We start from the raw sequence: 72,089 nt of genomic DNA on the forward strand, positions 1-72,089 counted from the left end.
CTGGGCTCAGGGTGCTGGGTGGGTGCAGGCTGGGCTCAGTCTCTCATACATGCTCAGGGTGCTGGGTCGGTGCAGGCTGGGCTCAGGCTCTCACACCTGCTCAGGGTGCTGGGTGGGTGCAGGCTGGGCTCAGTCTCTCATACATGCTCAGGGTGCTGGGTCGGTGCAGGCTGGGCTCAGGGTGCTGGGTGGGTGCAGGCTGGGCTCAGTCTCTCATACATGCTCAGGATGCTGGGTGTGTGCAGACTGGGCTCCGGCTCTCATACCGGCTCAGGGTGCTGGGTCGGTGCAGGCTGGGCTCAGGCTCTCATACCTGCTCAGGGTGCTGGGTGGGTGCAGGCTGGGCTCAGTCTCTCATACCTGCTCAGGGTGCTGGGTCTGTGCAGGCTGGGCTCATTCTCTCATACATGCTAAGGGTGCTGGGTCTCTGCAGGCTGGGCTCAGTCTCTCATACCTGCTCAGGGTGCTGGGTCTGTGCAGGCTGGGCTCATTCTCTCATACATGCTCAGGGTGCTGGGTCGGTGCAGGCTGGGCTCCGGCTCTCATACCGGCTCAGGGTGCTGGGTCGGTGCAGGCTGGGCTCAGGCTCTCATACCTGCTCAGGGTGCTGGGTGGGTGCAGGCTGGGCTCAGTCTCTCATACCTGCTCAGGGTGCTGGGTCTGTGCAGGCTGGGCTCATTCTCTCATACATGCTCAGGGTGCTGGGTCTCTGCAGGCTGGGCTCAGTCTCTCATACCTGCTCAGGGTGCTGGGTCTGTGCAGGCTGGGCTCATTCTCTCATACATGCTCAGGGTGCTGGGTCGGTGCAGGCTGGGCTCCGGCTCTCATACATGCTCAGGGTGCTGGGTCGGTGCTGTCTGGGCTCAGGGAGCTGGGTCGTGCAGGCTGGGCTCAGTCTCTCATACATGCTCAGGGTGCTGGGTCGGTGCAGGCTGGGCTCAGTCTCTCATACCTGCTCAGGGTGCTGGGTCGGTGCAGGCTGGGCTCAGTCTCTCATACCTGCTCAGGGTGCTGGGTGGGTGCAGGCTGGGCTCAGTCTCTCATACATGCTCAGGGTGCTGGGTCGGTGCAGGCTGGGCTCAGTCTCTCATACATGCTCAGGGTGCTGGGTCGGTGCAGGCTGGGCTCAGTCTCTCATACCTGCTCAGGGTGCTGGGTGGGTGCAGGCTGGGCTCAGTCTCTCATACATTAGCTCAGGGTGCTGGGTCTGTGCAGGCTGGGCTCCGGCTCTCATACTTGCTCAGGGTGCTGGGTCGGTGCAGGCTGGGCTCCGGCTGTCATACCTGCTCAGGGTGCTGGATCTGTGCAGGCTGGGCTCAGTCTCTCATACCTGCTCAGGGTGCTGGTGGGTGCAGGCTGGGCTCAGGCTCTCATACCTGCTCCGGGTGCTGGGTCGGTGCAGGCTGGGCTCCGGCTCCCATACATGCTCAGGGTGCTGGGTCGGTGCAGGCTGGGCTCAGGCTCTCATACCTGCTCAGGGTGCTGGGTCGGTGCAGGCTGGGCTCAGGCTCTCATACATGCTCAGGGAGCTGGGTCGGTGCAGGCTGGGTTCAGGGTGCTGGGTCTGTGCAGGCTGGGCTCAGGGTGCTGAGTCGGTGCAGGCTGGGCTCAGGGTGCTGGGTCGGTGCAGGCTGGGCTCAGGCTCTCATACCTGCTCAGGGTGCTGGGTCATGCAGGCTGGGCTCCGGCTCTCATACCTGCTCAGGGTGCTGGGTCGGTGCAGGCTGGGCTCAGGCTCTCATACCTGCTCAGGGTGCTGGGTCGGTGCAGGCTGGGCTCCAGCTCTCATACCTGCTCAGGTTGCTGGGTCGGTGCAGGCTGGGCTCAGGCTCTCATACCTGCTCAGGGTGCTGGGTCGGTGCAGGCTGGGCTCAGGCTCTCATACCTGCTCAGGGTGCTGGGTCGGTGCAGGCTGGGCTCCAGCTCTCATACCTGCTCAGGGTGCTGGGTCGGTGCAGGCTGGGCTCAGGGTGCTGGGTGGGTGCAGGCTGGGCTCAGTCTCTCATACATGCTCAGGGTGCTGGTTCGGTGCAGGCTGGGCTCAGGCTCTCATACTTGCTCAGGGTGCTGGGTGTGTGCAGGCTGGGCTCCGGCACTCATACCGGCTCAGGGTGCTGGGCCGGTGCAGGCTGGGCTCAGTCTCTCATACATGCTCAGGGTGCTGGGTCGGTGCAGGCTGGGCTCAGGCTCTCATACCTGCTCAGGGTGCTGGGTGTGTGCAGGCTGGGCTCCGGCACTCATACCGGCTCAGGGTGCTGGGCTGGTGCAGGCAGGGCTCAGTTTCTCATACCTGCTCAGGATGCTGGGTCGGTGCAGGCTGGGCTCAGTCTCTCATACCTGCTCAGGGTGCTGGGTCTGTGCAGGCTGGGCTCAGTCTCTCATACCTGCTCAGGGTGCTGGGTGGGTGCAGGCTGGGCTCAGGTTCTCAGACCTGCTCAGGGTGCTGGGTCGGTGCAGGCTGGGCTCAGGCTCTCATACATTAGCTCAGGGTGCTGGGTCTGTGCAGGCTGGGCTCAGTCTCTCATACCTGCTCAGGGTGCTGGGTGGGTGCAGGCTGGGCTCCGGCTCTCATACCTGCTCAGGGTGCTGGGTCGGTGCTGGCTGGGCTCCGGCTCTCATACCTGCTCAGGGTTCTGGGTCGGTGCAGGCTGGGCTCAGGCTCCCATACATGCTCAGGGTGCTGGGTCGATGCAGGTTTTGCTCAGTCTCACATACCTGCTCAGGTTTCTGGGTGGGTGCAGGTTGGGCTCAGTCTCTCAGACCTGCTCAGGGTGCTGGGTGGGTGCAGGCTGGGCTCCGGCTCTCATACCTGCTCAGGGTGCTGGGTCCGTGCAGGCTGGGCTCCGGCTCTCATACCTGCTCAGGGTGCTGGATCAGTGCAGGCTGGGCTCAGGCTCTCATACCTACTCAGGGTGCTGGGTCGGGGCAGGCTGGGCTCAGGCTCTCATACCTGCTCAGGGTGCTGGGTCGGTGCAGGCTGGGCTCAGTCTCTCAGACCTGCTCAGGGTGCTGGGTGGGTGCAGGCTGGGCTCCGGCTCTCATACCTGCTCAGGGTGCTGGGTGGGTGCAGGCTGGGCTCCGGCTCTCATACATGCTCAGGGTGCTGGGTTGGTGCAGGCTGGGCTCAGGCTCTCATACTTGCTCAGGGTGCTGGGTCGGTGCAGGCTGGGCTCAGTCTCTCATACCTGCTCAGGGTGCTGGGTCGGTGCAGGCTGGGCTCAGGCTCTCATACATGCTCAGGGTGCTGGGTCGGTGCAGGCTGGGCTCAGGCTCTCATACATGCTCAGGGTGCTGGGTCGGTGCAGGCTGGGCTCAGTCTCTCATACCTGCTCAGGGTGCTGGGTCGGTGCAGGCTGGGCTCAGGGTGCTGGGTCGGTGCAGGCTGGGCTCAGGGTGCTGGGTGGGTGCAGGCTGGGCTCCAGCTCTCATACATGCTCAGGGTGCTGGGTCGGTGCAGGCTGGGCTCCGGCTCTCATACCTGCTCAGGGTGCTGGGTCGGTGCAGTCTGGGCTCAGGCTCTCATACCTGCTCAGGGTGCTGGGTCAGTGCAGGCTGGGCTCAGTCTCTCATACATGCTCAGGGTGCTGGGTCGGTGCAGGCTGGGCTCAGTCTCTCGTACCTGCTCAGGGTGCTGGGTGGGTGCAGGCTGTACTCAGGCTCTCATACATGCTCAGGGTGCTGGCTCGGTGCAGGCTGGGCTCAGTCTCTCATACATGCTCAGGGTGCTGGGTCGGTGCAGGCTGGGCTCAGTCTCTCATACATGCTCAGGGTGCTGGGTGGGTGCAGGCTGAGCTCCGGCTCTCATACATGCTCAGGCTGCTGGGTCTGTGCAGGCTGGGCTCAGGCTCTCATACCTGCTCAGGGTGCTGGGTCAGTGCTGGCTGGGCTTAGGCTCTCATACCTGCTCAGGGTGCTGGGTCAGTGCAGGCTGGGCTCAGGTTCTCAGACCTGCTCAGGGTGCTGGGTCTGTGCAGGCTGGGCTCCAGCTCTCATATATGCTCAGGGTGCTGGGTCGGTGCAGGCTGGGCTCAGGCTCTCAAACCTGCTCAGGGTGCTGGGTCGGTGCAGGCTGGGCTCAGGCTCTCATACCTGCTCAGGGTGCTGGGTCGGTGCAGGCTGGGCTCAGTCTCTCATACATGCTCAGGGTGCTGGGTCGGTGCAGGCTGGGCTCAGTCTCTCATACATGCTCAGGGTGCTGTGTGGGTGCAGGCTGGGCTCAGTCTCTCATACCTGCTCAGGGTGCTGGGTCGGTGCAGGCTGGGCTCCGGTTCTCATACATGCTCAGGGTGCTGGGTCGGTGCAGGCTGGGCTCTGGCTCTCATTCATGCTCAGGGTGCTGGGTCGGTGCAGGCTGGGCTCAGTCTCTCATACATGCTCAGGGTGCTGGGTCTGTGCAGGCTGGGCTCAGGGAGCTGGGTCGTGCAGGCTGGGCTCAGGCTCTCATACCGGCTCAGGGTGCTGGGTGGGTGCAGGCTGGGCTCAGGCTCTCATACCTGCTCAGGGTGCTGGGTCTGTGCAGGCTGAGCTCCGGCTCTCATACATGCTCAGGGTGCTGGGTCTATGCAGGCTGGGCTCAGGCTCTCATACATGCTCAGGGTGCTGTGCAGGTGCAGGCTGGGCTCCGGCTCTCATACATGCTCAGGGTGCTGGGTTGGTGCAGGCTGGGCTCCGGCTCTCATACATGCTCAGGGTGCTGGGTCGGTGCTGGCTGGGCTCAGGGAGCTGGGTCGTGCAGGCTGGGCTCAGGCTCTCATACATGCTCAGGGTGCTGGGTGGGTGCAGGCTGGGCTCAGGCTCTCATACATGCTCAGGGTGCTGGGTGGGTGCAGGCTGGGCTCCGGCTCTCATACATGCTCAGGGTGCTGGGTCGGTGCAGGCTGGGCTCAGGCTCTCATACATGCTCAGGGTGCTGGGTCGGTGCAGGCTCGGCTCCGGCTCTCATACAAGCTCAGGGTGCTGTGTCGGTGCAGGCTGGGCTCAGTCTCTCATACATGCTCAGGGTGCTGGGTCGGTGTAGGCTGGGCTCAGGCTCTCATACCTGCTCAGGGAGCTGGGTCGTGCAGGCTGGGCTCCGGGTCTCATACATGCTCAGGGTGCTGGGTGGGTGCAGGCTGGGCTCAGGCTCTCATACCTGCTCAGGGTGCTGGGTCGGTGCAGGCTGGGCTCCGGCTCTCATACATGCTCAGGGTGCTGGGTCGGTGCAGGCTGGGGGCATGGCTATGCAGATAGAATAAGGATGGGTACTAGGAACTTTTATAGTACAAAAAGAGCTTTATTTACATCTGTTTATAAGGCTTTGACTGAGCCACTGATTGAGCCACCTGTGCTGAAGCAGGGATTTTTTTTATTAAAGATGGCCTGGTGGTGTCCCTTGAGGACAGAGTGTAAGACCCCTACTGTAGCTCCAAGCAAAAGCAACATATGTATCTTTGCTACCCACACACAGGGAAACAATGTGACATTGAACCAACTTCAATGCTTAAGAGACCAGCCACATATTACATAGCAATGACAGCACCTGTGACAAATGGCAAATCAGGGGGTATTGTACAGCTAAAGCTCATCGCAATGGTACTGACCAGCTGAATTCTGTCCTGAGGGCCCACAGTATATTGGACTGCTTTTCCATTAATCTAACACGGGGGTCTCAAACTCAGTCCTCAAGGGCCCCCAACAGGCCAAGTTTAATGGCTATCCCTGCGTCAGCACAGGTGGCTTCAATCAGTGGCTCAGTCTTCGACTGAACCACCTGTGCTGAAGCAGGGATATCTGTAAAAGCTGGCCTGTTTGTGGCCCTTGAGGACTGAGTTTGAGACCCCTGATCTAACACATTTCCAGTTAGCACAAGAGATAAAGACCAGGATCATTACAGAGAACACACAACAAGTGACATCACTCAGAAATGTGTTTTCAAAAGCGCGTATCTGGTTTGCACCTTTAATGTGGGAAAGTGTCTGTCTCCCGGAGGTAATCCGAGAACGTGGTGCTCAGGGTTACTGTCTGGGAGGCGCCAGGGCAATTGTCACATGTGGCACTGTGATAATCTGCTCATTATGACTTGCCTATTAGAGAAGGATTTGCACCTAATTCTTCCCTCTGGTGATTCCGTCTCCTCATCTGTTCTGTCTGGAAGTATGAGGAGCGGAGACAGTGCAATAATTATCAGGGCGTGAGGGGAGGGGCGGGGGGTTAAAAAAGAGACCTGCAAACGGTGACGTCGATACAGGAGCTCAAGACGCCACATAGAGGAAAAAAGAACGATACTGTTTATCCTCCCTTATACTCAACTAGAGAGATAATTCTCTCTCTCTCTCTCTCTCTCTCTCTCTCTCTCTCTCTCTCTCTCTCTCTCTCTCTCTCTCTTTCTCTTTCTACAGCAGGGGTGCTCAACTCCATCCCTAAATTCCCCCACCAACAGGTCAGGTTTTCAGGATAGACCACCTTCAGCACAGGTGGCTCTTATCTCAAGTAGTTCCCTTAAAATATATCACAACCTCCATCAAATGTACATTATATATATATAGTTACTGTACTATAGTAACATATTTTTTAGCAAATAATACACACACACACTATTAACAGACTGACAAGAGAATTCTCTATGTATATACTGTATAAGGTTGGCGGAACAAAACAGCCCTGTCATCAGAAAGTACGTGCGAACGGTACTAAGCACTAAACCTGAATGATCCAATGAAAGCACAGAAGTAAATTGTAACAGGCAAATCAAATAGTAGCAAAGTCCAATGAATGTAGCTGCTTATAACAGCGGAGACATACTGTGGTATCACTGAATAGTGAGCAGAAGAGGCACAACTTGACTTAGATCATATGTATTGGTGCAAGGTGTGTCCTAATATAATCAAAAAGGGGAACGTGGGGAAAACTCATCAGAGTCCAAAGCGAAGCTGCACGAAACGGAACAGCAGGAGGTCCCGGTAAATTGTGATCGTGTGCATCATCCGGTCAGCGCATGGATAGTGACCATTTCCGGCTGTAACCAAGATCCACAGCCGTTATGTCTGAAGAGATAAACGATGGTGATTCGTGCTATCGGGACCTCACCCTCGTGTTTCTCTTCAGACACAACGGCTTCGTTACAACCAGAAAGTGCCAGCATGCACGAAACGCGTAGGAGAGTTTTAGACCTCAGTTTTTTTATTATGTTTGTTCCAATAAACTATTTTTTTATTCCACTTGACCCAACTCTCTATGGCTGAGCGCTGTCCATCAATTTTTTTTATACATCTGGATTGTACAAACGTCTGCACGCCCGCTGGGGAGACACAGATCTGGGACAAAAAGATCTGGGACAAAAAGTCAGTAAATATATTGAGTCTCATCATTATATTGGTCAACGAGGCGTTGAGGGGTGGATTAATTTTCACTAGCTCGTCACCGCCAGGGAACATTGTCCCTTGTTAGAGACATATCTTTGGAGACTCCTCACTAAATATTTTGAATCACAATTGTGAAGATTACACATTATCCCTGTATTTCTGTGTCTCCATTTATACATACATACATATATATAATTTTTTTTTAGTGTGAATATATACAGCACGAACCAGCACTTGGGAACCAAAATCCCAGCACTTTGCAATACCCTAGTAATCGGTGGTCGGCCCAGGTGATGGGAGCGCCCCCCCTTGGTGTGGTGAGGCTTTACAGGAGCTGTGTCGGCAAGATGTACACAGCATTTCACAACAGTAATAGACACAGCTAAATAATATGAGACATAATGGGAATAAATCAAAGATAAAAAGAAACATTAGGAAAAGGAGTTTCTGCCCTAAAGTGCTTACAGTCTAGGCGTATGTAGGGAGAACATGCAGAGACATTGGGGCAGTAAGCATGTAAATCAAGCATTAAACCTAACTCTATCAGATCCCGAAGCTAAATTATTACAAGCAAATTTTAAATATAAGTGGAATTCCACAAAGATCAAATACCTAGGAATCCAAATAACAAGGGAGTATACTACGCTGTATAAACATACAGTAACTACCCACCCCTATTTGAGAGGTTAAAAAAGGACCTCCAGAGCTGGAATGAATACCAGATATCTTGGCTAGGCAGAATAGCCACGGTCAAAATGAATATCCTACCAAGGCTCCTGTATTACTTCCAGGCTCTTCCAATAAATATCCCGATGTCAGAGCTTAAAAATATGCAAAACAGAATTTTTCAATTCATCTGGCAGAACAAAAGACCCAGGATAGCTAGATCTATTTTGCTAGATCCAAAAGATAGCGGAGGCTTGGCAGTCCCGGATATCATTAAATACTATTTGGCGGCCCAACTCAAACAAGCAATAATGTGGAATAACGATCCAAATACAAGTTGCTGGGTGGGAATAGAGTCTACCTACACGAGACCTCTCTCTCCCCCGGCCGCCATGTGGACCAGGAGGGGAAGAGAGACCTTCTCAGAAACATTAAAACTGGGAGCAATGAGATGTACATGGCGAGTGTGGTCTAGAAATAAAGATAAATATGGTCTGACAGCCAGTCCAACACTACTGACTCCCATATTCAACAACCCTGAATTTCCCCCAGGCTGGCTCCCACAGAGACTCAATAAATTCATGACGTTAAAGCTGATGGTAGCTGACGACTTTGTAGACAATGATGGGATCTTACCTCTCCCAGAGCTGGAGAAAAAACACCAAATAGTTAAAGTACCAGTGTTTGGTTTCCTCCAAATCAAACACTACCTGCAATCAGTCTCCAAACATTCGACATTCCAAACTCTAACAAATTTTGAAAGACTGTGTAGGAAAGGATACTACTGTAAAGGGCTGATCTCGGAAATATATTTGGGCCTGGCACGATCGGGGGGTTGTTCCCAACACAGCTATATGATCAAATGGGCAGAAGATTTGAATGCAGAGATCGATAGAGAAGATTGGGAGGATATCTGGGAAGCAGCTTCAAAAACATCAATCTGTACCACTATTAAGGAGAATATTTATAAAATTTTGTTTCATTGGTACCTAACCCCAGGTTAGCTGAGCCAGATTTTCCCCAGGTCCCCGGATTTGTGCTGGAGGGGATGCGGGCAAAAAGGAGATATGGCTCATATTTGGTGGAATTGTCCAAAAATTCAGGTATTCTGGGTCATGATTCAAACATTGATCCGGGAGTACCTGGGGGTGGAGGTGGAGGTGGAGGTGGAACCGCTGACCATGGTGCTGGCCAAACCAATCGAAGATCTGGAAACGGCGGAAAGTAAAATGACAATTCACGTGTTTACGGCAGCCCGCTGTGCTATTGCAGCGGCCTGGAAAAAGGTGAACGCGCCCTCTAGACAGACGGTGTTACGGAGAATAAGGGAAATAAAAATGATGGAGCTCCTTTCAGCGCAATTGAGCCAAAAACTTGACAAATTTCACAAAATCTGGGAAATTTGGCCGGGCAATTAGGAACACATAGACATAACTACAGAGAAACTAGATAAATGGTCTTCTCCCCCCTTCCCCCCCCCCTTTCTTTCTTTTCTTTTCTCTGTTCTTCTCTATTCTTTTCTAAATTCTACGAGAGTCACGCAAGGAGGCGGCTGCTTCCCTAGCACAGCCTGAGATGTGGAAACAGATCATATTAACACAAAGATTATGTTAAAACGAATATTTTATTTAAGCACTGATAACGAATTGTAGAGGTTTTTTTTTTGTTTTAAACACAACTGGTAATACTTGAACAATATATGTGTACCAATGTTGAATATTTGTTGTGTCTCTCCAAAACAATAAAAAAAATTGAAACAAAAAAAAAATGATTTACTGTCATTGCTTACCGGCTTTCAAATGTCAGTTTGCTAAATTTAACTTTTTTCCATATTCTTTGTTATTCAGAAAATGTGAATAGCATTATTCAGAATCAGCTCTGTGCTTCATCTCCATGGAAACCTTCGCATGCTGCGCAGAGCTGTGTGTTACAGATCTTCCCAGCAGTTACAGTGTTAAAATGTAGCTTTTGGGTGACAATATCCAATCACAGCCAGCCTCCTGTGCCATTTATAATGCAACATAGAAAACCCTGAAACACGTAGTGGCCGTTTCCTGCGCAATCGCCAACTGTGTCATAACAACACCACCTGTTAACATCTTAGCAGTGCAATACCATCTGATTGCCATTAGCTACAAGCAGAGAGCTGCAGTGATCATAAAGGCTCAAAAGGGCGTTTAGCCTGGAGCCAGATCACTATGTACCTGCGTGGGTACTCCCTTTAGAACACTGAGCAGGGACCTAGGGGGTTAATTATAACTTTATTTCATATTGCGCCTTTCCCCCACTAGGTCTCAAAGCGCTTCACAATGACAGTATAGTGCGCTGTACTGCATGCAGCACATAGATTGTAAGCTCACCTGGGCAGGGTCTGTAACAAGTCTATGTTTTTGGTGCCCGAGGCACAGGGAGTTAAAGGGACTTGCCCCAGATCACAAGGAGTAGAATCAGGTTACTGGAATTGAACCAGGTTCCCCTGATGCCACAGGTGGCTTCGCTCACTGAGCCACTCTCCTTAATAGGTGCGCAGTTGTCGGAGGCGCAGTTGTCGGAGGCGCAGTTGTCAGAGGCGCAGTTGAGAAGTTAGAGTGCGGCTTCACCATCAGTCACCGCGTCAAGGTTGTTGGTTTAAAATAAAGCTGTGGTCTATTTTCTTCCATTTATTTGTATTGTGTATTTATTGATGGTATGCATATTAATATTGAGGTTTGGTTATTGGGCATGGCTGCGGGTTACAGGGTCATGTAATAAAATGGTGTTTTGATGACTAATGCGCTCAAGAGCACGTTGGCTGTGGGGACAAATACTGCCGCGGCCGAGTTTATTCTTACCTTTGCCTGGTCTCGGCCGCGACAGTAACCGGGCGCGCGCCGGGGTGTCCCGTGCACGCCGAAGCCTCGGAGGAGCGGTCCTCCGATCGGGGTTTCCCCCTCCCCTCTCCGGGTCCGCCGGGTCCCCTGGAACCCCCCACCGCCGTCCCCCACAACGCGGGACACCAGGGCTCCCTCGGGGAGCCCTGGGCACGCGTGCATGGGGCGCGGGCACCCGATGAAGCGTGACCGCGCATCAGTGACGCGCGGCACGCTGAGGGGATTTGGCTAGCAAGCCGGGACATCTCCCGGCTTGCGGAACTAGCCAGCTAAGGATAAAATGTGTCGCCAGTGTATGCCACAATGGACATATCCTAAGAACATTTGGGTAATGAATGTCTTGCTTTAATGTGCCCATTATCTTCAGCTCTACTGACAGATTTCCATGGGAAAAAATCATGTTGCTATTTGCAGATAAAATGTGGATATATATACTGTACTATATACCATATATACTGTACTATATACTATATATACTGTACTATATACCATATATACTGTACCATTTTTACAAATGAATCAACCTCATTCAAAAAGGGACCCAACCTATTCAGACCACCTTCATTCTTAGACTTTCCCTGCTAAAGATATGAGTTTCCTTCGTGGCCTCATGGATCTCACATGCAGGAAGAAGTTGGAGTATGGTTGGATAGGCGGGTAGGTTGAGGTAGATCCCAGCGGAGGAAGGGAAATGTTGCAGAGGGAGGACCCCGGATGCAAGTGGACTCAATGGAGGCACCAATGGAAGTGCTTGGAAATGGCTATGAATCCTGAGTAAGACATTTCTGTTTCGAGTTACATGCCATCCCCACCCTAGAGAATTGGGAACCAGTGACTCCCCTCAAAGGAACCTTTACATATAAGGTAATAAAAACCAGTAACTGTTGGGTCAAACGGCCATAATGTTCTCAAGAATGTAATATAATTGAGATGTTGTAAGAAACCGATTGTAAGTCTCGTTTTCTTTGACCACATAGACACTGTCCCAGTTTCCTCCAAGAGGTTCACATCACCAGAGGCGTGTTCATTATTTTCTAGGCTTTCATGGGTAATGGGATCACGCCCAAGGTGTGTCCCGCTACTGCTGCAAAAATCCCTCGCCTTGAGTTAAGAGTAACAATGAGGGAATTGAGACATGGACAATAATCCAGATCCTTAAAACAACAGTGTGCGGAGCTGAGCCAGAAAAAGCAGCAGGTTTCCACGTAACACCTTGAGGCCTCTTCCTGACAGGAAAACTCTGCAAATCAGACATTTCCTGGTGAAAGTGCCTTGCCCTATTAAAAAAAAAAAAAAAAAAGCTGAAGTTGTGTTTTATGGGGTGGGAAACTCTTTCAGGACACACAGTATTAGTGATGTTGGGAGGAGAGGCATCCTGCCTCCTGTCTCATAAAGAAATCTACTTATTAATTTGGGAATCAGGTGAGAGGGATTTTTGCTCAGAGGGGTGTGGTCCATTTGTAATGGCTAAAACCCAACAGCACGCTGAGCAAGCATCGTCACTAAGTCATTAATACACCATTGTTTATAACTTTGTCTAATATAAATAATAACTTTATTTAATGTAGTGCTTTTCTCCCAATGGGACTCAAAGCACTCCACAATTACAGTATAGTGTGCTGAAATAGCATTGTACATAGAATTTTAACACACAGTCCCTGGCCAGATGAGCTTACAATCTATCTTGACATAGCGCCCCTGTGGTGTGAAATGTATAGGAGAGAGAATATGGACCTTGCTGTTAAATATTTGCAATACATTAATATTAAAGCCTTTATATCTTGACGCTGGGATTTTTCTATGTTTGCCTAATTTGCTGCTGCTTCAGATGCCCTTGCAATACCATTGCTCATTTTTTAAATCTATTTTTGGTGCCTGAGACACAGGGAGATAAAGTTACCTGCCCAAGGTTGCAAGGAGCTGACACATAGAATTGAACCAGAATCTCCAGATTCCCCAGATTCCCCAGAATTCCCAGGTTTCCCAGAATTCCCAGGTTTCCCAGAATTCCCAGATTCCCCAGAATCCTCAGGTTCCCCAGAATCCCCAGGTTTCCCAGAATCCCCAGGTTCCCCAGAATCCCCAGATTCCAACACAGTGTCATTGTTTTCGGAGTCTGCGCCTTTACTCGCTGAGCCGCTCCTTAAGAAGTTTGTTCTCGTAGCTGGGGGCCAGGGATTATGGTTGGTGGAGTTTAATACATCTAATTATAGCACTTTGTGAATTAACCTCACTCCTACAGTATATTTGCTTACAAAACTGTAATTCTACCATCATACTTTGGGAAGTGTATATTTTTGTATGCGCATCAATATATGTTTTGCGTTTGATATACAATCCCATAGTTTGATGTTAAACACCCTCGCGTTATCCTTTCCATCCTAAACGCACGCTTTGTAATAATGATCTCCAGTACGGCCTGTTTTAACCGTTTATCTTCATGGAGAGTTCCTAGTGATCACTGATAAGTCACCGAATGCAGAATGGCTGTTAGCCTAAACCGTTCAAAGCTCCTGCGTTTATTGGCTGAAACTTGGATCCTAAGCCAATGGGAACAGCGCTGGATTTAATGACCGAGTTCCTAAATGTGTATAGTTCAAAATGTGATATACAGGATTTGTAAAGCGCAGGTTGTTTTTGGAAACATGACTTTTAAAGGAAGGGAAAGTCTGTTTCTAAAACAGGCTTTTTAGTTACAATGTAATGCTCACAGAGATATTTCAAATGTGCATCTCTGTTTAACAACATATCAATGTTTTTTTTTTTTTTTTTTTTTTTTTTACATTTCTATTGAACTTGGTTTTCCACATGAGGGAATTTCAGATCTAACAATATCTCACAATATGTCACAATATGTCACAAATCACAAGTAAATAAAGCAGTGGCTCAGTGAGTAAAGGCACTGGTTCTGTTAAACAATGATACTAATCAGTAAAAGTTCCAAATCGTTCCCTGTATAAACCTACAGTACACAGACTAAGAAATTTGGTTCAGATGAACTACATGTGATAAACACAAGCAGGTTATCTCAATTCAAAACATCAAGCTAATTTCAGTGAATGGGCAGAAATGTGTTGCAGCAGAAGACTTTTTCGTAAATAAAGGCACAAATATTGATCCTGCATTGCCACCCAGTGGTTATTTGAGAGTAATGCAACAATGATATTTTCCATGACTACACTTTTTATCCTGTTCAGTATTTCTGAGGTCAGCAAACTATTGCGCGTCCTTCCAGTAATGAAGGAGTTAAGTAAATTAAACTCCTGCAGTGCTTTTTCCAAATACATTCCCATGTGGCAAATAAAAAAACTGTGAGAGGTTGCAAATCATAAAATACTGTAGCTAGACTGAATTACAAGCTCTATGGTCCAGAACTGCCTGCATGCTTCTCCTCTGCCTGTACTATACCAACGCCCTGTAAAATAAGTCTGTGTGATTTATTGTAAAGGGTGCAAATACTATTTCGCAACTGTACATGTATATGCACACACACAAATCAAATATACACACACACCGTATATACACATACATCTACACACACACACACACCATATGTATGTATGAACATCTATACACACACGCACACACAGACAGACACACACTATATATATATCTATACACACACACACCATATGTACATGTATCTGCACGCACACAAATCAAATATACATATACACACACACACACACACCGTATATACACATACATCTATACACACACACACACACACAGACAGACAGACAGACACCATATATACATCTATACACACACACACACACACACACCATATGTGCATGTGTATAAATGTACATCTATACACACACACACACACACACACACACACACACACACACACACACACACACACACACACACACACACACACACACACACACCATATGTATGTATGAACATCTATACACACACGCACACACAGACAGACACACACTATATATATATCTATACACACACACACCATATGTACATGTATATGCACGCACACAAATCAAATATACATATACACACACACACACACACCGTATATACACATACATCTATACACACACACACACACACAGACAGACAGACACACACCATATATACATCTATACACACACACACACACACACCATATGTGCATGTGTATAAATGTACATCTATACACACACACACACACACACACACACACACACACACACACACACACACACACACACACACACACACACACCATATGTATGTATGAACATCTATACACACACGCACACACAGACAGACACACACTATATATATATCTATACACACACACACCATATGTACATGTATATGCACGCACACAAATCAAATATACATATACACACACACACACACCGTATATACACATACATCTATACACACACACACACACACACAGACAGACACACACCATATATACATCTATACACACACACACACACATACACCATATGTGCATGTGTATAAATGTACATCTATACACACACACACACACACACACACACACACACACACACACACACACACACACACACACACACACACACACACACACACACACACACACACACACACACACCATATGTGCATGTGTATAAATGTACATCTATACACACACACACACACAACATCATATATACATATGTAGCCTATGTATCCCCCTCCCCCCCCCCTCTCCCTCCCCCCCAATCTCATCTAGGGACCTTTTGTGGGAGAACTACACATATTACCAGGTGTGGTGCAATACCTGTTAGCCTCACAGGAGGTCTGTGCCTCCGCTGCTGGGCGCCTGGGGTGTATCCTGGAACGATAGTTGACAGCGCCTCCACCTGTGCAGGATTCTAGGTGTAGAATAACCCCACACACAGAACCCACATACATAGAACCAATACACACGAGTATAGATAAAACAGTTTACTGTATGCATAACCAATATATATATCATTAGTATCACCCTGTAACACTAGGCCTAGCAGGGCCATAACCCCACATCATATTCCCCAACGTGTACCAAAAGTCCCAAGAATCCCACACCCACCCAAGTGTGAGACAGTGCTGCCCACTAAATTGAGTTGTTGGTTGGTGCACGTGTTGTGAGGAGGGTACCTGCCGGGTGTGTCCACACCCGGGCACGCAGATGCTGGACTTGGGGTCCCCAGATCCAGAGGGGCGATCCGCGACGCCTACGCGGTGGGTGGCTTCCACGTGGAGTGATCCACCTTTACAATGTCTCTTACTGCTGTTACTGTAGAGGGTGATTCAGTCTGATCAGCAAGGGCCAGGATGCCAACGCTTCCTGACTGTCTCACTCACTTGTGCTAGTTCTACTGGGCCAGGTCCCTATCCTATGGGCCGGCCCCTGCAGCAGCCACAAGCTGAGGGGAGTCGGGGCCTAGCTGGGGCCAAAGGGGGATCTCTGGCCTAGTGCAGGAGTCGCTTGCTCCCTACACATGCACACCTTACCCTAATGCTCTCCCAGCTCCGACTGACTAGTGTGGTCTGAGACTGTAACATCTATATCCTGCGGGCAGAGATTCCTGGCAACCCTATTGGCTATTTGGCTGCATGTGACTACCCTTGAGGCTCCTGGGATATGTAGTCCCAGCTTGGAGCCTCTTTCTATTGGCTGCCACTTCGTGACTACACTGCGCACACGCACCAAACCAAGATGGAGGCCCCCGCTACTCAGATGCGCCGCGGAGCATCCGGAGCACCGGAGCTCTCCCTGCAACTGGCCCCCACCTCTGCGGCAAGCCTACGGGTCCGTCGCTGACTCCGGCGGCACCCACACCAACCACCTGCAGCGGAGGTAATGAGGGGGCCCAGGGGGACTCTGCTACACATATACACACACCATATACTGTATACACATACTATATACATCTATACACACACACACACCATATGTATGTATGTACATCTATACACACACACAAATACAAACACACACACCATATGTATATATGTACATCTATACACACACACACACACACAACATTTATATACATTCACACAAATCATATATACATATATACAGGGCGGCCGTCAGGGGGGGGGGGGCAGCCGGGACAGGTGTCTGGGTCAGGGACTGGCTGTGGGGGGCCTGCCAGTCGGGCCTCTTGTTGCCGCCGGGCCTGGCTCTCCCCTAGCTGCGATCTGCCCACACCGAGCATCTAATACTGGCGCACATCGGGTCTCTCTGACATCAGCACACACCGAAAGCAACCGAGACGTCCCCAAGGTAAGGCTGTATTATACATGTATTTGGGGGGTGTTTTATTTTTATATTATGTATTTGGAGGGTGATGTTTTTTATATTATGTATTTGGAGGGTGATGTTTTTTATATTATGAATTTGGGGGGTGTTTTTTTAATTTTATATTTGGGGGTTCAGGTTTTTCTTTTAATGTGTGGGTGGTGGTTTTTTTTAAATATGTATTTGCCAGGGTGGGGGGTGGGGGGTTATATGTGTATTTAGGGTCTGGGGGTTTTTTTTGTGTGTATTTGGGGTGGAAAGGTTTTTTTTGTATTGGGGGGGGGATATTGTGAGGGGGGAGGGAAAGAGTGAGGAGGGGGGATTGAGAGAGAGTGGGGTAAATGAAAGAGGGGGGGGAGAGTGAGAGGACAGAGGGGGTGATGGAGTCAGGAAAAGAGGAAGTAAAAGTGAGACGCAGAGTAGAGAAATACATGTGAGGTGGGGAGGGATTGTGGCAGAGTGGGGTAATTGATGGAGGGGGTGAGAGTGAGAGGGGGTGAGTGAGGAATTGGGAGTGAGATGGAGGGGAGAGAAATACATGGGATATGGGGGGCGGCGGGAATAGACACACACATACATTTTGTGTGATAAGATTGGGAACACATCTGCAGGGGAGGACAAAAAGGAGATTTAGATTTAATCTTAGGAACAGCATTCCTATTGTTATCAGCAATAGCATTTTGATCTAGTAATGACACAAAGTCCCCTAGGGCTCCGTGCTCCCTATTATTACATACTGTACCTCTCCAGATCGCTGAATCCCACCTCTCAGGTCTCCAGCTTTAACAAAAAGCGTATGCAATAATCATTTTCTACTAAAAAGGTTCAAGTCCTTGGCTCAGTCAACAGAATCCGGACTGCTGCTTGGTGCGAATGAAGTCATGGCGAAAAGCGCATTGGGGTGTCTTGTTTACGTCCTCTCTGACCTGGATGACGCATAACGCACAATGCACAACGCGCACCAGCATGTGTACATGCGCTTTATTCCCAACAGCAGCTTTGCTTGCTAAGACCTCAGCAAGATCTATTACTAATAACTGACTATCTACTGATGCTACCTCTACAAACGGACGGCTTCCTGCTCCCTGCACCTGTGGTGGTATTGTTGGCTCTTGATTGCGTTTCATTGGTTTACTGATGAGTGCAATTTATAGTACTTTGACCGCACCAAATGCCCAAGACCATAGTGCTACATTGTAAATAGATAGGAAATTCAAGCAGAGCAGCAGCATTAAGGGGGCACACCCGAGTCATTGGACCAAAGCGTATTAATATTTAAGGGGTTAAATATGGGTGATTGTTTCCGATTTTTACCATAATCTGACGCTCCAATTCTGAGGCCCCTAAATGCGATTTGTAATTAATTGCCAGTGCAACAAAATAAGCCATATCTTTGTGTGTACAATGGTTTCATTTGTTTAAGGAAGCTAATTAGAGTGTTGAATTATTTAAAAAAGGGTTTCATTTGATGCTAGGTCATATTGCACGTTTAAGAAAGCAGTGATCCTCTGACAGTTTTCTTGCTGAAGTTTCTCTCTTGATTTTGTGCGCTTAATCCTCATGTTTACTGCGGCAGTCGGATTTGAGTCAATATCTATCAACAGTTCTGAAATGAACCGTTCATGAGCCATTGTGACAGGCTGCGAGGGATTATTTTACAGTAAGAGAAGATTGTTACATATTGCTCTTCTGCGCTGAAATAATTCTTAAAGCCGCAGTTATGGGACCCTCCTCCAAAGGAACCTGCAGAATATATATTTTATATATAGTCAAAAGGTACAGTTGGCACTCCGGTAGGTGATGGTAAGCTGGAGGTGCGTGTCCCATATGAATAATGTAGCAATTCGATACCGTTCCGCAGTCTGGTAATCAGTAGACAGCACTCAGTGGGAAGTTCATCAAAATAAGTGTATTAATAATAAAGATAATACATCAAGAAACCCAACGTTTCGGTCCTCCAAAATGGGACATTCCTCAGGGGGATGATATATATATATATATATATATATATATATATATATATATATATATATATAAAAATCACCAAAAGATCTACTCGCCACACAAAAAAATCTACTCGCCACCTAGTACCAAACGTGTGCTGCTTGGGCCAATATTTACTCGCCCGGGGGTTAAATCCACTCGCCCGGGGCGAGCAAATGTATAGGTTTGTCGAACACTATATATATATATATATATATATATATATATATATATATATATATATATATATATATATATATATATATATATATATATATATATATATATATATATATATATATATATATATATATACACACTAGCTGATATACCCGGCGTTGCCCGGGATGTAAATCCGTAATAGGTAGTATTTCTAAATAGGGTAAGAATAGGTTGAGTATTTGGTGGAAAGGTTGTATAATAATGTTGAAAAGAAACATGGAAGAAAATGTTATCCGATGTTGTTTAAAAATGGTTTATTGTAAAGTTATTGTGAGTTGGCGAGTGGCTGGTGAGTGCGGTGTGGCGGTCCCTCTACGGTGGGAAGGGGTGTGAGGTGGTGGGTGAAAGGCAGGGGTGGGGGGGTGAAAGGCAGGGGCGGGGGGTTGAAAGGCAGGGGCAGGAGGGGGGAGGAAGGCAGGGGCATGGGGGGGGGGAAGGCAGGGGCAAGGGAGAGGAAGGCAGGGGCAAGGGGCGGGGGGGAAGGCAGGGGCAAGGGGGGGGTGGCAGGGGCAAGGGGGGGAAGGCAGGGGCAAGGGGGGGAGGCAGAGGCAAGGGGGGGAGGCAGGGGCAAGGGGGGGAGGCATGGGCAATGGGGGGAGGCAGGGGCAAGGGGGGGGCAGGGGTAAGGGGGGGTGAAAGGCAAGGGGGGGAAGGCAGGGCAAGGCTGAAAGGCAAGGGGGGAAAGGCAGGGGCAAGGGGGGGAAGGCAAGGGCAAGGGGGAAGGCAGGGGCGGGGGGAAGGGAGGGGGTGTGTCACTGTGTGTGTGCGTCAGTGTGTGTGTGTGTGTGTGTGTTAGTGACGTGGTGGGTGGTTGAGTTAGTTAGTTAGTGACTTGGTGGGTTATTTTGTGACTTATTTTGTGGGTGGGTGGATGGATTATTTTGTGACTTTTATTTGGTGGGTGGGTTATTTAGTACTGGGTGGTTGGGTTATTTAGTACTGGGTGGTTGGGTTATTTAGTACTGGGTGGGTGGGTTATTTAGTGACTTTTATTTAGTGACTTTGGTTATTTAGTGACTGGGTGGGTGGGTTATTTAGTGACTGGGTGGGTTATTTAGTGACTGGGTGGGTTATTTAGTGACTGGGTGGGTTATTTAGTGACTGTGGGTTATTTAGCGACTGTGTGGGTTATTTAACGACTGTGTGGGTGGGTTATTTAGTGACTGTGCGGGTGGGTTGGTTATTTAGTGAGTTTTATTTAGTGACTGGGTGGGTTATTTAGTGACTTGGGTTATTTAGTGACTTGGGTTATTTAGTGACTGGGTGGGTTATTTAGTGACTTTATTTAGTGACTGGGTGGGTTAGTGACTGGGTGGGTGGGTTATTTAGTGACATCTCCCCCTACCCCCGCAGCCCCCATACCTCAGGCATAGGCCTTAAGATAGCGGGCGGGCGGGCCGGCCTGCATTTCCCCCCTGCATCTTAGCCCCCCCCCCCCCCCCCACAGCGGCATGAAGCTAGTTTCAGGCCGGCACACCCCCCCCCCATGCGGCGGCTTTGGGGGCATGAAGATAGCGGGCGGCACGCCATTCCCTCCAACCCCCCCCCCATACCTCACGCGGTGGCTTGAAGATAGCGGGCGGCCATAGTGGAATCTTTGGGGAGGCGGGTGGGTGTCACGTGGTGAGGTGTCCCTGCCGCGGCCGCCAATGCCCTGCTCCTCCCGCCGGCATGTCCCACAGTGCGCGGGCAAGCAGGTTTGCAGGCTGTGAGGAGGGTGGAAGGAGGCGGTAGGGTTGCTGCGTCGCCCCTGAGGGTTGTGAGGTGATGGGAGCGGCGGCGGCGCTAAACCCCCCACCCGTGCGGCCAAGCAGCGTTAAGGGCGCCGCGAGTGGAGGTGAGTTGCGGGTGAGGGGGGGTGATGAGGGGGGGGAGGTGAGGTTTGGGTGAGGGGGGGGGGGGAATCCAGAGGGCCAGGCCTCGGGGTGAGGAAGAGGAAGGGGGGGGTGTGTGTCTGTGTGTGTGTGTGTGTGTGACCTTTGGCCCGTCACTCCGCCTCAGGCCAATGAGAGGTGTGCGGGGGCGGGGGGGCCAAGGGAGCCATCTCATTGGCCTGAGGCGGAGTGACGGGCCAAAGCTCCAATGCGATTTCCCCTAGGGACAGAGGACAGACAGACAGGCATACAGTGGTTTCAGAAATATATATATATATATATATATATATATATATATATATATATATACAGAAAAGGACTGCGCTAGGGTATGGTGTGACAGCAATAGTATAATAATAAATGATCAGAAAATGTATAAATATATAAAAAACCTAAATGACAATAATAATATTTAACTGTGCAATTAATACGTTCACCAAATGCATATATAGTTATAAAAAGATGTGCTGTGGACCCAATAACAAACTTTTGTCACAAATCCTGTGAAGTCCAAATGAAGTCCAAAAGATGCAAGAAACAGAAAAGCACTGACAGGAAAAATGGGCGCTTTTTTCTTCTATTATATATATATATATATATATATATATATATAGAACAAAAGGGCCGCATACACTAGGTTGGGTACCTCAGCATTCGGTAGTCTGCTCGATAAAAGCAATGGATAACAATTTGTCACGGGAGACTCCTGTGGCGGTTAGGATCTCGGTGGCCGGAACAGCAGGAGCATAGTATGGGTCACAAGCAAAGATCAGAGGCAGGCGGCAGATAGCGAAGTCAGGTAACAAGCAGGGGTCCGAGGCAGGCGGCAGGTTGCGAAGTCAGGTAACAAGCAGAGGTCGGCAACGAGGAGACTGGAACAGGACAGGCGAGCAGGAACAGGTCTGGGAGCAGGGACTGAGAACGGGAACAAACAGGGACAAGCCAGATTACCAGCAAGGGCCTTTACTGCGAACAGACTCAAATACAGGTACAGGAACAGATCAGGATCAGAGGCATGTGCATAGGAGTCTGACTTGAAACAGAGGCAAGGGAGGAACAGGAAAGGGAGGTTTATATATGCAGGCTGAGAGGGAGCACAGGTGCAGAGGTGTCAGGTATCAGAGTCTGGAATGTTCCTTAGTTTAGCAGCAGCAATCCCGGTGGACAAGTATAGGTACTGCAGGCTAGAACAAGACATTGAGAGTGGCAGCAGTCCCGGTGGCCAAGCATGGGTACAGCAGGCTAGAGAATATGACATTACTCCCCCATCCCAAGAGCGTTCTCCGGACGATCCTCCAGGCTCTTCCAGGGGGCCTTGATGAAAAGTGGACTCAAGGTGACCCACCTCTGATGGTTTGTCAGCGGGCAGAGGGTACTCCACAGGTACATTGAGTGCTGCAAGGAACTTCCGAATGGGTGCGTTCAACCCAAATGCAGGGGCAGAGACATCAGGAAAGTGGGCATCAAGGTCGGGTGCTGCCTTTCCACATGAGTCAGTGGGGACACAGAGTTCGCTCTCCATGGTCTCCTCCTGCGACTGCCGTTTCGTGGCATCACTCAATGAAAGACCAGCTATTTGAGTTTTCAGCTCTTGAAGCTGTCCTTCTGCACTTCTTTTCCCACTCAAAGCAGTTGTCAGTTCAGCTTCTTTGGAGTTGAGTCGCAACTCCATCTCTCCCAGCTGACTTGGAACAAGGCTTAAATGTGTTTCTTTTTCTTTATTTCTGACCTGTAGCTGCCGGTACTCCTCACAGACTTTGTCCAGCTGCAACTGGGCCTTCTCATGGGCTGTGTGATTCAACACTTTGCAGGCATCAGTCATCTTGACCCCACAGCGCAGTGTCAGGCCAGCCACTTGACGGACGGACACCTCCTCCCTCTTTTTTGGCAAGCTGTGTCTTGAGATCAGCGATCTGCGCCTGTAGCACTATGAGATACTGTGATGTGTGTTCAGCTGTCAGCTTTAGCTCTTTCATTTGTAGGTGTTGTTGCAATTTCCACTCCTCAGTGAGAGATCCCTGGTTAAGTGCATCCTGCAATTCTCTTCTCAGGGCTTTCATCTCTTCCCTGTGATCATGTTGAGCTCGCTTCCATGCATCCCTCATCATGTCTTGGAGCTCTGCAAATTCGTTTGCTATGGTCTCAGCAGCTTGTCTTTTCCAGGTCTCTTTCTCTTGGGTGTACTGGCTATTAGGGATGGAGCTTAGTGTTAGTCTCTGCTCCTCTAAGTCTTGCTTCAGTGTCTGAACCGCCTTGTGCTCCCTCTCATACAGGGTTACCTGGGCTCTAAGCTCCTCCTCCAGAGAGGCTCTGGTTATGCTCAGTGTGGCCTTCAGCTCCTCATGCTGCTCTTTGGGGACACACTGGGAAATACTCTTGCAGCATTCTTACCTTGTAGGCAGTCTGGAAACTTTCTTCCTGCAGAACTCACTGCTTTTCCTCAGCATTCACCCATTTCTCTTTTGTGTCCTGCAGATGTGTATGCAGTTCTTGCAGCTGATTCTGTGGCATATTTTCTACTTGTGTGCGCTGCTCCATGGAGACACGTTCTTCTTGCAGCACTCTCTCTGCATCCTGCTGTGCTGTCTGCACGTCTATTTTTTCCCGGGCCAACTGTTTCTTCTCCTCTCCTAATTCATGGAGTTTCTTATCTCCTTCACTGACTTGGACATAGAGATTCCTGCACTCTTGGGTTACAGTTTCAAAACTGATATTTAACCCTTCGAAGATTTCTCTCAATGAACATAGTTCTGTGTTGAAGTGGCAACTCTTCTTCTTAGAGGCTTCCAGCTCTGTAGTAAGCCTGTGAACCTCTTTCTGAGATGCTTCAAGTGCTGTGTCAACTTGAGCCATGAAAGTCTGGTACTGGTCAGAATCAGCGTAGGCCTTCTCCAGCTTACTTGACAAGATCACCCTGTCATTCTCCAACTGATATTTTTCTTTTTCCCAGTCACCCTCTGCTTTTTCCAGCGCTAATTGCATCCTTGACTTTTCTTCTATCAATAGTCTGTTCTCCTCTTCTGATTCATGGAGTCTTTTATCTCCTTCACTGGCTTGGACAGAGAAGTTCTTACTCATTTGGTTTATAGTTTCAAACCTACTATTTAACTCTTCGGAGGCATCTCTCATAGAACATATCTCTGTTTTCAAGTAGCATCTTTCCTCCCGAACGACTTCCATCTCTTTTTTGAAGTAGCAAATCTCCTCCTAGGAGACTTTAAGCTCTGTATTAAGCCTGTCAATTTCCTTCATAGAGATTTCCAGGAATTCGTTACTTTTAGAAGCGAGGGGCCGATTCTCAGCAGCATCAGCATATGCCTTCTCCAGCTCACCTGACATGACATCCAGGTCACTCTCCAACTGGTGCTTTTCTTTTTCCTGGAGAACACACTTAGCAATTGCTGAGGATAGACAGCTCTGTAGTGCAGCCTTGGCTTCTTGCGCTTTATCTAAACGTCCATGAAGACAATCAATCTCTTTTTGTGCAGATTGAAGTGTCTGAGTTAGGGCATCTTTTCCTGGATTAAATACATCGTTTTTTTCTTCCACTATTCTTGGGATAAATCTGTGAGTTGCCTTGAGCTGCAGCATATCTCTTTCATCAAATGCAGACTCTGGGGTTAAAGGTTCATCCTTAGTTTCAACTTCCACAGTAATACCTCCCTTCTTTTTCTTCTTCCTTGCTTTGAGAAGTTCTGAAGAATCAGTGGTACTGTGTTCACATTTACTGCTCAAGACTGTTTTCAGAGTGGGAGCCATAACTTCAGACATACTGTAGGGAAACCAAACGTCCCAAGAAACCAGTAATGCAGAAAATGTGTCTTTAAAGCAGAAGCATTAGAATGAACAACAGGAATATTAGACACAGAGAGACACAAGATAGGAGAGCTGACCTTTTGAGACTTTAGCATCATCACCTAAATGCAAGGAAAAAACATAGACAGAAAAAACTGTAGTTATATCTGAAACTTTAGAAATCAGGCATAGAAATATTACAGACAGAGAAACTACTACAGAGAAAACTTGCAGTTAGATCCGAAACTTTTGACATCAGACATAGGAATATCAGACAGAGAAAACTGCAGTTAAATCTGAAACTTTAGATATCAGGCGTAGGGATATCAGACAGAGAACCCTGCCGTTAAATCTGAAACTCTTGATATCAGGCATAGGGATATCACAGGTTGCAGAGAAACAAACCTCAGGGGAACTTGCAGGTAAACCTGAAACCTTAGAACCAATCATAGGAAGAACTACAGATTGCAGGAAAAATCACAGCATGCAGTAACAAAATAATAGAAGAACTCTTGTCTTTTTAAATGGGAACCCTGTGAACAGCAGTGGTCCAAACAGCAGTGGTCCAACCAGGGATGCAGAGACAAGCCTTGTCCAGGGAATGAAAAGTCAGAGTCTAAAAGGGTGGCAACAGGTACTGCAAGGGTTAACCCAGGCACTGCACAAAAGAAAAAACCTCAAAGAAAGGTGCACTGCAGCAACAGTTCTAGTCTCAGCAAAAATGTTTTTTCTTTATGAACGCAATAATTCTTGCAGAACACTTAGCAGCAACAAAAAACAAAAAAAACCTTCAAGATCCCAACTGGGATTTTCAAAAAAGAAACGAAAGTACTTCAATCATGCAGATGTGGTCTGCTGCAGCAGGCAGGAAAGGGTGCAGGCAGAAGAAGAATCTGTGCCAGCGAGGTCCAGAAGTGGCCTCTGTTTTCTGTCACGGGAGACTCCTGTGTCGGGTAGGATCTCTGTGGCCGGAACAGCAGGAGCGTAGTTGGGGTCACAAGCAGAGATCAGAGGCAGGCGGTAGATAGCGAAGTCAGGTAACAAGCAGGGGTCCAAGGCAGGCGGCAGGTAGTGAAGTCAGGTAACAAGCAGAGGTCGGCAACGAGGAGACTGGAACAGGACAGGCAAGCAGGGACAGGTCTAGGAGCAGGGACTGAGAACGGGAACAAACAGGGACAAGCCAGATTACCAGCAATGGCCTTTACTGCAAACAGACTCAAATACAGGTACAGGAACAGATCAGGATCAGAGGCATGTGCATAGGAGTCTGACTTGAAACAGAGGCAAGGGAGGAACAGGAAAGGGAGGTTTATAAATGCAGGCTGAGAGGGAGCACAAGTGCAGAGGTGTCAGGTATCAGAGTCTGGAATGTTCCTTAGTTTAGCAGAAGCAATCCCGGTGGACAAGTATAGGTACTGCAGGCTAGAACAAGACATTGAGAGTGGCAGCAGTCCCGGTGGCCAAGCATGGGTACAGCAGGCTAGAGAATATGACACAATTAATGAAGATTACAAAAGTGATTAAAATACCGGCACAGCACTAGGAATTAAATAATGAGGATTTATTTAGTCCAACATAATAACAGGGAGATATGTCTACACGTTGGACTAAATAAACCCTTATTGTTTTATTCCTAGTGCTGTGCTGTATTATGTGATCTTGCTTGACTATGTATATATACTGAAATTGGTCAAGTAGATCCCTGAAAATATCGTTGATGAAATTTTGAAATACCAACCGGTGCGTTGCATATCCCAAATGGCATGACCAGATATTCGTAGTGGCCGTCACGGGTATTAAAGGCTTTCTTCTACTCATCACCCTCTCTGATCCGAATTAAATTGTAAGCTCCAGTTTGGTGAAGATCGTAGCCTTGTGTAAGTAGTCAAACAGTTCAGGAATGAGAGGTTGAGGATACCGATTTTTTTATGGTGATTTTATTTAGGCCTTTGTAATCGATACATGGCCTGAGAGAACTGTCTTTTTTGGAAACAAAGAAGAAACCCGCACCAGCAGGGGAACTTGATTTGCGAATAAACCCACGCTGTAGGTTCTCTGAAATGTATTCCCACATAGCCTTGATTTCTGGTTCCGAAAGGGGGTTAGTGCGGCCTCGAGAAGGGATGGCCCCTGGGAGCAGGTCGAATGCACAATCATAAGGTTGGTGTGGCGGTAACTCATCTGCCTGTTTTTTGTCAAATACATCAGCAAGCTCCTGGTAAGAAACTGGAAGGCATGATGAGGAAGTCTATGTAGGTAGCTGAACCTCAGAGATAGTGTGAGACACCGCAAAACAAGATCCATGGCAATGTTGTCCCCAGGCTGTCACTTGCTTGGTCGCCCAATCGATCTTAGGGTTGTAGTGCCGCAACCAAGAAGTCCTAAGACCACTGGAGTCGAGGGAAAGCAAATGACATAGAAGAACAGTGTCTCTTTGTGAAGTGTCCCAACCGTAACCAGCAAAAGATTAGTCTCGCGGGTGATGTTCCCAGGTACCAGAGGTCTTCCATCAATGGTCACTACCGCTAATGGAATCTCCCTAGTATGGAGAGGAAGGGAGTGGAGTTCCGCAAATGTGTGGGAAATGAAATTTTCTCCGGCTCCTGAATCCACAAAAGACTAAGTGAAGATGGAGGCTGGTCCCCAGGAGCGTGAAAACAGCAGGAGCAGCCGTGAAGGTTGAGATGGAGAAGTAATAGAAGGAATGCCCAGAGAATATTCCTCTATCTTCACTGAGCACTGGAGCTTTCCCTATTTAGGACAATTTCGGGCAAGCCGAATTATTGGGGTTTTTGAGGACAGGTCTCGCTCGGTCTGTCGTTCTCGCATCCGGAGATCTATTGGCAAATGGGATGATACATTTTGTGGAGAAAGCCGCTGAACGAGGTGAAAAACAGATATTTAAGAAATGAATGTCTAGCCATGCGCTTGATGTACGCCTTATTTGAAAACTATTATAATGATAAGAATTAAGTTACAGTTCAGAGAAGCCCTTTAAAAATCAGTCTCAGGAAATCATTTTCCCAATAATGATGGTGACCTTGTACATTTAATCCAACTATTTACAATCATGGCAAATTTGGTTACATAGTTACATAGTAGATGAGGTTTAAAAAGACGTATACATCCATTAAGTTCAACCTATGCTAAATTTAGATGACAGATACTTTACCCTATATCAGTACTTACAGTATAGTGATCCAGAGGAAGCAAACAAAAAACCCCAGTGACATACAGTATTATCCAATGATATCTCATTAGGGGGAAAATAAATTCCTTCCTGACTCCAATAATTTGCAATCAGATTACTCCCTGGATCAACATCCTTCTGTTTCAATCAGTTCAGTTTTGAAAGTTTCAGTCCGCCATCTTGATTCAGAATGGAGTCCAATTGCATACAAACAGACAAAAACAAGCTCCATGATCTCAGAAACCATCATGCAAAATGTGGTTACAATATTTTAAAGCAGAAGTCCAATTTTTAAAATGTATTTTCCCCCCTTTAATAAGTGCATCAATATAACCCACACATGATAAGTACAGGTAATCTGCTATACCGCGATTCGGTTATAACGCGGTTTTCCCGTGTGCTGTCTCGGGAGACCATTATTACAGGAGGATCTCATTGGAGTAATACGTTTGGCAGATGAGCCCAGCTGATACCTGAAGGAGGGGTTCTCGGACCAGTTCATCTGAGTTTATGATCACTGCCCATATTGATCTTTTATTCTGTAAGTGTAGACCTTTATTTAGCAGGGTTTTCTATACCAAAACAGATTACATTATGTTCTGTTTTTTGTCTTTTCTCTCCTGCGCGCTTTAGGTCCTTTTCTGGCGTGTGCGTGCATGGTGTCTGTGCATTGTGTCTATGTATGGTGTCTGAGTATGGTGCATGCATGGTGTCTGTGTATGGTGTCTGTGTATACTGCATTGATCTGGTGTCTGTGCATCGTTTCTGTGTATGGTGTATGTTTAAGGTGTGCATGCGTGTATGATGTCTGTGTATGGTGCATGGATCTGGTGTGCAAGTGTGTGTGTATGGTGTGTTGGCTGCCTGATTCTTGGGCCGGTTTCCCAGCCTGCCCCTGGATATCTGATATGAAGACATATGGTCACCAGTACTGTAAATTTGTGGAGTATCACAACCTCCCTTTCTGCCAACATCAAGACCCACATATGGAAGTTAGAAGAGAAAGTGACGGGCGAATAGGAACATATTATGCTAATCCAATAGCTCAACACTGGCTTCCTAGTTGGCAGATTTTGCACAAAAGATACTGAACATATAATAAATGAAGCCTAAAATGTACTATTCTGATCATGCCCAGTGAGGCAGATAAGGAAATCATCACTTTATGTTAATAATATATCAACCTTGGCAGAGACAACAATAGGTTACAATGAAAGCATTTAAAACAAACTGATAGATTAGCAAATATATTTGCATAACAGTTTAATACACAATGTATTCATCACCATATAAACAAAATAAAGTCTTACAATAAAGGTTCTTGAAATGAAGCTTATCGGATGCTTTTATAACTTGTCTACATTCCAATTCTTTGCATAATGAGGGGTACTGCCCTCTGTTTGGCTTTTTTCTTCTTTGGAGGATATATATATAAATCTATATTCTCCATGTGCTTGACACAACAATTTCTCTCTCTCTAACCTGCTGGAGTTCTGCTGCAGAGTTACAGTAGCAGGACCGGGTGAGTAATACCAAACCATACTGTGTGATTATACAAATGTTTCATCTCATTTGACTAATTTCACATTTCAAAATACTACAGTTTGTTGCTCTGACATTTCTAATAATGTTACGTTTTCACAAGTAGTACTTGTAAAATGTACAATTAGCATTGCAGGAAGATTTGTTCACTTGTCTTTCTATACAGGTACAAACAGGTGCAAGATGCTTCTTCTTCAGACTCTCAGCGCCCTTCTGCTCGGTGTGTCACTGGTAGCAGCCGGTACCAAAGTGTGCCACGGGAAGGACAAAGATGTCTGTTCTATCGTTACATGTGAATCTCCAGGAAAGGACGGATTATCTGGCAAAGATGGGAACGAAGGACCAAGGGGACCAGTTGGGGAACAAGGTAAATAACCCCATCTACAAACACCAGACGGTGCTTTTAGTTTTTAATGCTAAGTGTCAATGTGATACAACAACACACAAAAAGCCTCAGTGCTACATCCAATGTGACAAATTATATAGTTAAATACTTATCTATTTATCTTATCATAAGTGAGTCATTCTGTTAAAGCAGCAATACTATTTATATAATGTAAACCATGTGACTGTATAATTCTACACCCTTAGCTAGGCTGTGAATGGTTTGGTGCTCCTGTTATAAATCTGTAAAAATCCAGATTGTGTGGCTAACATAATGGCTGCTTCAGCCTGTGTAAGGCCGCGTGTATAGTGCCCGCGACGGGTGACACACCCGTCGCCGCTAGCGAAAGTTGTACTTCGCTTTGTGGCGATGTCGCGGGCGACCTGACCTTTGATTGGTTCAGGGGCTGTCACATGAGGCGACAGCCCTTGAAAATAAAATATTGCCAGCCTCAGGAATTCGCGTCGCCACGTCGCTCCGTTGTTTTGTCGCCGTCGCGCTTACTATAAGAGCACGCGGCAGCGGCGGCAATGCATTTGTTTTCGGGCGACGTCGCTGTCACCGGCACTATAAGCACAGCCTTACGCAGCATCTAAAATGTATCCTTATATTACTAAGGTAACATTATCTATTGCTACAGTTTGCTGCTCAAACTGCTGCGAATATTGGCAACAAATTACCACAACAGGAAAGTGTTGCAAAGGTCTTGCACTGCTTGGGAGGTGGGTTAAAACCTGCTATAGAAATTAAAGGATGCTTTAGAAATCATTAATAATGTCATTAGAAAGTAAGATCACGTGCCGGGCCTTTCGGTCGGTAATATATCAATTTGGAGAAAGAAAGGTTATAATCGGATTAAAGATCTGGAAGGTCATGACAGAAAAATTAAGATGTTTGATCACGTCAGACTAGAAAAAGAGATCCCCCACTCAGAATTCTTTAGATACCTCCAGGTCAGGGCGTTCAATAACAAATTTGCCCCATACCCCCCATTGACATGATTCGAAAAGCTCTGTCTGGCTGAGACCGACACAAAGGGACTTACCTCGCAGCTATACAGCGAAGCGATCAAGCCCAGGAGATACCCTCATATAGATCACGATGGGAAGCAGACATCGGAGAGTGTCTGGAGGACGTGGACTGGAGTGCTATCTTTCTAGCCACAGCAAAGAGTTCCATATGTACCACCCTCAAGGAGAACGCATATAAGGTCCTGATGCGATGGTACCTTACCCCACTGAAATTATCCAGGTTTGTGCCGGGATCCTCCCCGCTGTGCCCCTGCCAGTGTGGAGGATCAGCAGACCTGTTCCATATGCTGTGGTCTTGCCCGCGGATCTCCCCATTCTGGGAGACAATTAGACTTTGGCTACAGAGACTGTTTGATCTCACTATTCCCCCTGATCCATGGCTGTTTCTCCTGAACAGACCGCTAGTCTCTATAAAGCTCACAATAAACTCATTGCTCACTTTGCACTTGCAACGCGGTGTGAGATCGCAGCACTATGGAAAAGCTCAGACATACCAACCATCCCAAAGATTTGGAATCGCATTTGGTTTATCTGCCAGATGGAAAAGTTAACGAGTCTGGTTAACGACACTGCGACAATTATCTTAAAGTCTGGACGCCTTGGTTGGCACAGACAGATATCCCAGGTATAGAAAGGGCATCAATTTGGCTATGATAGTTAACAGATCCGTTCTCCTTGGGGGAGGTGAGAAAGCCACAACCTCCATATCAATGAACAATTGGTTAACTGAGGAAGAAGTTCATACGCGGCTTGAAGAAATTAAAGTAAATAGGGCACCTGGCCCCGATGGCATAAATCCAAGAGTTCTCAAGGAGTTAAGTTCAATAATAGCTAAACCATTACATTTAATATTCAAGAACTCCATTTCCACAGGCTCAGTACCACAAGATTGGCGTAAAGCAGGTGTGGTGTCTATATTTAAAAAGGGAGCTAGATCACAACCGGGAAATTACAGACCTGTAAGCCTGACTTCAATAGTGGGGAAACGACTTAAAGGTTTAATACGGGGATAATATTCAGAAATACCTAATGGAAAACAAAATTATTAGTTAAAGTCTGCATGGATTTATAAAGGATAGATCATGCCAAACTAACCTTATTTGTTTCTTTGAGGAGGTAAGTAGGAATTTAGACCAGGGTAATGCAGTTGATGTGGTCTACTTAGATTTTCCAAAGGCTTTTGATACGGTTCCACACAAGAGGTTGGTGTACAAAATTAAGCAAATTGGACTCAGCAATAATATATGCACCTGGATTGAAAACTGGTTGAAGGATAGACAACATAGGGTTGTCAAAAATTGAACTTTTTCAGGTTGGGCTAAAGTTGTGAGTGGGGTACCTCAGGGATCGGTACTGGGACCCCTGATTTTTAACTTGCTTATTAATGACCTTGAGGTTGGCATCGAGAGCAAGGTCTCCATCTTTGCTGATGTTACAAAATTGTGTAAGATAGTAGAATCAGAGCAGTATGTAATTTCTCTCCAGAAGGACTTGGAGAGACTGGAAACATGTGCAGGTAAATGGCAGATGAGGTTTAATACAGATAAATGTAAGGTTATGCATTTGGGATGCAAGAATAAACAGGCAACTTACAAATTAAATTGGGGGAATCCTTGATGGAGAAGGATTTAGGAGTGCTTGTAGACAGCAGGCTTAGCAATAGTGCCCAAAGTCATGCAGTAGCTGCAAATGCAAACAAGATCTTATCTTGCATTAAATGGGCAATGGATGGAAAGGAAGTAAACATAATTATGCCCCTTTTCAAAGCATTAGTAAGACCACACCTTGAATATAGAGTAATATTTTGGGCACCACTCCTTATAAACAGAGTAAAAAACAATTATCCTACACGTTTCGTAGCTGTACCGCTACTTCTTCAGGGAATAATTGGATACTAACTCTCAGAGGCACTAAATACCTGACGAACTTCACATGTTTGCTGGCCCTAATCAGTCTAGTCTGATCCCGAGAGAGCAAGGGGATTTCTTGGCCAGGGCATCTGCACAGTCCATGGAGAAGTTTCTGGCACTATCCCCAGCCTAGGCTCTTATTTATAGCATTTTGGTTAGGCGTCCTCCAATCAGTACTAAGTGTTGTAGCAAAATGCATACTTAAATTAATGAGTCACACTTCCTTTGTAGTAAACAACTCTATGTATGGTAAACATGTGGCACAGAGAGAGAGCTCTGCTCACCCAAAGCACATGCCATGGCATACTTCAGCTAATGAGTGGTACTTTGACATACAATGTTATTCCAGGGAGAAATCTGGAGTCAGGAAATAATTTATTTCCCCCCCCCCCCCCTTATGAAATATCATTGGATGATATGTCACTGGGGTTTTTTGTTTGCCTTCCTCTGGATAAATATACGGTAAGTACAAATATAGGATGTGTCTGTAGTCTAAATTTAGCATAGGTTGAACTTGATGGACGTATGTCTTTTTTCAACCTCATCTACTATGTAACATTCTTTAATCCCCTCATGAACTCATGTTCTTAATACTTTGATTTCCCAGTGCTTTTTATGTTACTGGACACATGGACGTCTATGGAGATAAATAATTTCCTTCATTTAACACATTGATCAACTTTTTGGTTGCAGATACGCTGTAAACGTAGGAATTCAAGTAAGATAAGAGGCATCAGACTATTTTGTTTAAACATTGAAAACATTCACCTCCTTCTCTTCCCAGGACCACCAGGATTAAATGGTCCTCCGGGACCCCAAGGTATTGCTGGAATTCAAGGCCTGAGGGGAGCGCAGGGACCACAAGGAGAGAAGGGTGAAACTGGAGCTTCGGGTACGTATACACTTTGTATAGAGAGATTAATCAGATGATTGTGAAACAGAGAATGAAATGTGAAAGCAATGTTACTTACACCATTTATTTAATGTAATGATCTTTATGATACAGATGAAAGGGTTATTGCAACGGTGCTCTAAGTGCGTTTTTGTTTCCAGCAGAGCAGAGATGTGCAAATATCTGGCAGTTTTATTTCACAGTATGGTTACATTTTCAAGAAGTTTGCATATCCGTAACCGTGATGATAATTTCCAGGCAACAAATATTGACCATTTCCCCAAGCTACCCACATATGAGACAATATAAGGGCTATAGAAGCCAGCTCCTGTTTGTAATGCGGGGGAAACAGATGGGTTTCTCACAAGCACGTTAGCAGCGGGTGCTGGGTGTGCCGGGTGTGCCCTGCTGGGCTTGCTTAGTCCATTTGCACACTCAGAAGAAGCGCACACATGTGAGAGCACACTTGTTTTCAGGTTTCTCCCCTTCACGGTCACTCTGCGTGTCACTCAGTAATCATCCCCCATTGTGCACATCTCTACTTATAATATCTTCAATCAGCAGTTTTACCAACAATATATTGATATATATTCTTTTTAATTTACATTGAATAGTAAGCCTTGATTGTATGTATATCTTTATTTATATAGCACCAATAATGTACATAGAAACTTCACAGCTGTAATACACGTGACAATCATATAAATAGCAAATAACACATAATGGGAAGAAGTGCTTCAGACATAAAAGTGACATTTAGGAAAAGGAGTCCCTGTCCCAAAGAGCTTACAATCTAATTTGTAAATAGGAAGAACGTACAGAGACAGTAGGAGGGGCCAAGGTTTATGTAAGAGGTGTAAAGTATCAGCCACGGAACTACTCATATGCGTCGTTAAGGAGGAGTGTTTTAAGATGGGTCTTAAAAGTGGATAGAAGTGGATTTGACGACTTATAAACACCTCGGGCATTTCTGATTTAAATGTCACTTTATCCTGTCGATGAAGCGACAATGAAAGTATCATAATACTGTACATCTAGTGTAATTCATATTTATTACATCTGGAGAGAAGAATATTCCAATGTACATAACATGTAACATTATATCACCACCACACTGTAACAGTTACACAAGTCATAAACAATCAAAAGTAACAGGCTGTTACCTACACATGTAAATTAATACTCTTATCAACACAAAAATATATCATAATAGGATATATGCTGATAGCCAGTTAATTGATCAATCAAATCCAATGGTATATTTATTGCAATGTAACTTTTTGAGCTTAATTGGGAGCAAAGTCCTGAATCAGATCCCTGTGATCTAAATCTCTGCCAATGTTATGTTCAATTGAAATCGATGCTAATCCCACTGCACGTTCCTGTGACATAGAGAGCGTAAATAATTCTTTATAATTTTCAACTTTGCAAATGACCTCTCACCAGACAAAACTGTTACAAGGACAGTGAGAGTAATGCAAAGCACTACACATACATGTGGGTAAATATTTCAGTGTTAGACTAATGAATAAACTGAAGGGTTACTAAAGCTGGGCCTTTTTCTTGAGGTTGCGTATATAACCTAAAACTGTCACGGGGACCAACACTTTTAACACTTTTTTACCTTACCGGGATCATACACTAGGCAGAACAAGATTATTGAATAAATTGCGATTGTTCTGGCAAGCCCGCAAACATACATAGGTTACACAAAATACAGTAAAATACATACCAACTGGGGGTCTGGCGGCCAAAAGTAGCCTCAAATAGGTGCAGGGCGCCTGCTTCGGGAGGGTTACCCTGACTGTGACCTCGTCCCGTGCTTCCTGGTACTCTTTTTGGGGAGAATGCCCAATCACGGCTGCTACGTTCTATTTTCAGAATGTGTTCCACACGTCTGACTTAGCTTTAGCTAGGCAAAATTTCCTAGCTCCAAAAATGAAGCCGGTTGCTCTGCTTTTTGCAACAGAGCAACTTTGAAAAACCTGCCTTTGCATCACCGACTCAAGCCACTAGATGGTTTGGTTCTCTGATCGGGCCATCTACTTACATACACTCTGCTGAGCTATCTCTAGCATGGAAGTCAGAGCGGCGACCAATCAGAGTGTGGGAAATTACCCACCAGCCAATCCTGAGACGGAGGCTCGCCTGGCTTTACCCAATTAAAGGAGGGGCGTGCTTAGGCTCAGGTTGCCAGCAAAGTGGGAAATATGATTTGGCCAATGTTAAACATGCCTATGATCAGCATCTTCCCCCAGCTAACCCATTGCCGCCCGCTGGGCAGGCTCCACCAGGTCTGGCAGTCCAAGCGGTGCCCCAGCGGGATGCTTTTGTTCTCCGGACTTGGTACTCCGCCCTCCCCCATTTTCCAACTGTCCTGACACCTTGCACATCTGCTCCTTTGATTACATTACCGGGGCTGGCTGCAAGTAATGGTTACCCATACTTTTACATTGGTACCTTGGAGTCTAAAACTTGCTCCCTAAAACATGGTCCCGAGAACTTGGACCCTAAAACATGGCCTGTAAAACATGGTCCCTAAAACATGGTCCCGAGAACTTGGACCCTAAAACATGGCCTGTAAAACATGGTCCCTAGAACTTGGACCCTAAAATTTGGACTCTGTAATCGGGATTTAAAACAGGCTCCTGCATTGCAGAACGTGCTGGCGGGTCACAGATTTCCCATAGAGTTTCATTAGACTTCCATAACACACCACGCCTTTATGTACAGACGCGTACCCGCAAAGCATACACTATTTGAGGGAAAAATATCAGCAACACTTTACACAGATTTTAACCCTATTTTCCCCCCAACATCCACCCTTAACCTCCCGCTCCCGGTCCTGTAGCTATTTCCTATAAGGGATCCTAACCACACATGCAATCCCTATTTTATAATCCTACAGGGGACAATATAATGGGAACAGAGTTACAGGGAAACACAATGAATATATCACTAGACCCAAGAGCTGACACTCTCAGCTCTTAACCCCCGGTTTTTAGAGGCAGCCAGCCGGGCTTCACCTTTATTATGAAGGTCGGCTACCACCTACCATCACATAAAACAACTCCTGATTCCAGCCAGCAACTCTTTGCCTCCCTTTTCAAGGTTATCATCACCCACTTTAGCCAAAAAATTTACACCAAATCCATACTTGTCCTTAAATGGCTCCATTTGTCATCTAGTTTAGCAATTGTTTCATCCACCCTAACATTAAAGAATAGAATGCAATGATTTGCAAACATTTGCAAAATGTGGTGTCCTCTACAGTGTGGGGCCCCGGGCAGGGCTGTCTTAATGTATGGGCACGCTGGGCAGTTTCCCGGGGGCCCCACAGCATAGGGGGGCCCCTAGCGCCTGGCCCATGCGTGCCCACCAACGCTCTCCCCCCACCTGGCACCCTGTCTCGCTCTCCCCCCGCCTGGCACCCTGTCACGCTCTCCCCCTGCCTGGCACCCTGTCTCGCTCTCCCACCGCCTGGCAACCCGGCTCCGCTCGCTCTCCCTCCGCCTGGCACCCTGTCTCGCTCTCCCCCCACCTGGCACCCTGTCTCGCTCTCCCCCCGCCTGGCACCCTGTCTCGCTCTCCCCCTGCCTGGCACCCCGGCTCCGCTCGCTCTTCCCCCGTCTGGCACCCTGTCTCACTCTCCACCTGCCTGGCACCCTGTCTCGCTCTCCCCCCGCCTGGCACCCCGGCTCCACTCGCTCTCCCCCCACCTGGCACCCCGGCTCCGCTCGCTCTCTGCCCGCCCGGCACCCTGGCTCCGCTCGCTCTCCGCCTGCCCGGCACCCTGGCTTGCGTCACAACCACTCGCAGCCTAGCAGTGCAGCACTTCTGGTGCCTGCTGCTGCTAGTGAGCGCGTGGGAGGCTGGGAGCGGCAGTGTAGGCCGGGCCCCGTGCACTGCTTTGCCCGGGGGCCCCTAATGTTGTTAAGATTTGCCCTTACCTAAGGCCACTATTGTGGCCAAACAGCATTGGGCAATTTATATTGCTACAGGGCCAGGCATGTGCAATGCATTCTACTGACATATGTTGTAGATCAGAGGGGCTCAAGACTGGGCCACTGATAGATCCACTGATTGAACCTCCTGTGCTGAAGCTGTGATATCCTTAAAACCTGACCTGTTGGAAGGGGGTCTTCAGGACTGGAGTTGAGCAGCACTGTTGTAGATCACTCGATCTGCAAAACAAATAGTTAATTATGATCTTATGAAGTAAATACAAGGACAATTATGTATGTATCTCTACTGTAACTGTGTCAAAAATCCCTTTCCTTTCAGCACTTGAAGCTCTCAAAATCCAAATACTTTCTATGGGAGGACGCCTGACTGCTTTGCAAATCACTATAACAGCAATGATTAAAGGTTAGTACTCTAGCCCAAAAAAGTTGACGTACAATCAGTTCTGTGCTACATTTCCTGATGTGTTACACCAGACCTGACCCCTCTGGTTATTAAGTAACAATGCCCCAAGAGAGTTGACATCTTGGCAAGGTCATTGCGTAGAACATTTGTGGCTAAAGAAACATTTAATATCTGAATTATATCCGACGTAGTGAGCATAATATCTCAACTAGAACTTACTTCTCTCTGTTCCAGCATTGCTCTTTTCTAGAGGGACAAGTGCTGGAGACAAATTCTTTGTTACAAACGGCGTAGAAGGCAATTATAATGATGCAAAAGCAACTTGCTCCAAAGCTGGAGGTCAGTTGGCTTCACCGCTGAACTCAGAGGAGAACCAAGCTGTGTCAGCACTAAGTTTGCAGTACAAGAAGAAACCATTTTTGGGTATAAACGACATAGAAACAGAAGGCACGTTTAGATACCTAACTGGTGAGTTGATTGGCTACTCTAACTGGAATCCAAATGAACCGAATAATGACAAAGGGGTGGAGGACTGCGTGGAAATGTACACCACTGGAAAATGGAATGACAAGAATTGCAATGAAAAACACCTGGTCGTATGTGAATTCTTTTAGCCTCCTCGCCAAACACTTTGACAGACCACACTGCGGGGGAGGTGGGGGTTGGGCGGTAGACACCAGAGATTTTATGACTATTTATGGTATCGGTGGTAAAATTAGTCTTTTTGTTGGAATATGTACACAGGATTGTCATAGAGTGGTGGTGTAGGAACAGACAGGTAATGCACTTTGCCGATCCACTACCAATGTAGACATTGGGGAGATGTATGAACTTAAAGAAAGTGTGAATAGAGGTTTGCTTTGCCGCATTGCGCCATTTTCTCGTATATTTGTGTTGAATGTATGAAAGTGTTTCTTACATTTGCTGCAAATTCTTAGCGAGAAAAGTTTACGCCGTCTCAGACCCGGCGGATTTTTTGGATGCAAATACAAGATCTGAAAGTGACCCGCGCAGACGCAGAGGTTTCTGCATCTCATTGTAATCTGTGTGTCATGCAACTCCTCCCTCACTCCTTCTAAAGACAAACTGAGGCACACACGATGCAAAACTTAGAGCAAACACCTTGATACATTGACGCAAAAAGACACAAGATGAGAATTACGCAATTTGCGTCACATTTGCCTTGATGCATCAGCCCCATTGTCTTTAGAACAACCATGTAACATATTTATGCTGGTAAAATAATAGGCATGACATAGGAACCCCAGGTACACCAGATTAGATGCAATACCGGGCTTTTTATATGCAGAGAGAAAGAGATATGGAAATCTTCTTTGCACCCAATCTAACGAGACGGTAATATCTCTGTGTGGTATATAACCATAGGGGGGCCATTCATACGTCTCTAATAAATCCCATTCTTTCCCAGCTAATAACACTTTCTGTGTGTGGCTGCTCTGTTACTATACGGGGGGTTAAAGGTTCTATATTTCAGCCCCGATCAGAATCTTGTACCCTGCAACAAAACCCAAACAACGAAATTCAGTGGGATTAGAAACAACATATTTAGGGATTCTCTTCAGCAACCTCAGGATATTAAAGGGACGGTTCTCCCTACTGATTTTTTGTTTTTAGCCCCTATTTTTATTATAGGATGTGACCCCCGGACCCCACTGAGCCAAAACACCACTGTTTTCAGCTCCGGGGCTCCCCAGTTCCCGAGATAATTAACGGTGAAGTGAAATCTCTCTCAGGGGAAGCAAAATGGCTGCCAAATTTCTGGCCAATAGGACGCTGTAACATGCTTGGTTGTGGCTTCCTATAGAATGGCCATTCAAATCCCCTTTAAAAACTAGGAAGTAATACCGATAACTTCACCAGTAATTATCTCGGGGAACGAGAGGGGGGGGGAGGGGGAAAGAGTTGGAAATAGTGCGGTTCATCTCTGGGGGACCTCCCACTTCCAGTCCTGTAACACAAATGGAGGTTAGTTATTGCTCCTTTAAGAATTGTTCTGTTTGCATCCAAAAATGTACATACCATGTGGGTTAGCGATAGACGGGGGTTTTGGGTACTTCACTTTCTTGACTTTCTAAACCTTAGATTACAGCTATTATTTGTTACTTTCTGAATTTCTTTCTATTTGCATAATCCTGTGTCTTACACGTAAATGTAAGCAAATGAATAGCAATAATCAATAAAATCACAATACACTTCTACCAGACTGCCTCGTAATCTTTTGTATCACTTTCTGTGTTATTTATTTGTTGCTGTTCTAGCACTTGCGGTGGGAAAGATAGGGAGGCTAATTTAGAAACTGCTACTTAGTTATTGCACAAAACAGTTTGGGACAGAAGATGGTGCTGATGTCAAACGTGAAACTACAACAGGTCTGATTTGGTGAAAAGGTTGAATGAAATATGACTTTGTCATGTAATGGTACTGAGCAGACACCGCAAGTTCGTTTGATCGCCAACCCAAGAAATGGAGTTCAAGAAACTATGGTTATTTGCAAGGGCAACAGAATGGAAGCATACAAACATACACAAAACACACAATTATCCACTTTGTGACCCACCTCTCACTTGGGAAAGGATTGGACTTTTCCCCACAGAATAGTGTCACGGGAGACAGGTAATTAACACCTTTTTACCGGGATCATTCCCTGAGCAAAACAAGCTAGTAAAACAAATTGTCATTTATTCACTAAAAATAGGAGTACACACAATGGGACACACAATACATAAGAAATACACATTTACTGGGGGTCTGGGGCTGAAAACTAGACTTTCCTAGCTTCTTTTGGTTGACTGGGACTTGGTCTGAAATGTCCTGGAACTCAAATCGGCATGAAGTTCCTGACGCCACCGCTCTATTTCTTCCGGAGATGCTGAAATCCATTGGCCGGGAGTTAGTCCCAAACGTCCTGGAACTATTTTCGGCTTGCAATACTGGCTGCGACCGCTATGTTCAATTCTCAGAACTTGACCACAAAAGAATTCTCGACCTGAAATTTCTGAAGCCGGCTCATTTACCTTTCTAGTCTGTGCTGAAAAAAAGAATCCTAGCGGTGATTCGCGCAAGCATTTTCAAGGGGAGATTTTGCCGGAGTAATGTGTCTCAATGTATCTGGGAATCTGACCTGATTCGCGGGTACATTTTTGGGGTATCCAGCAACTCTGGAATCCGGCAAGCTAGACATAGTCTGACAAAACGTTCTCCGTAAAACCCAACTAGAAACTCATAGCCTAGCAATCTCTGCTTGCTGGCACACCTGGAAAGGTAAAACACCAAAATTCTTTATTGTCGCATAATTTACAGAAATGCATTGACAGTCACTGGGCTCAAGAGCTGACACTCCCAAACCCCAATACATGGATCAGAGGTAACCAAATGGGCTAAAACCTTTATTGTGAGCCTGTTTTCCCCCTGACCGTCACAAATAGGTTACCAGGAGGTGGTACCAGGCGTAGCCGCAATAGTCCCTCTGTTTCCAGGTTGGGGAAATAGTCCATTATGGGGTATAGCAATGTCCTGGGGCCTCTTGGAGAGTCGGCGCCCAAAGGATAAAAATAGTCCTTGTCCTTGGCAGGCAGAAGCTGATGGCTGAAGAAATTCTTCAAAAAGTCGTTGGTAGCTTTGGCTTGGTTTCTTGGTTCAGGATGTACCAGAGCATATGGAACCAGGCCCCACACAGACAGGTGTTTGGTTCCGCTAGTCCATTCAGAGTCCTGCTGCCAGCAGAACACAGGAACTTAGTCTACCGCAAGAAACTCCCAGTACACCCTGCAAGCTATATAGATCCAGTCCCCTCAAGGACCAGTTGCAGAGACAGACTCAAACAGGCTCAGCTGTCCTAAAACACACACCCACTAGCACACGACACACACCCACTAGTACAGCTGGACCTTCAATTATATCCCAATCTTCAGAGAGATGCCAGAATGTCTGCACCTATCAAAGGGTTTTCCTGGCTCTTTTGGTCTGGCTGAGTTAGGCGCGAACTGCTGACATTCTATTCCTTGGACGTGTGGAACAGTCTTCTAGACTAGGGACACCTTGACAAGTGTTAGATTATACCCTTTGATAGGTCCCCCCACTGACTTCCTTGGACATGAGAGCAGAGACATTAGTATGCAAGGAAGGTTTGTCACCTGGCCACTTGGTCCTTCATTAGGAATGCAGGGATAAGACTTCCAATGTACACTTTGTTACTGGGGTGAACCCCAAACCCCGTAAAGGATTAGGATTCCTGGGGATAGGCTGTCCTACTGTGTTTACATTCATTATCTCCCTGAGGTGATGGACTTAGTTCAATTACATTGACTGTTTTTCACCTGGATTCATTCCTTTAGTGTATTATTTCCATTTAGGGTTTTTTTACAGGGTATTAAGGGAAGTACCATTGAACACTAATTGCTCTTTGGGAACTGGCCCAAAGAAGGGGTCATAACCCCAAAATGTTGCCCCCCTCCCCCATGCATCACCTTTGTTTGCACCCCTCTCCCCCACCCACCCTTCCTTCCCATTGTTGTTTTTCCTCCCCTTTTCTCCCTGGTTTCTCCCAGTATTTTGCTATATTGTCCCATACCCCTTACTGGTATCTGTTCTGTTTTTCATTCAATTATTTTGGCTTATATCCATTTTCTTTTGCCATTTATGAGTGCCGGGAACATTTTTTTGCATCTATTTTTTTGTATCTCCAGGAGTGATGGTACCAGAAACTAGTTGCTAGCCCCAACGGTTTGGTAGTTATGACCCCAAATAGGCTACTTAGGGAATGGGTCCAATCCCACAAACAATACAATACCAACACCTAAGAAGGGACAGGGACATACATTCACAGGGGAAACACAGCAATAATACATTTATATACATGTTCCCATGACGTGGGCCGTTTCTTCATGGTGCAACCCAGTGATAATTCTTGTCGAAAAGGTGAGCGCATAGAAAAAAAGAAAGAAAGAAAATAAATAAACACTAAGTGAAACAAGCATACACACAGGGAATAGGTGGTGAAAATATAAAAAGGCTGAAGCCAGATCTTACTCACACGGATGGCCTTCAGTGGTCCAAAACAGAACAGCTATGCCGACACAAAGCTACGCGTTTCGTGAGTATCTCTCGCTTCATCAGGTCCTGTCGGCAGTGAGGGGGTGAGCTAACTAAATACCTGAAAATCAGATGTTTCAAATATTGCAATCTGTCTTTATTTGATTTTAGCAATCGAAGTGGAGATCTCAGTATCGGCTGCTACTATATGGCATGCACATCAAAATAAACATAACATAAAATCAATTACATATCTTTAAAACTATTAAAACATTATTAAAATATTGGCAAACTTGATTCATTCATTAGAAGTGTTTAAAAGTCTTTAAACGGACGAAAATAGCCCAATAAGCCCAATTGTATGTATTTGGCTCCCTCTGGTGGACTTATGGGAGATGTGTATGCTGGCACAGATATAAGTTATATCAGAGCCTTTTCATACAATGGAGTTGGAACTCTGTAGCTAGTTCAAAACATCATTAAAAACCGCAATGCAAAGGTATAATGTCCTTTGAAAAGGTAAAATACTAAAAAGGCTACCTCAAACTATGATACACCTTCAGTGATACCATAGCACCCCACGTCACAGACTTCTAATAAAAAGCAATGGACAGAAATGTGGAAACTGCAGCTTAGAAATTGTGTTGGGCATTGGTTGTGTCCACATCACTAAATCCCACATGTTAAACTGGCTATCTCCAAGCAATATTATTCTAATCTAAAATGGTCCATTTATTACAAAACCAGTGCTCTGAGAAAATACACAGGAGATAGATATTAATTAAATAATTCTTCAGGGAAAAACCTGGAACTGTGAAGAAAACAGAACGCAGACATGCGGAAAAGCTCCCCCAAAAACATTATTCCTCTCACATGGGAAGGGCCAACTCCCTCTCGTCTCATTGCAAATTCATCTATAGCAGGGCTGGCCAACTCCAGTCCTGAAGGGCTACCAACATTTCAAGATTTCAGGATATCCCTGCTTCAGTACAGGTGATGCAATCAAAGATTGAGCCACTGATTGAGCCACCTGCGCTGAATCAGGGATTTCCTGAAAACCTGACCTGTTGGTAGCTCCTGAGGACTGGAGTTGCTACTCCTGATCCATAGGTTTCACTGGCTACAAATAAAGGCACATACAGAATGATCATTATGATGTACATGTGTTAGCAGTCACAAATACTATATTACTATGCAATAGAGAGACAGAGGCAGTCAGATAGTGTCACTAGTGGGTATCTCTTGCCCTTAAAGATGAAGACCAATTATTCAATAGTACCAATCTCATTCAATGGTCATCATTATCATTATCATCATTATGGCCAGGGATGATTTAACCATTTCTCGTAAACACCACACGCTGATCTCTTAACCGTGAAGATCTTTGGGGGAAGATTCCCCAGGAACTGGTACCGGTTAGTGCACCTAATCCAGTATTATCTCCCATTCACCTTAATGGTATTGTATGTATGTATATCTTTATTTATATAGTGCCATCTATATACATAGCGCTTCATAGCAGTAATACACGGGACATAATAATATAACACATAGTGGGAATAAGGGCTTCAGACATAAAAGGAACTTTAGCAAAATGGAGTCCATGCACCAAAGAGCTTACAATCTAAGCGGTATGTAGGAAGAGTGTACAGAGAGAGGGGAGAGAGAGGGGGGAGAGGGAGGCAGGGGTAAAGAAAGGGGGTCGGGGGAGACAGGAGGTGGGGTGGAGAGAGAGGAGGAGGGGTTTAGAGAGAAGGGGAGGGGAAAGGGGGAGAGAAAAAGAGGGGAGGGAGAGGTTAGAGAAAGAAGGGGGTTTCATGCGGTGAAGAACTTGTTCGGTTCTCAAATGTAAATCTAATTTTAGCAATTTAATTAACAAGTTGCTTTCCTTTTTTTTGTACTTAAATGTTATTAGGGTCTTTCCAACAGTTGTGGGGAGTGGGGGCGGGGGGGGGGAGGAGGGTACAGAAATCACAGAAAGGGGAGGAGGAGGGGGGGGGGAGGAATGGTGCAACATTCCTGAGGAGCACATTTCACATAGTAAGAGTACCCAATACATGACCACTGGCAAAAATACCTAAGTATACACATATACATATATTCCAGTTCTAATCAGATCAATTCTATTCATATCTCTATGTGACTTATATTTTTGGGTTGGCTGTCCCCCTGGGTAGCCTCATTGGAGGATATTGGACTGATCTATGGGTGGGTGACCGTGCGTGCTGAGGGTTTCATAGATCAGCCACGGCTGCCATACCTTCTGAAACTTTGAGCAGGAGTCCCTCTGAATCCCAGTAGGTCTCTCCATTTTGAAAGAGTACCATATTCTTGTTCTTCTCTGATTGAGAACCGTCAACCATGCCTCAACTATGGCACAGCATGTTGCTGTCATTATATGGCTAATAAGTTAATTTTGGTATCTATGTTCTCTTGAGGTTTGTTTAGGCGACATTCCAATGGGTCGAGAGGAAAGTCAAAACCCAGAACTTTCTGTGTCATCCTGAGAGCCCCTCTCCAAAGCTCCGCCACCCCGGGACACAGCCACCACATGTGAATAAGCGGGGCGCGTTGGCCACAGCCCTAAGGACACATAGGGGACGTACCCGGGTACATCTTAGCTAGACGCTTTGGATTTAGGTACCACCTATATAAAACTTTATAGGCATTTTCTTTAATCTGAGCACATATAGAGCTCGTGGCTGATGCTTCAAATATTTCCTCCTATATTTCTGGTTCCAAAATTCGACTTACATCCATTTCCCATAGTGCTATAAAAGGGAATTCTTTATCCAGAAAAGGGAGAAAAATTGAGGAAAAAATTGAGGAATAAATTGTCGATATTGACCCTCTGTGGGTTTGAGCTTAGCGGCGCAGTGTCTCCAAGGATGTCAGGGGTGGTGGTAAGCCTCCGCCAAGAACAAACCCCTGGATCTGTAGGTACCTGAAAATGTTGCCACTAGGGAGGTCGTACTGGTCCCTGAGGGAAGTTGTTTTCATTTTATACTGCAACAGTAATTTGCTGAATTTAACATAACTAATACACATTGACAACTAAAGGTTTAGGGGCCTATGAACTAAGCGCAGATAAGCCACTTATCGAGGCCTTTTCGTTAAAAAGGCCTACTGAAATTCAGTAAGCCCCGATAAGTCGTGATATAAGCCCTGGTGGAGGTGTCCCCATCCGTTGCTGCCAAAGATTACTTCAACCAGGTAGGACCTGTGGAGAAGAGCCCAACTCTTACCTGCCGTCCGGAGAGGAGTTCCAGCCCAGTCGCGTCCATCCCTGAGACTGCGGAGGTTTGGTCCATCCGATGAGTTCTGCAAGCCCAGATGTCACCATCGTTGCTTCCAACCTGCCTGTGGATGAATCTGGGGACAGTGTTCACTGATGTCGTGTGAGGTTCCCGGTCCTTCTGTTCCCCAGGATCCGGTGATGGCCTACCTTGATGAGGTGCCGCGGCGGCCTTGTCCGGTACGCAGCTCAGTTATGAACTGGTTTTACCAGAGGTGACGTCATCACTGTCGCCAGGCTTGAGCTACTCCGGTGGTCTCGCGAGATTGGCGCATCCCTGTGACATCACCAACATGGCATCCGTGGAGCCGGTTACACCACCGCTAGCGCCTGAAGTGGTGAGTGTGATCCTGCTTCCACCTGGGGCTCCCTGCTTCTTGGCCCACTGTGAGGGAGAGTGTCACCGTGTCCCTATCACCAGGCCTTTGTTCTCTACCTGGGGCCCACGGAAAGCCTCACTATGCTGGACAGGCCATGGACTGTGCTATACCCCTGACACCATCCCTAGCATCCCATGTCCCATCCCATTTCACCCTGTGCATAACATTGTGGACTTTGCTCAGACCCATTCTGCCCCTGTTCGGGCTTCATCCTCCACCATTAGCTCTGTGTGGGTAAAAGATTTCTATGGGGGGTTGTTAGGAAGGTTGCAAGTACTATAAGTAACTTCCCCTGCTCTTATGTTAAAGAGTTATTTATTCTCATCACTGTAGAATGTGGATGACTTGGGTCTTGGGAACTGCAAGGTGTAAGGAAGCAGGGCTCACGCAACCCCTCCTTACTTTCCCCAGATTCCGTGGCTGCCACCTCTCAGCCTCCACAGTGGTATCGCCACCACAGGGTTGCTCCGCTCCGGCCGGCGCTGGCACACACGGCAGCCATCTTGTGGATGCGCGCGGGATGAGCTTAAACAGGTGAGTCCCCGGCTATTATTTATTTACCACTCTGGGCTGCTGGCCACGCCCCAGCACTCGCTTCAGTCACGCTCACACCCCTACTCTACAGCTGATTCCTGGCAATGATTACAGCGCACACACAATGCGCTCCACGGCACACCCCTGCTCTGCCTCCCTCTGTGATTGGCTCACCTACCTTTATAACCCCAGTGTTTCCTTGGAATCATTGCTCTGTATAGCTTCTGTTACTCTCGTGTGGATCTCGTCTTGCTTGCTCTTGTGTTCTTCAGGTTTTGACCCGGCTTGGCTGACGACTCCATCTCGACCCCGGATTCCTCCTCACTACGCAGTTTCTCTCGTCCTTTGATCTCAGCTTGTACCTCATCCTCCCGGACCTCTCTCAGCCTCGTCCCTCGGCTATGCACCTATCACGGCTCTTCTATCCACGGATCCGGCAAGTACCTAATTCTATAGCTATTGTCTCCTGGCCTGGCTACGCAATTTCCACACTCCGGACACGCTCCCTCTGCTGCGTGTCTGGTCTGCGGGCAGCACTACCGTGACATAAGGATAACCTGATTATGTGTATCATTGATATGTTATCTGTTATCTTGCAGGTTCCAGACTGACAGACGGTGCACCAAATTTGGCCCCAAGTGAGGGCGTTAGGAGATTCACCCAGGGAGAGTGTAACAGGGTATGCCTCTTTCTACCTGTCTTCACACCTGTTATGTAAGTCCCTGCTAGCTGCAGGCTTTAACAGGTTAAATCTGTGGGATTTTGACCCATGTGTGCTCCTCTTTGATGGACAGGAGTGTGATGGTGACTCATGGCCTATGTGCAGCCTATCTGGTATAGGTACAGACCGTGGGTCTGCCTTCTAATGCTTCCTGAGGAAGAAGTAGAGCCAAAACGAATCAGTCTTGTTCCTGTTCTGGTGAAAAGAGGAAGCAAAGAGCTGTCAGTCTCTCCTATGGCAGGATGAGCATGCTCACCCCCAGCCTCTGAGCTGGGGGAACATCAGACTCAGCCAGATGACCTATGCTATCAGGGCAAAGCACCATTCAGAGTTATGGAGCCTCTTAGACCTTACATTGCTGTGATAAGATCTGCAGTGCATGTGCCAATAAAGATCCCCTTGTTCTATTATACACCTGTCTGGACTGAGTCAGGGAGAAGGTGTGTGAGAGTGCTTCATAGTGAACTGCTCCTGGTATTTCCAGGCTACACACTGAAGCTGGAAGCGCTGAACCACAGAAAAAGAACTACAGATGACATCAAAAGCCTGTCCTGGTCTCCACTACAATGCAGATAAGCTCAGATCTCTGATCCTAACATGTATGCCTCAGCACCTCACAGTAGCGATAGAGTGGATCTCCCAGAGGGGGGGGGGGGGAATAGTGCAACATGCAAAAAGGAGATCACAGACTTACTGGCTCTTTACTTTTATTAAGAGCCAATGGTCAGAGAAGTAAGAAACCCACTGGTCCTCTGAATTGGTTCTCCAGAAATCATGGGCACAAATGTATCAAATTTCAGTCCACAAAAACTTTGCAGATTTTTTTGTTGATTTCAATTTGCAAATGAATATTCGCCCGAGAAGCTTATGTTAAAAAATGTGTGCAAATGTATTCAATTCCACCAGCGGCCACTATTCTAATATTGAATTAAAATATTTAATTTGCCTGGAGCCTGAAATATGACTTTGCAAGAGAGCCCAAGAGATTCCTATTCTACCAGAATCCTTATATTCGCTATATATATATCCCCCAAACACAGGTGACAACATGTAGAGAGACACATGGGCACACATGAGATATGGGAAATATGCTAAGAGTAATTTGCATACCTGATTAACATATTCCCCAGATGGGAATAAAGAGGGAAATCGCAAAGAGCTCTCATAGTATAGTATTAATGAAAAAACGATTGGCGACAACAATGGTGAGATATGCCCGTACAGGATAAAGATAGGTTAAAGCATGTAGTCAGAAATCGTGAAATGTGGGGAAGCTGTGGGTCACGGCGTCACCACCCGATCAGATACTTCCCAGGTACCTCAGTGGTGCCCATTTTTGGGCACAGGCGTCGCCCCATGTGTTATCTAAAGGTGTGTTTGATGGTGATATATATTTAGCTCTTCGTCTCCCCTCGCCATATTTCAGGTTCTGGGCGAATCCTATTCACAATCATTTTTCTGATCATTCAGTGAATAAACTTCTGAATAAACGCCATGTTCTTGGCAAATTCAAGTGTTGGTGAATAATTCTCCCATCTCTAGACTCCAACAAAAATCACCACAACACTGGTCTGATGTCAGGTATTACAAAAGGTGTACAGGAAATAGATTTAGAGGACTGTAGGAGATGCGCACAGTCCGGATGATAACAAACCGGAAATGTTTTTAGGTGAAGGCTTTATTAGCCATCAGTTTTAAACAGAAAACAGCATCATATCTGCAAAACAAAACTAGAGCAGAAAACAATAATCAGGCCTAACCCCAAGCAGGGGATTGACTAACATTCAGGAGTCCCTGTATGAGGGCTGGAAGGCTAGGCCTTTTCACAAGTCCAAAGAGAGGTACCTGTAGGCAGGGTGCTCTCCCTGTCAGTCCAGGGTCTGTGGTGTTGCCTGTGGGGATTCCTTCTGGCGGGTTCCAGGGACTGCTGCATGAAGCTCCATCTGAGAGACTTCCGATCAGTACTGAGACAGCAATACTCTTTTTGAGAGACTTCCAGCTATGTATCGAGACTGTGAAATTTCTTCTGAGAGATTTCCAGTTCAGTGCTGAGACCGCTGACCTCCTGGCGAGAGACATCCAGCCTATGCTGAGTTTGAACCACACTGAGAGATTTCCAGCTCTGTACTTAGACTGCGAATCTCATTCTAATTGACTCCCAGGTCTGTACTGAGACTCCTTCTGAGAGAGTTCAAGCTCTATACTGAGTGCCTTCTTCCGAGATCCTTTCTGATCTGCTTGAGCTTCCTCATACTTCTCCTTCCAATCAGTAATAACTTCATCAGAGCAGCTATGTTTCTTGAGCATGGTGGTAATAGTTCGCCGTCTCTAGATCAGTCCTCAGGTTCTCCAAGTCAGAGCAGAGCCGTTTGTAGCTCAGCGTTATCTTCTTTCTCCGGATCCAATCATTCACGGTAATGATCAGTCATGTCTGCCATTTTTGAAGTACATCTTCAGGGCTTGTAAAGGGATTGTCACTTACTTGTTCCGGCTCTGCTTCCCTGGTATTGTCTGTTGAGGGGTTCTCACTCTCTGAACTGAACAGGCACTTCTTCGGGGACACATGTTCATGTTCAAGGACATGACACGACATTCCGTGTGCCTAGACTGTGACGTTTGTGGCTTTATCCAGCACAGTGAAGCTTTTTCTGCTGGGATCTACAGGTAGGCCTGGCCAGATTCTGGTCGCCTCTGCACGTCGTTCTTCCATTTTTACTGCTGGAAGCCGGTCTCTGGGGCCCCTTTGAAATTCACGGACCACCTCTCATCCCACTTCGGCCACCATACAGTATGTAGGAGATGTGCACAGAGGGTAACACACCAGAGATGATTAGGAGAAATAAATATAGGCTTTATTAGGCAGCAGGCTTTAAACAGAAAACAGCTTCATATCAGCAAAACAAAAATAAAACAGAAAACAATAACCAGGCCTAACCCCATGCAGGGGACTGACTAACATTCAGCAGTCCCTATCTGAGGGCTGGAAGGCTCTGCCTTTTACCACAAGTACAAATAGAGGTACCTGTAGGGAGGGTGCTCTCCACGTCAGTCCAGGGTCTGTGGGGTGCTCCCTCGGGCGGGTTACAGGGACCGATGCTGCTTGGAACAGAGTCTCTCTTCCCCTGGGATTTCCCTAGCAGCACATACGCTCTCCCTGTGCTAGAGATCGCAGGCAATCTGTGCACCAGGCTATTAAACATGCTTGATGAGCCAGGTAGAGAGAGGTCAATTGACTCCAGCTGAAATTAACCAGCTCCCTACTGGACTCATCAGCAAAAAAACCCCAGGCTTTATTTTGGAAGCCCTTTAGACAGAGGAAAGGACTATTTCCAAAGAAATTACCAGTTTGATTAGTAATAAGTGTCAACACTGTAAATAACAAGGTATGCTTTAAAACGATAAGATCCAGGAGACTGAAGCCAAAACAAACACTTTATATGTTCTGTGTGTCCAGCTAGACAGCTTGACTGTCATAGTTTATCAAATTATCATCCTACTCACACTGGAATGGAAAGCAAATTAAAGGAAAAGGTGAAAAGGGAGGGGGATGGTCGCGACACTGACGGGAAGAGACAGAGAGATAATATCTAACGATATGAGAATGTAGTGCCCCTCCAATATCTGACGACTGGTGAGATCTAACTAATCTTAAAATATATATTTTCAATAGATTAACCCTTTTTTGCCCCCTGATTTTGCTATTACATCAGGTCTGCCACCCATGATGTAGTAGCTACATTGTATACTATTTGCTTGTTTTCTAGAGGAGATGGTGTTCTGCGCTTGGTGAAAGCAATGTGACCGGCTAAGGAATGGAAGAGGATGACCCTCACTGCTCCATCATCAGTGATGCCGCGATCATGTGATTTCTCCCAAGGAACGGTCACGTGATCGAATAGTGCCCAGGGGGCTATCTCCCCTCTGGCAATCAAGTGGCTAGTATGCATTTAATCAAAATACCCAAAATAATTACTTTCATTTCCAAGATTAAATGATTTGTAAGAGATTAGATGAGAGGGGTAGTCCTGCTTCACAAGTACAATAATATCAGTTGATGATGCAATAGGTGAGGAGGTGCTAGCTAGGATGTATGAATATATAACATAGATTAAAGAGAGTGCCACACACTTTAAATGCACCCTAAAAAGTGAGGAAAGTTTAACTTAATATTTAAAATCAAATGTAATTAAATCTGTAATCTAAAAGATAAGTGACACATAATAAGTTGTTGCAAAAAATAATAAAATCAATAAAAAATGTGGGGGGGGGGGGTATACTCTGATCTAGAGATCCAATGCAGTAAACATAGCAATGGGCAGAAAGACAGTAGACAATGGGACACATGTCATACTTCATGGGTTGGAAGGATCAACTCCATAAAAATGAACTTCCTCCCAAGGCTTCAACATCTATTCAAATCCCTCCAAAAAGATCTTACAGGACCTTCAATGCCATGTAAGTACTGTAGGCTAATTTTGTGTAACAAAAAAACTCAGAGTAAGTAAGAACAACTTGTGCCAGCCACGTAACTGGGTGGATTGAGTTTGCCTCATATACAGTAATGTCCTACAATAGGAAAGCACAGTTTCGGCAGATGATAGCGTGGCACGCAGATCCCACACTTATAAGATGGGTAGAAATTGAGGCCATATAGAGTGGAAACAGGGCTGTGGCAGCCCAGAACGATAAGGAACAAACTACAATCCCTTCTCCCCGAACTAGATCACACATTTAACACTTGGGAGGCATGTAAAGAAGTATTTCACCACACTGATAAAAACTATTTGACCTTCAAAACAAGATTACGAAGTTTGAGCCACCTAAGAAAGCACTAGCCAAACCTGCAATCGCCCAACAGGCAACAAACAGAGGTTGGACTACAGAATCTAAGCCAGAAGAATCCTTAGCTGAGGAAGCTGAAAAGATAGGACATTCTCTGGAAATGAAGCTGGAATCGCAACTCAATCCCAAAGAAGCTGAAATGGCGACTACATTGTATGGGAAAAGTGCAGGAAGACAGCTTCAAGAACTGAGGGCTCAAATGGCTGTTATAGGGCACTCTGGTGATACCAGGAAATGGACATTTTGTGCTAAAGTGGAGCACATGGGAAGGATGGCGAGAGAGAGCGATTTGCATAGGCGCTCTGCGACTGTCGCCATACAGTCTGCCTACAAAAAGAGGAGTGCCCGACACAGGGGAAAGCTCAGGAACACATGGTCAGTAGAAAGACTGTACTTGGGAAAAGTTCTCCTTGAGCGACTGAGGACTGCTGAACTCAAACACCTTCTGGAGGAGACACTACTAAACTGGAGGAAGGGCTCCAATCCCAGCAGGACTGAGGGTTCTCCTCCATCCACTCTCATTCAAGTCCCAGAGATATCTTGAGAGAGAGTGGAAGGATGGGCTTTGGCCGTGGCAAGTCCGAGCTTCCCACAAACAGGGGAGGTATGTAACAGGGGACTTACCCTGTTCAGAAAACTTGCCTCTAATCCAGCAGTGAGCTGGTTAATTGACCAGTACCTGGCTGATTAGAGGTGTTAGAAAAAGCCTGCCTTTGAGAGAGGAAGGGAGACTCCTTAGCTCACACCTGAGCTGAACTAGGAGACAGAGCAGAGATTCCTGAGTCGCACAATTGGGGAGACTGACCAGAGGAACTGCTGTCTTGAGCTGCAGCAGGATTGGACTGTATGCTGATAGCAAGACAATGGGACCAACAATTGGTTACAGTGTCTTAAACCACCTATGTTTGAACAGAACAAGAGTATATTTTTGTTTCAAAACTTTTGTCACAAAACACCTCATTGGAATAATGTAATACTCCCTCTCTTCGATTATCAGATAATTTACTGAGATGTTTTTTTACAGATATCTGATGTAGCCCTGTTTCCCCCACCCCTAAGTGAGCTCAGGGGGGTGGGTGACTGTAATTAGCTGCTGGTGATGCCCTTTTACCTGTTTGGCTCGCAGGAGCCTAAGCCTCCGCCGCTGGGAGCCTGGGGTGAATTACTCTTACTACTACTATATGGTACAGTGCCTCCACCTGTGAGAGATCCCAGCAGAGTGGGAGCAGCCCCTCACAGGACACTCTTACAATGAACCACACAGCTTTGTAAAATAGAAAGGGCTTTACTGTTAGCATAACTATGAAGTAACACATTACATAACACTCTAATGTAATGACATAACTCTACCCACTAATGACACAACTACCCACACACCTCGCAGGGCTGTAACCCCACACCAGGTACCCCACACGGAGTCCATGAGAGTCCCACACCCACAACACCCCAGATGTATGACCGCGCGGTCCACTAAGGTGAAGGTGTTATCGTTGGTGCACTTAGAGGATAATACCTGCCGGGTGTGTTCACACCCGATATGATGAAACTTCCCAAAGGATCCGCCGATCCCGCGATGAATGCGCCTCCGCGTGGGTTGATGTCTTGACGGACAATCCCACCGTGAAGACTGTCTTTAACACTGAAGAGGTCTGTTCCGAGACCAAACTTGCCAGGCCACGTGCACACAGCTGTGTCCCTGACTATATTAGAATATAACTGACTGCTAAGGGGATCCGTTCCCTGTCTAGGGCATGTCCCTGTACCAGCTCCAACATTTCAATAAATGGGGCCTAGCTGGGCCTAGGGGATTACGGGCCTAGTGCACTGGGTCCCTGACCCCTGCACACACAACCTCCCCTGTCTCACTCCCAGCTTCAACTCCTCACACACACAGCACACAACAATGTATCTATTCCCTGCTGCAGAGAATCCTAGAGCCCTGTTGGCTAAGCTCAAACATCATACTGTCTGCAGCTATGCCTCCTGAGAAGTGTAGTTCCCAGGGAGGCTCCGGCCTATGGAGACCGCATGGGCGCCTCTCTAATGGCTGCCTACCTTTTCCTGTCTGCGCCTGCGCTATCCTAATGGCTGCCGCGCCACTTCCCTGCGCATGCGCAGCCTGTAGAGGGCCTTCCTGCTTGTCTGCCTTCTCCTGCGCTTGGTCTGCCACCTGCGCAAGCGTTCGCGCACGTGCGGTCAATTCCAACATGGCGGAGCCCGTCCGGATGGCGGCGCCAACCAGTGGAGAGCCGCCGGAGCCTCCCTGCGCATCCTGCTGCTGGCTATCTCGCCACACCGCCCTAACTAACCACGCGGCACCTGCCCTTATGCCAGAGAGAGCACAGGGAAGCGACCAATAGCCAGGGACCCACACTGGTAAGGGGACCAGGGCTATACTGATATAAAAGGTTGAATACTTCCGGGGTTCACAGCACCTTCCACAGCCAACGTATGAATATAAAAAACTTTATTGATAACCAGCAATGTACATCAGCATGATCACTCTGACGCGTTTCGTCCAAACAAGGACTTTTTCAAAGACTCTTTGAGTTTTGCTCATTTGTCCTTTGTCACTTTTGAGTTTAATGTGTGATTATCAATTAAAGAAAAAAAATACCCACTGCTAAATGTAACATTGTGGAAGAGGAGTCCCTACACTGAAGAGCTTACAATCTAATTGGTAGGTAGGAAGAATGTACAGAGACAGAAGGAGGACATTCTGGTAAGTGCATCTGCAGGGGGCCAAGCTTAATGTAGCATGTGTTTAGTATTAGCCACATGCTACTCATATGCTTCTTTAAGCAAATGTGTCTTGAGGTGGGTCTTATAGGTGGATAGAGAGGGTGCTAGTCGGGTATTGAGAGGAAGAGCATTCCAGTGGTGTGGGGCAGTCAGTGAGAAAGGTTTAAGGCTGGAGAGGGCTTTAGATACAAAGGGGGTAGAGAGAAGACATCGGGAAGAGTCGGGATGGTACATAGCGAGAAATTAGGGCTGAGATGTAAGGAGGGGCAGAAGAGTGTAAAGCTTTAAAAGTGAGGAGGAGAATTGAGTGCGAGATACGGGATTTGATGGGAAGCCAGGAGAGGGATTTCAGCAGGGGAGACGCCGAGACAGATTTAGGAAAGAGTAGAGTGATTCTGGCAGCAGCGTTTAGGATAGATTGTAGGGGAGACAGGTGAGAGGCAGGAAGGCCGGACAGCAGGAGGTTACAGTAATTGAGATGGGAGAGAACAAGGGCCTGAGTCAAAGTTTTACAGTCGAGTAACAGAGGAAAGGGCGTATCTTTGTAATATTGCAGAGGAAAAAGCGACAGGTTTTAGATACGTTTTGAATGTGAGTGGAGAATGTGAGAGAGGAGTTGAGTGTGACCCCTAGGAAGCATGCCACCCCAGTGTACATCCCACCCAAGTGTACATCTGCGTTGCCCAAAAGGTGCACAGCCTGATGCCCCCCCCCCCCCCAAGAACTGCTCCCCTCTGCACAGGACCAGCGTGCTAAGGGTTAACATGTGCTTGTTCTTTGTGGAATCGGCAACCCCACCCACTGGAATGTTAATGAGCCAAGGGGACACAAAGAAAATATCTTTTTGTTCACAGATGCATCAGATTCAATCTCACCCACCCCAGTGTACATCTGCGTTGCCCCAAAGGCGCGCAGCTGAAGGGCAGCCAGAGGGGGTGAGCCGTTTGCTGCCGTTCGCTGATGTTGGTTGATGTTAAAGTGATGTTAAAGCTGCTCTATTTCTATCTGAAACTCATAAGCCCTTTATCCCCTGTACCCAATTTTCCAACTCTATCTGTCCATGAAATGTCTGTGAGCCCACTGTATAACCCTGTTCTTTTAATGTAACCATGTATTTTTTATAACTCTGTGCGCAGGACATACTTGAAAACGAGAGGTATCGCTCAATGTATTACTTCCTGGTAAAATATTTTTATAAATAAATAAATAAAATGCTTGGGCTACTGGGTGAATGATAGTACTTCCAACAATAATGTGGAAGGAGGTACTTGGGCCAGGTTTGGGAGGAAGTATGAGGAGCTCTGTTTTTGCCATGTTAAGTTTAAGCCGGTGGAGGGCTATCCAGGATGATATTGCAAGGAGACATTCAGAAACTTTGGTCTGTAAAGCAGGTGTAAGGTCAGGGGTTGAAAAGTAAATTTGTGTGTCACCTATAGGTGATATTTAAACCCAAGAGATGTGATTAGGTTACCTTGAGAAAGTGTGTACAGAGAAAAGAGGTCCCAGGACTGAGCACTGGGGTACCCCCACAGACAGATCGATAGAGGAGGAGGTGTTAGCAAAAGAGACACTGAAAGTACGATGGGAAAGGTAGGAGGAGATTCAGGATAGAGCTTTGTTACGAATACCAAGAGTATGGAGAATGTGAAAGAGAAGAGGGTGGTCCACAGTGTCAAATGCTGCAGAGAGGTACAGTAATATGAGCAGAGTGTAATAACCTCTGTCTTTGGCTGCATGGAAGTAATTCGTTATTTTAGTGAGGGCTGTTTCAGTCGAGTGAGCAGTGCGGAAGCCAGACTGTAGAGGGTCTAGAAGAGAATAGGTGTCGAGAAAATGGAGCAAGCAAGAGAATACAAGACGTTCAAGGAGTTTATAGGCAAAAGGCAGGAGGGGGACAGGTCTATAGTTAGAAAGACAGGTAGGGTCAAGCTTGCTATTTTAGAGTAATTGTATAACTGTTGAATGTTTGAAGGAGGAGGGAAAGGTACCAGTTAAATACTTCAGTGTTAGCATACTCATGAGTAAGGGTCATTTAGTTAATCCCTTTGGCCAAAGCATTATAAGCCTGCAACCTCTTCATGGCGTGACCAGTATGCAGGTCCTAACAATACTTATGAAAATTACTCTGCAGTGGAGGGAGAATGGCTTTAATAGACCTGTCCTGCATTGAAAACCCTGCTACTTAAAAAGTGGGGTGAGCTTAAACCCTATATATATGTGGGTTAAGGGTGAGAGAGTAAGGGGTGAGTGATACAAGAGATGGGCGCACGAGGGGCAGAGGGCACACAAAGATGAGGGGTGACGGGGGGGCGCATGAGAGACGAAAGGCAGCGGGGGAGGGCACACAGGCGGTGGGGGTGGGAGAGAGATTGGGGGCAAGGGCTGGGGTTTCCCAGAGTTTGACAATCTAATTCTGGAGTTCCTTAACCAAAATAAAGTTGAGAACCACTGGTCTACACAATCACAAATCTATTTACAACATTTCATGTAGGTAAAATCTCTATGGGGCCTTTTCACTAAACTTCGATAACTAACTCATCGAGCATTTTGAGCACATCTCGAATGAGTTGACATATGTAGCTATTCACTAAGCTTCGATAATTTGCCAAACTCGCTCTAGAAGTGCTTCTCCTCAATCGGTAGCGTTCCCACAAACTGTGCGGGAGCCCCCAGTAAATGCTCAAACTCGCATTTGTTTTAGATATCACACTATTCAGGAGCTCCGATAATCACATTGCGGCTGCAACTCACAGGTTCTCATATCGCCACCTCAGGGGTGGCAAGATGGGATCCGAGGTGTGACTTGTAATAAAAATACATTTACAGGCAGCATCATTACCTTACTGGCTACCTGCTAAGGTTATGAAGGAGTTAAATACCAGTAGCCGGTTATTGGGAGTAGAGGGGATGGGTGAAGGTGGTATTTGGCTTGTGGTGGGTATTTAGGCCTACCGGGAGGGTTGTGAGAGGAGTTAACCCTTTCATTAACCTAGCGGTAGTAACCCCCTCCACCCCAAGAAACCGGGCACTGGTATTTAACCCCTTCATTACCTTAGCGGTTAGCTGTTAAGGTAATGAAGCTGTTTTTATTTTATTTTAATAACATAGTATTGAAGCAGGGGTTCTCCAGAGCTGAACCTCATTAATTTCAGCCACAGAGACCCCCTGCTTCCCGAGTTACAGGCCCCGGTAGATACCGACACCCAATACCGGGACCTGTAACTCGGGAAGCAGGGGGTCCCCGGACCTAAAATTATTGCAGTTCTGATCAGGAGAGCCCGTGCTACAATACTATGTCATTAAAATGTAAATAAAACAGTGTGATCGCCTGTAAGAGCTGTTCAGGGAGATACATCTCTCTCTGTGCAGAACGCACGGGCAGAACTTCGAAAAAGGCTGAGATAAGGACACTGCTATCCTGAGGGGTATTGTCATTTTCCTACCTCACGGTTTGTGACTTGCGATAATTCTTCTTAATTCTTTGTGACGATAACACAAATGTCAGACCCTGAGATGGGGTCATGTCAAAATGTTCGATTTGGCAGTGATAACATCGAAGTTTAGTGAATAGGCGCCTATGTCTTCATTTCCTTATCTTCATTTCCATTGAAATAAACCAAACCGGTGGGAAACCAGTAAAAAATCCTTTGGCACCTAAGGAGAAATAGTGAGTAATATATTTACTTAAACAAGATAGATCCTTATCAGAGTTCAAAGGATTACACAACAGCATTTCACTGGTATTAGAATTTCCTGGAGTTTTAAATAAATAAGAACCAGCTCCCCAAAGTGTAAAGTTTCTTCTATAGTGCGTCTCACACGCACCTGTCACCCGAGCAATCCGTGAACTCTGCTGGGGAGGCGATGGGGAGGCATGATGTGACGTCACGATTCTGGTTCATTCTCATTGGCTGAACCGCTCATGTGACACGGCCGTGATGCGGTCGTCACGTGAAACAAACGAAATTATTTGTCGGTTCAAACATCTGCCGCTCTGTCGTGCTTCCTCGCACGCACTATGGCCAGCCCGATAGAGCTATTGCATTTTGTTTGCGCGCACTGTAATCGTGGCCTTACATGCATCATAAATCAAATGTAGTTATCTTGAATGCTGTTGCTATTTGTATCACTGCATCAGGGAATAACAGAAGAAAGATGGACAACATTTATTAAGTGATGATAAACCATAATCAATCAGTCTAAAGGCCCATGTGGTGAAGGGGGTACCAGTGTCAGCCCCAACAGGATTAGTACCGACCACTTCTTCTGTACAGGGCAGCAGCTCTACCATTGAACTAAACCAATCACCACTCTCACACATCTCTCAGGGGTCTCAGTGTGCTTATCTGAGTGCACAAGGAACATTGGACTAGCTAGCCTCTCCTCATCATTCAGGTAATCCATCAGGGCCTGGTGCTTTATTTACTTATCAAGCCGCCAATGAACTTCTTCCTCAGTTAACCAATTGTTCGTTAATATAGAGGTTGTGACTTCCTCCTGCGGCACTATTATTGCAATTGATTCATCCCTGGTAACCACAGAGGAAAATAATATGTTTAATAACTCTGCTTTTCCCTTATTTCCAATAATTTACCTGCCCATCTCACACTGAAAGGGTCCTATATTTTCTTTTCTACATTTTTGTTATTAAGGTACTTAAATAAAATTTTAGGGTTGATTTTACTTTTTATTTTTAACTTTTTTTCTGTATATAACTTAGTTGCAACACAGCTAGTTTTTTAATCCACCTTGTTCATGTTTTTTCTTGATATAATAGTACCCTTTATTAAGCATTAGTTTAGTTTAATATAGCTTTATTTCGTTTAAATATGCTTGTCCAGTTAGCAGCAATGTATTTTGTTCTGCTGGAATGGTCATTAAAGCTTTGTTATTGTGTTCCTATGTTTGCGCACATCCAAGATGGCCACACTGCCTTTGGTACTTCCTTTTGCCCTTAGATCGGCACTGAGTCGCTCTGTTATGACGTCATCAGGTTCCGATTTTTGGCGCGAAACGGCCCACAGGTAAGAGGGTATATAATGGATGTTATCACATTGTGTTTTATCCTTGAAAAAGAACGCTGTGACGTTCGAAACGCGTTGGATGGGTCTTTTGTCACATTAAAGTGCCCTTTTAATCATTTTTTGTCCTGGGTTCTTCCTGCTCCGTTTGTGCTGGTGCGCTTTTTGGTCTCCTTTTTCCCTGTACACACACATGCAGCCTGTCTGAAGCATGGAGATACCCTGAAACTCTGGAGAGAGAACAGCTTGATTTAAGGTCTGTTTTTGTAGGACATTTTGTTTGATGCTGAATTGTTTCTGTGGACTTTGAACAGAAAGGGCAAAGCCCACTCGGGACTTATATTGCTTTACGTTATATATGCTGAAGAAAAGCTCTTGTTATTTTTGTGTGCCATATTTTAAGGCTCAATAAAAAGCCTTATCAAGAAACCCGCGTGTGGTTGCATGTACCCTGCAACAATTGCCCTTTTGCAACTTTTGTTACATTCCTTATAAATCTGATTTGATGCCCCCGTCCCTCCTTACTTTCAGAATCTACGGTAATCGCCATCCTCTTCTTGTCCATTTCCTCCCCACCTGTTTGTTTAGCCACATTGGTTTAGACTTGTTTCTTTTATATTTATTACCTGATAAGTGTACTTTTCTAACAATGCTTTAAAGACCTCATTTATTTTCCACATTGTCTCAATTTATTCCTCATAGATTATTCCTCAGTTTATTCAAATCTGTCTTTCTTACATTTAAAGTCTTTGTTAAACCCATATAATATGGCTTTTCATCATTTGTTTCAAAGGAGTCCATTTTATGATCATTATTTCCCAATGACTTGAATATTTGTTATTTCTTCGACATTGTTTTATATTAGCAAATCCAGTATTTCCCCTCTCCTGGTTGGTTCCTCAATAATTTGGGTCATTTAATTGTCTTTAAGCACCCCCAAAAACCTATTTCCTTTCTTTGTAATGCTTATCTCAGTGCCCCAGTCCATGTCTAGATAATTAAAATCCCCCATGATGCAAACATGACCCAGTTTTTATGCCTTCTCCATTTACAAATGTATTGTAACTTCCTCATCTCACAGATATTTGGTGGTTTATAGCATATCCCTACAAGCATTTTCTTTTAACTTTTACCTCCCCTGCTAATTTCTATCCACAAAGTCTCTACATTTTCATTATTCTCTTCATAAACATCTTCCCTTATTACCAGTTTTTGATCAGGTTTAACATGTAAACATTCACCACCACCTCTTATATTTGCTCAATCCTTCTAAAAAAAGAATAACCTTCTAAATTAACTGCCCAGTTGTGAGTTTCATCCCACCATGTTTCAGTAATGGCTACAATGTCAGACTAAGGGCTTGACCCTGCTGCCTACTACAGCGTCCGCTGTGGCGGACGCTGCACGGACGAGAGCCCTCCCCTCAATGGCGCCGGGCCTGCTGAGAGGGGGGGCCGCAGCGCTGAAGCGAGAGCTGCTCCTGCTCTCAATAGAATTGAGAGCAGGACTCGCGTCGAGCGATATGGCACGCCCCCCGGCGGTTCAGCCAATGAGGGCGAACCTGCCGGGTGACATCATGGCCGTGCCCCGTCACTCCCCCGCCACGCCCCCCCCCCCCCGGTCTCTCTTCCTGCAGACCAGGTAATCGGCTGCACGTGCCGCCAATCTCGCGGGCGCGCATTGCAGCGGAGATACCGGGGCCTTAGCCTTACAGTATTGCATTAGCAAGCATTCATGTAAGGTTTTTTTCCAGACAGTACTATTATCTTATCTGCTCCAGCCTTTCTACTCCAATTGGATTTAGTCTTTAGATGTTTTCTAGAATTATCTGTATTTAATATGGGTGCTTGCCAAACTCCCACTTGCCCCAAATCTACCTCCTTGACCCCTTGTTATTTCCCCATCCCTATCTATTCTATTTAGTTCATTATCTGTTTATTGCCCCTCCCCCTCCATACTTACACTAACCCACCCACCAACCACCAAATACATACTTACACTAACCTCCCCAAATAAATACACACACTAACCCCTCCCCCCCAAATACATACACACACTAACCTTCCCTTATACATACTTAGACCACAAACCTCTCCAAAATACATACTTACAGTAACTCCCCAAAACACATACATACACTAACCCACCCCACCGCCAGATACATACACTAAAGTCCCCAAGTACATACGTACACTAATCCCCCCAAATACATACTTACACTAACCTCACCAAAATACATACTAACACTAACTCCCCACAATACATACTTATACTAACCCACCCCACCGCTAAATATATACACTAACCTCCCCAAATATATACTTACACTAACCCCCCCTACGCCCCCCCCAAATATATACTCAGGGCCGCAGACAGATTTCCTGGTACTCAGGACTAGTTACAACTGCTCCCCCTCCCCCCAATTCAGTGGTCTTCCGATCCCCCCCTCCATTTTCCACCTCACGAACCCCTCTATTTCCCCCCCCCCTCTTCCATATGCATTTCTCTCCCTCAGTCTCATGGCCTCTTTTTCTCACTCTCTCTCTCCTCTCACCCCTCCATCAATTAACCACTCTCACTCAATCCCTTCCACCCGCATGTATTTCTCTCCCCAGTGTCTCATTCTTACTCCCACTTTTCCTCACTCTCTCCTCTCACTCTCCCCCCTCCATCAATTACCCCACTCTCACGCAATCCCCCCTCTCACTCATGCCCCCACTCCCCAAATACATATAACCTCCCCACCCCGCAATTACATATAAAAGAACACCCCCCACACACACACATAAAACTAGCAGCGGTATACCAGAACAAACAATTATTATTATTATAAAGATATTTGCATGCAAGTTTAATACACAATGTATTCATCACCATATAAACAAAATAAAGTCTTGCAATAAAGGTTCTTCAAATGAAGCTTATCAGATGTTTTAATAACTTATCTACATTCCAGGTATTTGCATAATGAGGGGTAATGCCCTCTGATGGGCTTTTATCATCTTTGGAAGATGTATATAAACCTGTATTTTCCATGTGCTCGACACAACAATTTCTCTCTCTAACCTGCTGGAGTTCTGTTGCAGAATTACAGAATCAGGACCAGGTAAGTAATACCAAACCATACTGTGTGATTATACCAATGTTTCATCTTATTTGACTAATTTCACATTTCAAAATAATACAGTTTGTTCCAATGACATTTCTAATAATTTTATGTTTTCAAAAGTTATCCCGTTATTCTTAATAACACTTTGTTACTTTAAAATCTAACAGCAGTACTTGTAAAATGTACAATTAGCATTGGTGGAAGGTTTGTTCACTTGTCTTTCTATACAGGCACGAAACAATTGCAAGATGCTTCTTCTTCAGACTCTCAGCGCCCTTCTGCTCGGTGTGTCACTGGTAACAGCCATTTCCATAGTGTGCCACGAGAAGGACAGAGACGTCTGTTCTATCGTTACATGTGGATCTCCAGGAAAGGACGGATTACCTGGCAAAAATGGGATGGAAGGACCAAGGGGACCAGTTGGGGAAAAAGGTAAATAATCCCTTCTACAAACACCTGACGGTGCCTTTAGATTTAATGCTACTGGGTCAATGTGATACAGCAAAACACAAAAGCCTCAGTGCTGCATCCAATATGACAAATTATATAGTTAAATAACTTTTCAGAAGTGAGTTGTTTGGTTAAAGCTGCAATACTATTTATATAATGTAAAGCACGTGACAATGTATAATTCTACACTATTACCTAGGCTGGCAATGATTTGGTGTTCCTGTTATAAATCTGTAAAAATCCTGAATGTATGACTAACATAATGGCTGCTTCAGCTACAATGTATCCTTATATTATTAAGGTAACATTATCTATTGTTACAGTTTGCAGCCCAGACTGCTGGGAATATTGGCAACATATGATCACAACAGGAAAGTATTGCAAAGATCTTGCACTGCTTGGGAGGAGGGTTAAAACCTGCTATAGAACTGAAAGAATGCTTTAACACTCATTAATAATGTGATTAAGCATTTAATTTTAAAAAAATACAGTAAATATGATCTAATACTACAGAAGATATTTATTTTAAAAAAAACACACGTAAGATTTCACATTTTGCTGCTTTAAATTCGTTGCTTGTAAATTTCTATTGGTAACAATGGGGGGGTTGGTGACGCCTCCTCCCTGGTTACAAGCTCACTCATCCCAGCTATTAAATGGCAGTTCTTGCTGTGCAGCTGTGAATGACCAGTCTATTAGGACAGTTCTCCCTCCATTAGAGAGGTTATGCGTGCCTTCTGTGGGTGCGCAGTGATAGGGCGTGCACAAGAGGGGATGCCTTGCACATGAGGGGATGCCTTGCACAAGAGGGGATACCTTGCACAAGAGGGGATACCTTGCACAAGAGGGGATGCCTTGCACAAGAGGGGATGCCTTGCACAAGAGGGGATGCCATCCACAAGAGGGGATACCTTGCACAAGAGGGGATACCTTGCACAAGAGGGGATACCTTGCACAAGAGGGGATACCTTGCACAAGAGGGGATACCTTGCACAAGAGGGGATACCTTGCACAAGAGGGGATACCTTGCACAAGAGGGGATGCCTTGCACAAGAGGGGATGCCTTGCACAAGAGGGGATGCCATCCACAAGAGGGGATACCTTGCACAAGAGGGGATACCTTGCACAAGAGGGGATACCTTGCACAAGAGGGGATACCTTGCACAAGAGGGGATACCTTGCACAAGAGGGGATACCTTGCACAAGAGGGGATACCTTGCACAAGAGGGGATACCTTACACAAGAGGGGATACCTTGCACAAGAGGGGATACCTTACACAAGAGGGGATACCTTGCACAAGAGGGGATACCTTGCACAAGAGGGGATACCTTTCACAAGAGGGGATACCTTGCACAAGAGGGGATACCTTGCACAAGAGGGGATACCTTGCACAAGAGGGGATACCTTGCACAAGAGGGGATACCTTGCACAAGAGGGGATACCTTGCACAAGAGGGGATGCCTTCCACAAGAGGGGATACCTTGCACAAGAGGGGATACCTTGCACAAGAGGGGATACCTTACACAAGAGGGGATACCTTGCACAAGAGGGGATACCTTGCACAAGAGGGGATACCTTGCACAAGAGGGGATACCTTGCACAAGAGGGGATACCTTGCACAAGAGGGGATACCTTGCACAAGAGGGGAAACCTTGCACAAGAGGGGATACCTTACACAAGAGGGGATACCTTACACAAGAGGGGATACCGTGCACAAGAGGGGATACCGTGCACAAGAGGGGATACCGTGCACAAGAGGGGATACCGTGCACAAGAGGGGATACCGTGCACAAGAGGGGATACCGTGCACAAGAGGGGATACCTTGCACAAGAGGGGATACCTTGCACAAGAGGGGATACCTTGCACAAGAGGGGAGACCTTGCACAAGAGGGGAGACCTTGCACAAGAGGGGAGACCTTGCACAAGAGGGGAGACCTTGCACAATAGGGGAGACCTTGCACAAGAGGGGAGACCTTGCACAAGAGGGGAGACCTTGCACAAGAGGGGAGACCTTGCACAAGAGGGGAGACCTTGCACAAGAGGGGATACCTTGGCGCAGTTTGTAAGCATAAAATGTTTTGGCTAAAAAAATTAACCAGACAATATATAACACACAAAGGTGTCTGTGTCGGCGCTGCCAGTGTGTGTCAGTGAAACAGTGCAAATCCAACCAATAGTGAATAATCTAATCAAACATTGCTGTGAGTTGTGAAGTGCCAACAATAAAACATCAGAACAATACATGTCTTATGCAAAACCAAATAACAAGGTGAATAAGTGATAAATTTGCATGTGACAAAAATATATACAGTACTAGCTGAGAGACACGGCGTTGCCCGGGAGTACAATTTCCCGCTCCCCCCTCTCTCTCCACTCCCCCTGTCTGTTTCTCCACTCCCCCCTCTCTGTTTGTGTTCCCCCCCCTGCGCAGCTCCGTTCCCCCCCCCCTACAGTGTTCTACACACACACAACACACACACAGGGTCCTCCACACACACGGTCCCCCCCACACACACACAGTCGTCGTCCCCCATACATACACACACTGTCCCCCCCCCCACACACACACACACACTGTCGTCCTTCCCACCACACACACACACACTGTGTCCCCCCCACACACACTCTGTCCCCCCCACACACACACATACTGCCCCCCCCCACACACACACTGCCCCCCCACACACACACACTGTGGCCCCCCCCACACACACTGTCGTTCCCCCCCACACACACACACTGTCCGTCCCCCCACACACTGTCCCCCCTCCCACACACTGTCTGTCCCCCCACACACACACACACTATCTGTCCCCCCACACACACACACTGGGTCCCCCCTCCCCCCAGACACATACAAATCCCCCTCCCCTGTATTCTTTCGAAGGTACGGACCACAAAGCCCCCTCCCCTCTGCCAGGACTCACAGCACCGCTCCTCTCTCCCGCGCTCCTCCGGTTGTCGCGCGCCTAGCCCTTCTCTGCTCTCCCTCCTCCCGTCCGGGGAGCGCTGCGCATGCGCCCCCTCTCTGCACCTGTGAGCGCGAGCCACCAGGAAGCTTGCAGCAGGGAAGGTGCGGGGCCTCTCCGGCTGAGGGGGGAGAGTGACGGCCACCAGGAGGGGGGAAGGTGAGCTGCGGTCCGGCTGACGGGGGAGAGTGATGGCCACCGGGAGAGGGTGTGTGTGTGTGTGCGCTCACGGTGTGCGGTGTTGGTCAGAGGCGCACGCGGTTACGGTGTGAGGAGAGTGTGCGTGTGTGTCTCTTCTCCCTGCCTGGCTCCTCCCTGCCCGGCCCGCAGGCCAATGAGCTGTCCAGCAGACTTACACACACAAACATTATTTGAAACATATATATAGATATAAAACCTCCACTCAAACCCTTAAACAAGGAACTGTTTCACCAGTTTCTAGGTGTGTACTGATGCAGCGGCCGTTATTCGAACACTTCACGCGTCATGTACATCGGAATCCCGATGTGAAACCACGGGATGAATTCCAGCCTCCCCGCACTAAGATGCGAGCGCGGCGAGTGCAGAAAAACGAATTTTAGTGTTCTGGCTATTAAACACATGAAATTGACACAGTAGCACAGTAGCACAGTACTGTACACATTACAATTCATCCATTTTATTGCAAACAAAGAAACAGAATCCATGAAATTCAAACAAAACATCCGCTATAAGCGCGGGTGTCTGGGGCAATTGGCCGCGTTCATGCTGCGTGGGGAACAGCAGAGAACTCAAAATCGGCGCCGTGATGTGTTCGAATAACGGCCGCTGCATCAGGATAGTTGTTGTCAGGGGAGCGTAGGACGGCACCATAAAAAAGGAGAGATACGCAACAATAAAATATCACAACAAACAGGTATAAAAAATATTACAGTAACTGGAACCGTTCCTCTGCGGTTTATATTTTTTATACCTGTTTCTTGTGATATCTTATTGCTGTTTCTCTCTCTCCCTTTTTCTCCATGTATAGATAATCGCCAGTAATAGTAATGATATTTATGTCCTATACGTAGAAAAACGGAAATGTGTGGTGCTTCTAAGAAAAACCTTCAGAGTATGAATGTCAAAAGACTTAATATTCAGTTCAATAATATATATTGTTCCTGAGAGGATGACCCCCGATGATAAAATAAATGGGAAACAGTCCAACATAAATCACTTCTCCATACAGTCTGACTAGTGGGCTAAGGCCCCTACAAACACTGCAGTAAGGGGCCACACTATTGTTGAAAGTGTCCCAGCATAAATTATCAGAGTGGAGTATGTGCCAAAGATATAAATGAATCACTTTTAGGAGTAGGTGTTGTCCCAAGATCTTCTTCCGCCAAATGGGGGTGTGCGTCCGATTTTTCTAATAAGGATAAACGTGAGGGCAAAGAAAAAGCAGGCACCGTTGCTCAGAAAAAGCAAAAAACTGTGAATAAGTCAAGGAGAGCTTTTACCCTAAAAAAGTTATTTAATGGACCCAGCAAACAAATACAGCTGCATTATGGGGTACAAGGGACCCCCACCAATGCGTTTCGAGCGTGAGCTCTTTATCAATGCGTTGGTGGGGGTCCCTTGTACCCGATAATGCAGCTGTATTTGTTTGCTGGGTCCATTAAATAACTTTTTAGGGTAAAAGCTCTCCTTGACTTATTCACAGTTTTTTGCTTTTTCTGAGCAACGGTGCCTGCTTTTTCTTTGCCCTCACGTATGTCCTATACGTGCCTCTCTTCCACTATATCATGATGGGGTATTTATGTATATAGGTTTATCAGATCATCCAAGTCATAGGATTTGCTGTTTCCCTATTTTGTGTTGTATAAATTCTTTGTTTCTATCAGCCACCTGTTTTTATTCTGTATTTTTGTTATGTTTTTTTATTATGCCCTCCCCTTTACATTATACACTATATTAGAGCTTTTATTATTATCAGTGTCCGTTTAAGATCTAATAGAATGGATTATGTATATGTTTCATAGTCACTTTGCATTACTTTTTGTACTTTCTGTAATTATAGTATATCAAATATTGACTTTGTGGTCATGTAATTTGCATTTCACCCATCTCTTATGATTTTTTTTAAAGATTGTTTATGAATTTTATAATGGATTTTCAAATAAAAAACAAAATACATTTTTAAATACTACATATTAATACATTTTTAATAAAAGGTCATTTTAAATATACTGCACACAGAGTACCATTGCAAGTTAATAATTCTTGAATTTGGGAATAAAGTGGTATAACTGCAGTCAGATTTACCATAAAGGTATTTTAGCCTTTTTTAGCATTAATACATTAATATTGGGCTTTTGCGGTGATCATATTTCCAAGATCCCAAAATCTAAATGAAAAGATTGCCCGGTTTTTAATTGAATGTGTTGTAATATAATAATTGAGTAAACATGCAATCAGTAAGGGATGTATATAGTAATAACCTGGTGGAGGGGAGTTATTGTTGCCTGAAGAAGCCGATCACCAGCGAAACGCGTCAGAGTGAGAAGAGGCTGTGAAGCTGTGTTTCCTTCCTGTTCCCGGTAACAGATGGAACCTGCCTGCTGGCGAGATACCAAGATGCTGACATCCACAGAGGTGGTGTGGCTGGGGAAATTCTCAGATTCAGGAGATCCGACTCCTGTCCTATTAAAGTTTTTTTTATCACATCAAATCTTTAGGTTTTAACTGAGATGTATGAATTTGTTATGCAATCTACACTATTGTGTCTCTCCTTCCATCTCTTCTGAGATTCTCTCTACCCACCTGGATTGACAAGGATGAATTTCATATTTGTGATATGCCTGATGTTATCTTTTAAAATGTGAGTAGTCACTCTACAAGATCCTGCAAGTTATTACAGCTAACGTGTTGTTACATTATTGTGCTATTTTCTGCATTTTTTGACCCTTTTTTATGGTGCCGTCCTACTCTCTCCTGATCTCCTTGAAGACAAAAATTTTACCAAATGTCTCGCTTGTGAAAAGATAAACAGATATGCATTTAACTATATAATTTGTCATATTGGATGTAGTACTGAGGCTTTTGTCTTTTGTTGTATTACATGAAATCACAATCTCAGTCACACTCCTTTTTGACATAAATATATATGGGGTGGTGGGTTTGGGTTCTGAACTTACAGGGGATGTGTGTATAAGTATCAATGTGACACTATTTTCCCATCTATGAAAATAATATGAATGTATTCTGGAGATTAATAGAACATATGTATCACACTCCTTCATCCCGTCATGAACACATGTTCTTAATACTGTGATTTCCCGGGGCTTTTGGTTTAAGTTACTGGACACATGGAAATCTATGGAGATAAATATTTTCTTTCATTTAATACTTTGATCAACTTTTTGGTTGCAGATACGCTGGAAACGTAGGAATTCATGTAAGATAAGAGGCATCCGACTATTGTTTGAACATTGAAAATATTCACCTCTTTCTCTTCCCAGGACCACCAGGATTAAATGGCCCACCAGGACCCAAAGGTACCGATGGAACTCCAGGGCTCAAGGGAGCACAGGGACAACCAGGAGAGAAGGGAGAAAGTGGAGCTGCCGGTACGTATACACTTTGTATAGAGAGATGAATCGGATGATTGTAAAACAGAGAATGAAAAGTGAAAGCAATGTTACTTACACATTTGTTTAATGTAATGATCTTTATGATACAGATGAAATGGTTATTGGAACGGTGCTCTATGTGCGTTTTTGTTTCCAGGGGAGCAGAGGTGTGCAAATATCTGGCAGTTTTATTTCACAAACAGTTTGGCTAATTTTTCAAGAAGTTTGCATATCCGTAACAGTGTTGACCACTGAACACCAAGCTATCCACATATGAGACAATATAAGGGCTATAGAAGCCAGCTCCTGTTTGCAATGCTGGAGGAAGCAGATGTTTTCTCACAGGCACATTAGCAGGTGGTGTTTGGTGTGCCCTGTCGGACTTGCCTAGTCTCCTTGCACACTCCTTGCAAAGGCACACATGTGAGAACAGGCTTGTAGTTCAGGATTCTCCCGCTCTTTTTTGTGTTGTTGCCTCTTTGGCAGTGTGTTTGTAGCCCCTTTTTTAGCATTTTATTGTGGTAATTTTAGTATGTAGATCAGTGTGCTGTTTGTCTTCCTTGTCCCCCTTCCCCCGTCCTCCTGGGTATACCCCTCTCTGGGGGAGAATTTGTCTGGGTAGTTGCATCCTGACAGTGCCCTGTGTAGTATGCTCTGTTTATGAGATTGCTGTTCTCTTTGCATTAAACTGCTTTTTGTTTGAGCAGTTTACATATTGGTGTCACAGCTGTTTATGAGAGCTGCAGGTACTATGAGTATTATGAGAGCTAGCAGCCATGCTTTTAAGCAGATATGCTTTTAAGTATATATGTTTCAAGTATTTATGAAGTTTAAAAAGGAAGTTCAAAAAGAAGTGGAAAAGTGGACATCACCTACTGCTTCTGATTCCTGCTTTTGATCTACGTTGGAAAAGAGGATATCATCTATCTAAGACTGCACATCTCAACACTTAACTATTGCTGTGATGCCGCCTTTATTTTTTATATTTGCTGCAACCGCACTTATTTTCAAATTATGCACTTCCTTCCACCAGTCTCCTT

General features: G+C 46.1%; 1 protein-coding gene across 1 annotated transcript; it reads left to right on the forward strand.

The window, feature by feature from the left end:
* The first annotated feature begins 29,687 nt into the window (after nt 1-29,687).
* On the forward strand, nt 29,688-40,539 carry LOC142500863 (pulmonary surfactant-associated protein D-like). Its single transcript, XM_075610154.1, has 5 exons — nt 29,688-29,733; nt 29,920-30,120; nt 33,864-33,971; nt 38,256-38,339; nt 38,574-40,539. The coding sequence occupies exons 2-5, from the start codon at nt 29,937-29,939 to the stop codon at nt 38,951-38,953; spliced, it is 756 nt and encodes a 251-aa protein (XP_075466269.1). The 5' UTR covers nt 29,688-29,733; nt 29,920-29,936; the 3' UTR covers nt 38,954-40,539.
* The last annotated feature ends 31,550 nt before the right edge of the window (nt 40,540-72,089 follow it).

This window comes from Ascaphus truei, chromosome 8 (genome assembly GCF_040206685.1).
Source record: "Ascaphus truei isolate aAscTru1 chromosome 8, aAscTru1.hap1, whole genome shotgun sequence".
Taxonomy (NCBI): domain Eukaryota; kingdom Metazoa; phylum Chordata; class Amphibia; order Anura; family Ascaphidae; genus Ascaphus; species Ascaphus truei.

Coding starts and splice junctions, on each gene's coding strand:
- LOC142500863 (XM_075610154.1), top strand. CDS start 29,937: ATGCTTCTTCTTCAGACTCTCAGCGCCCTTCTGCTCGGTGTGTCACTG. Junction 30,121..33,863: donor GGGACCAGTTGGGGAACAAG/GTAAATAACCCC, acceptor TTCTCTTCCCAG/GACCACCAGGATTAAATGGT. Junction 33,972..38,255: donor GGGTGAAACTGGAGCTTCGG/GTACGTATACAC, acceptor CTTTCCTTTCAG/CACTTGAAGCTCTCAAAATC.